At 34.6% G+C, this 72089-nt stretch overlaps 4 protein-coding genes across 4 annotated transcripts; 3 read left to right on the top strand and 1 right to left on the bottom strand.

Moving 5' to 3' along the window:
- Positions 1-8988: 8988 nt before the first annotated feature.
- Positions 8989-10862, top strand: LOC133301528 (transcription factor RAX2). The gene is made up of 3 exons (XM_061501170.1): positions 8989-9430; positions 9650-9779; positions 10037-10862. The coding sequence occupies exons 1-3, from the start codon at positions 9295-9297 to the stop codon at positions 10659-10661; spliced, it is 891 nt and encodes a 296-aa protein (XP_061357154.1). The 5' UTR covers positions 8989-9294; the 3' UTR covers positions 10662-10862.
- A 9049-nt stretch (positions 10863-19911) lies between these two features.
- On the top strand, positions 19912-21291 carry LOC133301519 (uncharacterized). Its single transcript, XM_061501153.1, has 3 exons — positions 19912-19972; positions 20203-20342; positions 20851-21291. The coding sequence occupies exons 1-3, from the start codon at positions 19912-19914 to the stop codon at positions 21289-21291; spliced, it is 642 nt and encodes a 213-aa protein (XP_061357137.1).
- A 3132-nt stretch (positions 21292-24423) lies between these two features.
- Positions 24424-28079, bottom strand: LOC133301525 (uncharacterized). Its single transcript, XM_061501164.1, has 5 exons — positions 27725-28079; positions 26956-27056; positions 26105-26221; positions 25912-26013; positions 24424-24737 (listed from the first exon to the last, which is right to left on the bottom strand). The coding sequence occupies exons 1-5, from the start codon at positions 27957-27959 to the stop codon at positions 24567-24569; spliced, it is 726 nt and encodes a 241-aa protein (XP_061357148.1). The 5' UTR covers positions 27960-28079; the 3' UTR covers positions 24424-24566.
- Positions 28080-41452: 13373 nt separating this feature from the next.
- On the top strand, positions 41453-51271 carry LOC133301534 (probable CoA ligase CCL10). The gene is made up of 6 exons (XM_061501181.1): positions 41453-42481; positions 43644-43833; positions 44634-44779; positions 50397-50464; positions 50554-50656; positions 51149-51271. Exons 1-6 carry the CDS (start codon positions 41453-41455, stop codon positions 51269-51271), a joined length of 1659 nt encoding a protein of 552 aa, XP_061357165.1.
- Positions 51272-72089: the final 20818 nt, after the last annotated feature.

The raw sequence follows: 72089 nt of genomic DNA, 5'->3' as shown, positions 1-72089 counted from the left end.
TATATATATATATATATATATATATATATATATATAAAAGAAACACTGATCCCATAAATTTAACATACAACCGTAAATCTCGCATATAACCAGTTGATATTCCTGTGATACCTACGCGTTTAGGTTTCCTACAAATTAGGTTTGACTGATGTGATTGGAACAGGAGTGGTGTAGACTTAATTTTACATTATCTCGTAAAAGAGGTAATATATTTTATTATATTAAATTAGAGTATATTTTTAAATGTATAGTTTAATATTTTATGTAAATTAAGCATTGACAATAAGTTAGCTAGAGAAGACTCAAAATTAATATGCTAGTAATACAAATTTTTATACTAATTTATTGTTCTAAATTCGTACATGATTTGAATTGTATGATTAAACCCAGAATCTTCTTAGCCGCCTGTCCCCACCCAAAAAGTAACTTTAGCTTAGTCGCTTCTTTATTTTATTTTATTTTTACAGATATTTTAAATGAAGAATCCAATTAACTCGATGGAGAAAAACACCCAGAGTTTGTTTTATGATATTGATGGGACATTGGGACATAACTTTTTCATTCAAGACTCGTGAACCTACTTTCTGTTTGTCGACCAAGTGTTCTATTCCATTTATAATTATTTACTACCTTCCTCCACAAACGAGAGCATTCATGGTTCGTCCAATAATATGTAATGCATGGCAAACAGGAGTTGATTTATTTGGTTGTCATGACAAAGGTATGGTTTCGATCCACATTTAGAACTTCTTATTTGTCAGATGTGTAATGCATATTAATACTTCATATATTACAATTAATAACAAATAATTAACAATAAAATCAATCATCCGATTTCAAGAGTTTAAGATTAATCACGAATCCAAGTCTCTCCCCTTAGGATTTTCTAAAGACAAAGGGTTTTGCTTACACATAAGTTTTGAAAAAATTGAAAAATGAAAAAAGAAAAGAAACTCCCAGAAAAGAGTTTTTTAGTAATGATTTTCTCACCTTTTCACTTTCTTTCATTGCTATATGTAATTTCGTTTTAGCTTTTCTCTTACCTCACTTATTTTCCTTTTTATTTAAAAAAAAAGTATTGAAAAAATTTCAATGCATACAAACTTGGTCATATGATCAAATTTGACTATAAAACCCCAAAATACTAATCAGAAAAAGTGGGGAAATAAAAGCTTAGCACTTCATTTTCATTTTCATTTTTCTTATTCTACTTTTTCTAATCAAAATTCACTTTTTTTTTCTTTACTTTCTCAAATATTTTCACCTAATTTAATAACATGTAAGTGAAAATATTTCCTTAGTTTGCTTACTTTCTATGATTCTCAAATACGTAGTAATAATTTACTAATGAATATTCATTAATTGAAATTGAACCTAGAAGTTTATATATATATATGAGGTAAGATCATTTAATACCAGTGTCAAATTTGAAATTTGACACCTCATATGAGAGTCGTTAGATAAAAAAAGATCAACGACACTGATTTGTAAGCATGTGATACTATTGATCTTTTTTTATCTAACGGCTCTCAGATGAGGTGCCAAATTTCAAATTTGGCAAAGGACCCTATCCCATATATATATTTTTTAGTAATATGAGCTATTGAATATAAATGGATCAAAGGTCAAGATTGGATATAAGACTTCTAACTCTTACACCGGTGTAAGAATATTCTGCCCTTAGATATAAGTGGGATCAATGGACAAGATTGAGAGTGTAACTTACACTGGTGTAAAATGATCCTGACCCATATATATATATATATATATATATATATATATATATATAGGGGTAAACATTTCTGCAGCCACTTTAGATAAGCTTATCTACAGCTACCCTTTATAGCTATGTTCTCCCGGGAGAACATAGTTATAATATTAAAGTTGCTTTTTTTTCTCTCTCCACGTCAGCAGACAAATTCTGAAAAGTAAATGAAGAGAGAAAAAAAAACAACTTTTAATGTTATAACTATGTTCTCCCGGGAGAACATAGTTATAAATGGATAGCTGTAGATAAGCTGATCTAAAGTGACTGTAGAAATATTTTTTCATATATATATATTACTGATTAAGTAAACTTTCATTGGCTATATTTTGTTATATATAGTGCATGTTTATGTTAACATATTTTAAAGGTAGTTTTTTTTTAACTTTAATTTTGAGAAATTTTTTAAAGAAGATATGAATATTTTTAAAAAAATAATCGATTATTTTTAAAAAAATATTCGTATCTTCTTTAAAAACTTTCTCAAAATTAAAGTAAAAAAGAACTACCTTTAAAATATGTTAATGTAAATATGCACTATATAATTATATATAACAAAAGAAAGATAATTTTATTACCAATAAAGGAAATATAAGTTTATAATAGACGAGTAAGTGTTACGTCATATGTTTTATAAATTTGTAAAACCACATTCGTACGGTAGCCAGAGATCAAATAATATCGGTGGTCATTTTTTAGGTTTGTCTCCAATGTGAGAGTTTTTTTTTTTTTTTTTTTTTAATGTATATGTAATTCTATTATCTTATAAGTGTTGTCGTCACCTATGAAGCACCGATACTCCGATTTTTTTTTTCAACGTATTGGATACGCATATCAACAACGTATCGGAAACGTATTGTATCGTATCGACGAATTAACGGTCGTATCGAGAACGTATTAGAAACATATCGAAAATGTCGTGTCGAAGTCGGTGCTTCATAGGTCGTCACCCAAAAAAATGAAATACAGTTTGGAAATTTCTACAATTAGTTAATTATTTTTTGTTCTTCACAATGACCAAATTAGGACAAACATTCAACTTTAGAGATAAAATTACACTTCTATAGTTCACCAAAAAAAAAAATTACACTTCTATTGGAATGAATATCTAAGATGACTACTTGAAGTGATTTTAGAATGAAGAGTTTAGAACTAGTCATGCTATTCTTTTAATTGTATTGCATTATTATTATTATTATTATTATATCTGGATAAAATATGATAGGCTCATCAGAAGCCCAAATACATAGAACAAGGCCCAAACCCACAAGGTCCAGAGAGGGGCGCGATGGCTTACCTCGCGCTTAACAGGGCGCGATGCCACCATCGCTTATCAAATCGCCCTTTAACTTAACTTCGGAGATAAGGAAGCAAGCTCAGGAACTAATAAAGGTCCACTGCGCCTTCGTACAAGTAAATAGAAGACAACACCAGCTTGCCACCACTCTATCAAGGTAGCCTGACATCAAGAGATAAGGTTATTGAAGCACTAGCAGAACCTGCAGCCCTTGAACATCCAATCAAAAGCTATATCGCCTTCCTAAGGCGGCATCAGAACCATTATATAAATAAAGGGTACATGCCCAGATATTATCATCTAATTCAGTAAGAATACACATAAAACTGACATTGATACTGACTTGAGCATCAGAGTGTCATTGCAGATATCCCCAGTCAGGCTCACCGCGCCGAAGGAGAACCAAAGTCTTATCATCGTCATCAATAACCACCAGCCCAAAAGACAGATTACCAAAGAGGCTTCTCAAGTCAACTGTGTGTGATTTGGCCCAGTACACTTTGGCCAACCCATAATGTATTTGATCAGATCAATTATTATTATTATTATTATTTTAGGGTTTATCTTTTGTCATGTCATGTCATCTCAAAACTATATCGTTTTAGGAGGTAGGATAATTAATGAAGGGTGTTTTGATAAAATTCATATAATAAGTAAACAAACAAAAATATTAAAATACCTTTTATTAATTCCTCTAACTCTTAAAGCAACATAGTTCTGGGAGGACATGGCAAATAATAAATTCTTATTATTATTATTATTATTATTATAAAGATGAGTAGATATGTTTGACAATGGAAGGACTAAGAGGTGAGTTTTTCTCTGACCCAACTTGGCCCACTATCCTTCAAAATAGCACTCAATCCACCTTTACTCGTCAACCAGATTTTAGTGATGAAAATCTATATGTGTCTTGCAAGAAAACATAAAACTTATACCCGAGCAACAGCGTCCCCCATTTATGATTTTAAATATAGATTTATATAATAATAAATCATAATATTACAATTAATTAATTGTCTAATATAAATTACGATACATGTTCATATAAAATTGATTATGGATGGACTTTAATTATTTTATTACGTATTAAGTTAGGGATACTACTTATTTAATAGGAGGGGTTGGAGAGTGTAACATCCCCGTCTCGAGCCGGTTCAGTTAAGACACATATGATACTAAACAGAATCAGCAGAAGACTTAACTTACGAAAATACGAGCTAACTTTATATTTTTCTTTTATCCTATTCACATGATATATAGTATAGCATACTTCTTCTAGTTTACTTTTCATTTGACAGAAACGAAAATCGGACAGAGTAACGGCTGAAAATCGAACAAATGGGGATTTACGAATCTCACTCTCAAGGTGTCCTGATAAATAATTTATACAATCTATGATTACAGAAATACCAGATATCCATCACATACCCATCCATGGGCTCAAACATAACTTGGCTCCATGCCACTTTGTCTAACAACATGCATAACCAACATGTAGACATATAACTGAATACTACATCATAATATAGACATGCCTGAATACACAATTGTACATGCATCAAAACTGAAAACATGTACAAGACATATACAGGCCATATACAAGTAATGGATCAGACATCATGATCCCAAAATAGTAAAATACTAAAGCAACATAAATACAATACAAAATATCAGTAGCCTACAGCTACTCAAAATCCGATTTGTCGCAACCCCTCTAGCCACGAGTCGTGTCTCTGCCTCATGAGGGCTCACCAGGAATCTGAACACTTGAAATGATGTCCCCAAACGGGATGCGATAACAAATGTCAATAAGCTCCAGGTTTATAGAGAATTCTCCATACCCTGGGCTCACTCCTGCATAAAAGTAAGATACAGAGTATACAAGGCATCATATAACAGATATATAACTGAACAAAACATATATACATATCTTATCAGAGGCGTACACAGTCATTCTCAAAGGAGAACCCCAAGCAAAAATCAATGCACGTGTTCCCAAGGGAGGACTTCGAGCGGAACCAAACATGTATCAGAGGTATACACAGTCAGTCGCAAGGGAGGACCCCAAATAGAAGTCAGTGCACATAGAATCAATGGCCAAAGATCATTATAGAAATCACATCAGAACAAAACATATCATATTATCATATAGCTCTATATGAATGCATCTATACAAAGCATCAAATACAATCATACAATCCAACCATAGTCCACTAACCATGGTGGAGCACACAAGTAGAAATAGACTCCTTAAACATAGAGCTTACCTCTTGGAGCTTTATCAATTTGCTTACTTGTAGCATAAGTTACTTATCTAGCTCCAAAGGAATCCAAAGGCTCTCAGTCCCTAGGCACACCTAGAGAAGTAATTCAAAATAAAACTCAATAAAATGATACAATGCCATGTAATTTCACAAGACATGCACTTTATTGTTTACTTTCATTTCTTTACACTGATGTTAATCATATGCCAATTCACAAATCAAGACCATAATTTCTTAAACTCTTTTGTTAGACCATGTAAGGATGATTACTTGCACCACAAGCAACCACATGGTTTCACACTTACATAGGGTCTTAGAATGACCCAACCAAGCTTATAAAATACCATTTATAATTTTTAACAATTCCTAGCCTCACAGACTCCCACAAGGCCGAATCCAAGACCAAGGGAAAAGTTAGAGAGTTGCATCAATTTACTCTACACAACCAATGGTTCCTAGCACCCGTACTTGGCCCCTAGGTTACTTATATATTCATATAACAATTTTATCACAACTTTTTCTCATTCTTCCTTCATAGGGTCGAGGGGTACTCATATAGGAAGCCAATTCCATGCATTGGAACTTCAACACATCATCAAAACAAAGTTTACTCAATCATCCCCCCATTTGGACCATAATGGCCGAAATCTACAAGGAGGTTTCCAAGGGATGTTCCTCTTTTGTATTCTCACTTTCAGACTTAATCCCCAACATACACTAATATACCAACCTTCACAAATCATGCAATTAAATTTTTGCACACCAAACCCTAAATAACCTATCATGGCCGAACCTAGGGAAGGGAGGTGCAATGGAATTTTTCAATTTTCAAAAACATGTTCATGCTTATTTCACATTATAACTTTAGTAACAACATTAATTCATCATCAATTTTAAATTTCAAACTCAATAATTTCCCACCAAAAAGTGCTCATAATATTCAAAACTTAAATCATGATATTCAAACCATTAGAATGAGGATTTCTTACCTCAAATCACCTATACAAGGCCTGGAGAACAAAATCAAAGCTTGGTTCCACCCAAAAACACAATCTCTCTAGGATAAATAGTGACCCAAAATTTGAGAAGGAGAGAACTCTTCACACAAGCCCTTTCAGCCTAAACAAAGTAGTGGGATGGATTCACAATGATCTCTACTTAAATTTTCAAGTATGGCACTTAGTGTTTCGGTGGCTAGATAACTGAGAAAGAGAGGAGAGAGAAAGCAACCCTAACCCCCCCTCATCCACGGCTGTCGCGGGTTTTGGAGTGGAAGAAGAGATAGAATAGTGAAAATGATAATGAATAGTACTCAACTTAAGTTTATATGGACCTGCAGTCTTTTAACGATTGTTTTTCTCTCACTAACTTTCACTTAAATTAACTCGGCACTAACTTAAAGCTACGAATATATTTTTATTTTTCTGAACTCATTTACACTGATTTTCATTTCTCAAGGAACAGTATTAACAATTCACAGTAGGGTTTATGTACCGTTTTTGACGAAATGCACTGTGAATCACCTGTTGTGCACTGTTTACACACAAAGCTGTAAAATTTATAAAATTAACAATTTTGGTCTAAACATGACTTGCTTGGCATATATTGGACTTTCTTATTCTTATTACATCAATTATTTAGTTCTGGATTATACTGGTTGCTTAAACAGCGGTACAAAATTCCTGGCAGAAATACTTTTCACGAGATTTTCACGGAAAGTGCCAGACTATACAATTTTTCGTTATGAACTCGTATTTGGCATTAGAATTGCCAAATTAGGTTTCTAAACTCATTTTGCTCATTTCTAATCTCTGCCGATTGATTCACAACAATGCAGAACATCCGACAGAAGGCACTGTTCATGACATAGTCATGATTACAGTCAAAATACTCGAAATCACATTCTAAATCTAATTATGACATTTGAATCCTTAAATTAATTCTCTAATTAAGATTTACCATATATCATCATTAAAGAGAGAAGGGTGGTTTAAGTACCTTCGACTAGGGGTGATAAACGAATCAGGGGCATTTGGCTCGGCTCATGAAGGCCTAAGCTTACATGTTTAAAATTAGTTGTAGAAACCAGACTTGGACTTGTATAAAAGCTCGTTTAATAAAAGGCATCAGGCTCCAATTCAAAAGGTCCGCGTTAGAGCCTTTCAGGCTAGCCTAGTATATTAATTTTTTTTTTTATTTTTTTTTTTTATACTACTTGTAATAGACCTCTCTCTCCTCAATCAATTTCACCCATTTTATTGGTTAAACAAATTTTTTGAATGATTTTGTTCTATATTATGGTATTTGGATATACATTGAATTTATGAATATTTATGGAATTATTATGTTGTTGATTGTATATTTTGTTTGAATAAATTTATGTTGTCTTATTTCTTTTAAACAGGCTAAACCAGATTTTTTACTTTTTGTAATTAAGTCAGGCCGCAGGCCAATAATTATATTCATAACAGGTAACAAGCTGACACATTAAAGACAAGCTTAGCTTTTTAAGATCAAAGCTCAGCTCGGCTCGACCCGTCAATACCCCTACCTTCGACTAAGACTGTGAATGAAAGAGTTACAATAAATTTTAGTAGTAGACAATTAAATGGTAAATGGTCACATTTTTGTCTTGTCTGCAAGAGTATTTCTTATAAGATCACAAAATTGAATTATTATCAATTTCAAACACAAATGTTATCAAAGTTTTTTAATAGGCAAGATGATGATACAAGTAACAAAATATAATGTTATTTATTAAAAATAGTGATATAACTTAATTAACTCATATTTTATACCTAAAACATAAAAGTAGTAGTACTTTATTGTGATTTTCGATTTTACAAAAATGCATCATGTGCGATCAATAAAAAAAATGTATTAATAATAAATGACTCCAATACTACTGATGACATGAGATCACGAAGGACAATCAAATGAATCAATAGTTAATCTAAAAGATTAGTTTTAGGATACTTATTCAAAGATTTTTTTTCACATGAAAAGAGAGTGCAAAATTTTATTCAGAACTCTTGAACCAACTGAGCTAACCAGCAAGTTGCATCTAAAATAGCTAAATTATACTAATATTAATACAATACTAATATTATGAGGAGAGGAAATCTAATAAATTTTATAATTATTATTAGTCTTTGATCATATATATTTGTATGTAATGAATAATAAATTAAAACGGTTAGAAACAAGTGAGACCAATGACCAATATGTAATGTACGCAAATCTTACAAACTTAATCCTTCTCTTTATTATTACTACTGTTTATCCGAATATAGGAATTGAATTTATCTACACTAAGCGATTATTGACTAGATAAATAATCCATAATTACTCAAATCAGTCTTATCCGGATTAACTATATAATTGAGTTGGAAGCACAATAATTGGACCTCCAAGATGACAATTGTTTTTTCAAGACATGGCCCATCGTTTGAAAAATGTGTAGCAAACTGGCAATAGATCACCATTTTCGATGAAGTATTCTATATATGTTATAAAATAGGGAGCAGACTTTGCATACATAATAAATTGTTATAACAGCGACCAAGCTGAACTTCCCCTTGAACAAGGGCACTATATAGTATATATTGGGAGGGAAACATCTGTAATTGAGCTAATCAATTATATGAGTTTAGAAACTAATAGTGATAAGCAATTGAAGCTATATATAGAAGCTGTTCCCCCTTTGACTTCTGCTATATTTTTCTTCTGTCTGAATCAGAATTTGTTGGTGTCCACCCTCCCAAGTTTTGTCTGGTTGTGTTTCTTGAAAATTTACAAAAGGCTATAAGACAATCAATCAGTGATCCATTCTTGAGGACCCTTTGTGCTTCCTCAGGGTTTTCATCCATCAAAAGACCAAACCTATATTAAGAGAACTTAATAGTCTCATAGCAGAAATCTAAGAGAGTGTGGTGTGTGTTTCAAGGGAGAAAGAAAGAGAAGAGATGGGAAGAGCTCCTTGTTGTGATAAGGCAAATGTAAAGAGAGGACCATGGAGTCCTGAAGAAGATGCAAAGCTAAAGGAGTACATGGAGAAACATGGGACTGCAGGGAACTGGATTTCCCTCCCACAAAAAGCTGGTAAGTGTTTCTTTCTACCTTTTTCTTTTCTTTTCTTTTTTGTCCTCCTTATTCAGAAGTTAATTGTGGTAGTATGTGAACTGTGAAGTTTGGAAGAAATGAGTCATATTACTCTCTTCAATTTGATGAGAGCATGTTGACATGGAGGGATCTTACCTGTTTAGAGGTTCTTCTTTTTTCTTGTGCTCCTGATAGGATCTGTTAATTTGTCTAATGCAGGTTTGAAAAGATGTGGGAAAAGCTGTAGACTCAGATGGCTTAATTATCTCAGACCCAACATCAAGCATGGAGAGTTTTCCATAGATGAAGATAGAATAATCTGCAGTCTCTTTGCTAGTATTGGAAGCAGGTATTCTTTATTTCTCTTAAATTTCCAATCATAGATATATTTCAGATGCTTCCACAAATTATGGAGATCATATAAATTCTAATTGAAGAAAGAGTTTACTTTCACATTTTGGGAATCATATTATTAAAATTAATAGATATGATATGTGTACTTTTATATGCTTTTTATCACTGCATGAGAGGCCAATTTAGATCTGCTATATTGCAGTATTACTCAATCATGTTACTAATTTTGGAACTCATTGTGACAAAGTGCAGATGGTCAATAATAGCATCTCAGTTACCAGGCAGGACTGACAATGATATCAAGAACTACTGGAACACCAAGCTTAAGAAAAAAATGATGGGAATGAATCTTTCAGCACTGAAGAAACCTCACCAAGTTACCTTTTCATCCATCCTTCAAAATTCAACACCCTCTTCATCCTCTTCATCATCTTCACCAATATCATTCAGAGATAGCCACAACTCTTACTACCACCCCCATGTGTCTTTCACAGGCTCAGAGTCCATTTCATACTCTTCAAGTCTTTTGAGTGGTAATTTTTCTACCTCCGCTAATTCCATTTTTCAAGCACAAGAACTTGGATATGGTGGAGATGGAACTTTTGTTGATCACATAGGTGAGCTTAATTACCTCTACAGTGGGGTGGAAGATACTCAAAAGTTTATGCTATCCAATGCTGGTAGGGTTAGTGGGTGGACAGAGGAAAAAAGTAGATTATGGGGAGAAAATCCATTAGATTATGGTCTAGAAGAAATTAAACAGCTAGTAAGCAATAGTAGTTGCAACAACTTTTTGTTTGATGACAAGACAGAGGAAAGGGTCATGCACTATACTGATGCTGAATGTGGTCAAAATCAAGAATATTTGAAAGGGTAAGCAAAGGGGATGGGAAGAACTAGAAGATTCAGATTTGGACTTAGTTTGTGTTTTTGTGGGAAAAGGTGGTGTTTCATGGATCCACTTTCTTTGTTTACAGTACATGTTGGAAGTTTCCTTTGTACATTTACTTGGTGCAGGAATATTTAACCCCCACCATTTGAACCATAGATGTGTCCAAATCAGAAAGGAAAGAAAGAAGCCCTATAAAGAGTATAATTCCCCCTTAATCCTTCATCCATCAAATGTAACAAGATGGTTGCAGCAGCAATCTACTGCTATTATTTAATATTATTTATCAATTTTGTTTCCAATCATGCACCTATAAAACCACCTTTAATTTTTCTTTACGGTCATAGTTTTAGTGTAGTCCGTTAAAAATTACTTCAACCCAAAATCTTAAGATGTTAGATGATAATTTTTTAATGATTTATATTATTCTCTAACATACTTCCTCATACAAAGTCACTTAGACTTGAAGGGTAGATATTACATAGGTCCAATTTTTATTTTTAGTGAGGGACGATGAGGGTCAATGACCTTGTGGTCAAGAAAACTTTGATATTATGTTAAGAACCACTTCAACCCAAAACTTTAAAAGATTGGATATCATCTTCTTCTTTTTTTTCCTATTAGATCGTATACATATTCATTTCTTTCATACAAATCTCAAATCAATTAATTAATACTGTCAGACTATGGATTCGTTAGCTCTTAATTTTCACTAGTACTGGGTTCGTATATATATTTATGATGATTATTCTTATATTTAAAGGATATATGGATATTTCTTGATCTCACCAAAAAGTAAAGGAAGAAATTTAGACGCATTTAATGTGATTGAATTGAAAATTCAAATATTAAAACATTAAAATATAGTTTTAGTTCAACTTCATCAAGTAATCTGATATAGAACACAAAATAGAAATCATGCACCTTTGTTTCCCATCATTGGTTACTGTATTGTATTTTATTTCTCTTTCTGTAAACTTTTTTCATAACTCTTGTTCAATCCAAAGTCCTTCATATGTAAGGAGAACAAGATAGCTAACGCAAAACAAACAGGAGCAGAATTATAGAAAATAACATAAAGTGGATGATGATAAACACCCTTTGGGCTGTTTTGGAAATCAAGTTATGCAAGAACTGAGCTAATTATGAATTATCACTGACCTAACAAGACAATAAAAGAAAAAAAAAATCAGAAGTATTCTAGACCGGTTACACCCGCTCCGTAATAGGGGTCGGCCACTAAAACCCATTTAAGAGGTTATCATACTTTTGTAAAGTATGATTTTTATATTACTATAGAAAAAAATATTTATCCTTTTAAATGACACAACTTATATCCTTTCACTTTCACAAAGAGGTGAGACCCACACTTTTTTTTTGTCCACTCTCTCCTCCTTTATTTATCTTTTTTTCTCTCATTTAAAATGACACAACTTTACATCCTTTAAAATGACAGACACTTTACCCACTTCTATAATAGAGAGTCTCTCGCTTTCTACTCAATACACATTATGAACATATGCTTACTTCACGCATAATAGAGGGGACTCATTGAGCAAAACGATTATGACTCTTTTTCATGATTAGAAAATATTTGACACCTATAAATACTTCATCTTTTTTTTGTTGTGTGTATAAACTTTAATTATTTTTTTGAGGCGAATCAGTTTCCTGAGTATCTCCATAAGTTTCAATTTTTTGAACCAATTACGAGACTAATCATAAGTTGGGCTTAAATCTTCACGCTCCTTTTCAAAGATATATTTAGTAAGAATCAAAATCAGGTTCTTTCTCCATTCTACACAACTTATAACTCCTTATAAATACTCCATCTTCAGCCATAGCCATTGAATAAATATATTGAATCTATCATTTTATAAGTTGTTACTTTGTCAAATTTTAGAGCTAACGTGCCCTTTTTCATCATCCTCTCTTTCAGCATTCGTCTGAGATATTCACCATGACTCTTTCCTAAAACTTTGGTCCGTACCATTATATCTAAAAGTATTGTTAAATTGAGACACTTCACCCTATTAAGGGAAAGAAATAAATCTAAACCCATCATTTAACAGTTCATTTGGCGATGTCGCAGTCACGTGAAACTTGCTCATAAAATGATGATGGTGATTTATGGAATCTTATAATTGGGGCGTGACCAATCTGGAAGCTCGTGGCATGTCTACGAGAAAAACAAGCTTTATATTCATAGAACTTCATAATTGAATTGGGCTACAAGTCGAGGTAAAAGTGGGCTGGGTTAGGCTAAGCTTTGTCCTAAAAAATTTAAGCCTGTGCCAAGAAAATTTAATTTAGTTTGGCTCAAGTCTACTACGAGTCTAACTATTAGCCCGGCTTAACCCGTTTATAAAAAAAAACAAATGGTCTGGTCTAACCCGTTAGCCTGTTAATTTTTAACTTTTATGCATAATCATGACTTCACAAAATACTTAAATTCTATTGCTAAACCAAAAATCATAATTTCAACGTCCAAACAGAATCATGAATCACGACAAAACTCATCACAATCTGCATTTAAGTCACTTTCAAAAGCAAAATGCTTAAACTAAATAACATATATTTCATCAGATCCAACAAACAAATTCATATTATGTAAATTAAAATAACTACATGAATCCAACAAACACATCATGATGTTCATGATGTTTGTAGTAAGTATAACATCTTCCAAAAACCTTTTAATATATTCATATACATAATATAACATGTTGAGATATTGATTCCTCCTACATAATAAATAAAGTCAGATTTCTATTAAAATATAATTGAATATAATTGAGTTATAAATAATTGTAATTGATTAATTTATATCTTTTATTTTTCTTCAAGGCATACTTATTCTATTTAAAATAAATAGTACAATATAGGCCGGCCTGTAGGCTTATAGGCAAAACCTTGTGAAAGTGAGTCTACGGCCTATTTATTAAACAAGCTTTTTCAAGGCTCAAGCCCGACCTAATTTATGAAATATACTAGTTCAAGTCTGACCTAACGTAAGCCGAGTCGAAGGCTCCTCCAGACCGATCCGGCCCAATTTCACCCATAGCTACAAGTATGCACCATATTACCACGAAGTTTCTCATTCTTTTTTTAATGGTTTGATTATCAATGTCAGACATAACATCATATTCATTTGAATAATTTTTAAAAATACTCCGGTTAGGAATTGCAAGCAATATGGTCCATAAATAATGATCTGAAAGTGAGTTAACTATAAACAAATCCAACGAGGAAAGCAGAGATTTAAAAGATAAATATTTAATTAAAGCATGCATTACATGATGCAACTGATGAAAAGATAGCCCAAATGGTTCCAAAAAATACATGATCTTTAGATAATGATGTCTTGGATGTGTCATTGGTTGGTTGATTGTACTAATTTTGTTTAGAATAAAAAATCAATTAGTTTAATTTTCCAAAAAAAAAAACAGCCTTTACAAAAGTTGAAGCCAAATACGCATTGACCTCTTCGTCCTTTTGTTTGCTTCCCTTCGAGTTTAGGCCAACAAGATATTAGATATGCCAGCTATAGGCATCATATAATAGACATCATAATAGCATATCAATTTCTTATCACAAAGGGGAAAAGTTTTCGAGTTTTTGTTTTCTACAAATATAGTGTCTACTGAGTATATAAAGGTCAAAAAGGCACTATTTACCCTAAAAAAAAATAAATCCCATATGACTGAGATCATTCTTTAATAAGAATTAGTTTTTCAAAAGGGAAAAGTATGTGTTTTTTTAAAAGACACATACTTAAGTTATTTTAAAAGAGAGGAAGATATAAAAAAATGTGAGTTCCATTAAAAAATAAAATAAAAGATGTAGGTCTCATTTTCTAATGTTTATTCTTTTTTTTTAAAAATGACCTAAGTATGCAGTAGCGAATCCAGAAAATTTTATTTATGTGCGCATATTAGTCCAAATATTTAGTGGAGGGAGTTTGGGGATAGTATCTTCGAAAAAAAAAATTATACACAAAATTTTAGATGCATTAAAAATAAAAGAATATAAACAAAAAGGAATTTATATCCCTCATGTTACATGAACCAAATTTTTTGACATGTTAAGAAAAAGACAAGACCAATTAATTGAATAATGTGTCATCTCATTTTCTTTAATATTATATAACTTGTCTTTTTTTTTAATATGACAAAAATTTCGTTCATATAATACAAGGGATATAATCCTCAAAAAAATTAAATTCGACTTAACATAAAAAAATAGTAATTAACTTAATGATATAAAATCACTAAAACATAAGCAGTAAATAAGATGTGTTTCTTTCTTGGTATCTGTGCTTGTATTTCTAGCAATGCAGTCACTAAAATTGCTCCTTGAGTGACATTCCTAATTAATTAAAATATGAAAAAAATGTGTATCATTTTAAAGAACACAAAGTTGTGTCATTTTAAGTGAGAGAAAGAGATAAATCATGGAAGAGAGAATGAGTGAAAAAAGTTTTAAAAATGTAAGTCTTATCTCTTTGTGAGAGTGAAAGGATATAAGATATGTCATTTAAAACGACACATCTTTTTTCCTTAAAATATATATCTCTTTTTTATTAAAAAAATATTTGACCAAATTTATATGCAGACTTGCACATGTTTGCAACAAATATGCCCGCCGATGTAAGTATGTATCTTTTTAAAGTACACACGTTTTTCTTTCTTTCCAGTTTTCATATTTCTGTGTGCACGAAGAAAGAAGTCTTCAAAGAACTAGTTGTTTCTATATTTGTTTCGAATACAGAGTTGGCCAATCAGAAAATGTTCCAATGTATTGGGTCCTACTAGGTCATACAAAAAATTGGTTTTCATGAAAGTCCTCCACGATGATTTGATATTTCTGTCGGTCAATAATTGTATTCCTCACTATTAGCATTCCGCATAAACATGGAAGAAAACTATGTGGATACAAATATTAATGATTATGATACAAGTAGATACCAAAAGTCAAAAGAAAGATAATCAAAAGAATACTTGGTCTTGCCGCCGAACAGAAACTCAAGAAACAATATGATAACGCCACATGAACACAAGAGACATATATAACTATGAATTATGAACAAAAGGAATTGGTTCAAGTAGTAAATATTTAATTTTGTTTAAATAAGATTTTGGATTCAATAATTTGTGAATGTAAAAATTCTTTTTGGAAGAGCTAATTCTATGATATGAACGAATGCGATGGTCTCTCGTAAAAAATAATTGTGATTTATAAAAAAAAAAAAAAAAAAACTATGAATTATACTTTCTGAAGTTCCGAATGTGTACAAAACACTTTAATTAGTGTACGAATTATTTGAAGTGCGTAATCTATGGGAAGCTTCAATTACAGAGTGACTGGCGCAATGAGGCGTCCAAAAGCTAACTGAAAGAAGTCTTTCTGTATGTAATGGATATCCGAGAGTAGTTAAACGTAACGATTTGAACCCAAGGTAAAAAATTCAATTCTTAAAAATATCGCATATGAGAAAAATATATTTCTCATCATTAATCCATTTTAAAATTTTAACATTTCAATTCTTAAAAATATTTATCAAGTCACTTGAGATATATCTTCGGTTATTCTAAAATTATGTCATTTTATTTATTTATTTTTTATATTAATTAATTTACCTTTAAATGGTTATGATTCCCTTTTTTCTTTCTTTCTTTATCATCATTAATCCATCTTTGTACGGTTATGATTTAGTGGCCGCAAATAAATTTATCTCAAGTGATTTGAAAAATAATAAGTCCATATATGTAAAAATATTTCTCAAGTGGCTGGAGGTCCAGCTACTAATTTTAATCATTGATTCTCATTTATTCCCCTATTTAATATATGGGTGCAGTGGATGTTCTTTTAAAGGATACAACTTGTGTCCATTTAGTGTCTTACACTATGTCTTACTTACAATTTATTTTTTACTTTACACGTCAGCTGATGTGATTGAAGAGACAGAAAAAAAAGTAACTTTTCGTATTAATACTATGTTTTACCACTAAAATATAATGTAAACACACTAAAAGGACACACTTTTCTCTTTATATATATATGTGTGTGTGTGTGTTTTGCCTGTTACAGAATATAAATTTATATCCTGTAATCCCAAAACGACATCATATTGGGATTTGGGATTAAAATTCAAGGATATTTTAAAATTTTAATATTTCTCTTTGTATCATGAATTTTATTAAAATATCCTTTATTTTTTACCTTTACCCTCAAAAAAATGTTGTTTTGGGGTGATTTCCTGTGAAAAAAGAAATGTTAATTCCATACACACACACACACATATATATATATATATAGGAAAAAAATATTTATCCTTTTAAATGACACAATTTATATCCTTTCACTCTCACAAAGAGGTGGAACCTACACCTTTTATTTTTTTTGTCAACTCTCTCTCTTCCTTTATCTATCTTTTTCTCTCTCTTAAAATGACACAATTTTACATCCTTTGAAACGACACACACTTTACCCTTATTTATATATATATATATATATATATATATATATATATATATATATATATATATATATATATATATATATATATAAGAAGTCTTTTGGGATTATTTGAGTTAGATTGAACAAAACATGGTTATACTTTAGCTATGAAAATAATTGTTAAGAAAAATGACTTGTAAAAATAAGACTAAATTTTTTATTTAGAGTAAACACCATTTTTGGTCCCTGGCAATATCTACGAAATCTTTTTTAGTCCCTGGCAATAAAAAAGGACCAAATTGGTCCCTAAAATTATGAAAAAAGGGTCACGTTAGTCCTTATGTCAACTCCTCCGTCACTAACGTGGCCCTTTTTACATACTGCTAGGGACCAATTTGGTCCTTTTTTATTGCCAGGGACTAAAAAGAATTTCGTAGATATTGTCAGGGACTAAAAAGAGTGTTTACTTTTTTATTTATTTAATTATCATAAAATAAAATGACATTTTAAATAAAAATGCTAGCCACACTAAAATAATTTCTTTCCAGTGCAAATCCATGAGATATGATAATCTTATACAACAAAATATCAACTATATTATTCGGTACAACTGTCAAATGAATAAATAATTGGCAAAATGCAATAACTGTTTTATTTTTCTCTATTTTATAAATTAATTTACAAACAATCTTATGATTTAAAAAAAAAAATCATACTGAAATTAATTATACGGATTTATTTCTCCATATCCAAAGTCAACTTTAGCTGCAGAAAAAGCAATGTAATATGCGGCACCACTTCTGTCAAACTTGAATCCCATTGGGAATCAATTGACATAATCCCAAAAATCAGTTTTGCACGGCGTTCCATGGAATTCCATCCCTCTGACCTAACAAAAATTTGAATCTTCCACATAATGAAAGACTAGCAAAGTAAAAGGCAAACACTAAAATGGGTTAGGTTTGCATGTGACACACGCGCGTGCGAACTTTCTTCTCTGTTAGGGCAAGATGAGCGTCTTAAATGGCAGCAATAAAGATTCACTAATTTCTGAAGTCGAAACAAAGGATTGTATGCGAAAGAGTGTCAAAAGGTCAAAGAACGGGGAGGAATTCTTCTCAGACTCTTCGAACATAGGAGCGAGCTTAGGAAGCATAATGGAGTGAATTCCGTCAGGGAAACCCAAGTCTTTCGCGGAAGCTCTCCGAGCAGAAGGAAATTCGATGGGAGAGGATGATGCCTGGCAGGAAGAGACTGAGGAAGAAAACAGCGAGCCTTTGGATCCCAAGCTAGGAGTTATTAACGAATTGGGGTTTCAGACTATCTACGGTGCAGATGGATCAGTTCGGTTCAGGTGTTCTAGAGAAGCAAAACAGAGGCTGCAACATCCATGGAGAAATGCTATTATCGTGAAACTTTTGGGAAAGAAAGTTGGAGTGATGTACATGAAGAAAAAGCTTGAGAGATTATGGGAGAAATCAGGCTCTATAACAGTAGCCGATTTGGGAAATGAGTTTTTCTCTGTGAAGTTTGCGAGCTTGGAGGACCTTAATTTGGCCTTATCAGGGGGACCTTGGATTCTCATGGGACATTACCTGGCCTTAAGAAAATGGGAACCTTTCTTTAATCCTCACACAGCAGCTGTCCATCGAGTAGCAGCCTGGATTCGTCTATCAAGTATTCCTCTTGAGTATTGTGTTGTCTCTGTTCTGAAGTTAATTGGAAATTCAATTGGTAAAGTGTTGAAGATTGACAAAACTACCTCATTAGGGGATAGAGGGAAGTATGCTAGAGTTTGTGTTGAACTGGATCTAGCTAGACCTTTGAGGGGGGAATATATTCTGGAGGATGATATCTTTAAGGTAGAATATGAAGGTCTCTATATGATTTGTCTCCAATGCGGCATGTATGGGCATAATTCTGAAAAATGCCCAGATTTTGTGAAACCTACAGAGAACAACAAAGCTCATGAACCGGTCATAGAAAAAGAGACTTCACCTGCGAATCATGGAGTGGGACCCTGGATGGTGGTCCAGAGGAAGAAATTCCCAAAGAGCCAACAACCTAAAAGATTCGAAGGAAAGGAAGAAAGATCTTTTGGAGTTGATATCTCCAACAAAAACCAACATAACCAGTATAAAAAAGAGACAGAGAATAGTAGCAAGCCATCAGCTATGAAGAGCCCTACTCCTAAAGCTATTGTAGGAGCAAAGAGCTTTGTGAGTAAAGAGAATAAAGTGGGTAGTTCCCCCCAGGTCAATTCCTCCACATAGGCGAGGAAAACTCCTTTAAATCTAAAAAAGGCAAGTGGAAAGCCCAACTATAAACCTAAGGCTCTACAGAATTTAAACACTTTTATCTTTGCCTCTGATCCCATTTCAGTGGGAAAAAGCTCTACCCCCCTAGAGCTCCCTTCATCTAGTAAACTGAAAAAATAGGTTCAACAAAGACAACACCCCTCTGTCTCAGCTGCCCGTTCTGGTGTCAGTACAAAGCCTTTAGAGGAAGATAAGGATCTTTGTTCTAAGATTGCTGCAACTAATCTAAGTGGCAGGGTTGTCCCAGTAGCTACTTGTGAGATGTGTGTTGAGGAGAGTCAGCTTTCGGATATGATGGTCTCAAAGGCCAGTAGCGAAGACCAATTAAAACCAGATGAGCCTCCTGATCGTGAAAGTATTGATGGAATGGATATGGAGAAGGATAATATATGCTCAGATGCAGTGCATATGACAAAAAGTGACCAGGGGCTTTGCAACTCTGGACCTGATTCAGTTATCCAATGAATTGCCTTGTTTGGAATTGCAGGGGTGCTGCTAAGAAATCCTTTAAGCCATCCCTTAGTAATTTCATAAGGAAATATAGGATTGGCTTGGTAGCAATCCTAGAACCTAGAATCAGTGGAGTTATTGCCCAAAAAAAATAAAGCAACTTGGGTTCAATCAGTTTGCCATAGAAGATGCTGTTGGATTCTCTGGAGGAATCTGGATTCTGTGGAAGGAAGATTCTTTCAAAATTACTATCATTGAGAAAAATAGTCAATTTATTCACATGTCTTGTTATGTCAACACAGGGAGTTCTTTCCTTCTAACTGTGGTTTATGCTAATCCTAGAGAGGAAGTTAGAGAGGATCTGTGGATAAATATCAAGAGAATCAGTGATAATGTAGTCGGTCCTTGGGCTTTGATGGGTGATTTCAATGAAATAGCTTCGGTTTGTGAGAAAAAAGGTGGTGCCCCTGTCAACCTTGCGAGATGTCAGAAATTCTCGTCATTCTTAAATGATTATAACATCATAGACCTAGGATGTAGAGGTTTGAATTTTACTTGGAGGGCCCTAAGTGGATGCATTTGGATAGGGTTTTCAAAAGGCTTGACAGAATTTGTGTAAATGCAGACTGGAGAGTTGCTTATGAAGAAGCTAGTGTGAGATCCTTACCTCGGCTCAATTCTGACCACAATCCACTCCTTCTCTCACTAATCCCAAATAGGATGTCTTGGAAGGAGAGGCCTTTCAGGTTCCTAGCAGCTTGGCAAGAGCACTCATCTTTTCCCCACTTTCTTAGATTTATGTGGAATCCTCGGACCAATATTAATCAGAGTTTGTCAGCTCTGGTTAATCCTTTGAAATCTTTAAAAGGGTCTTTGGGTGCATTCAGGTTAGAAAAGATTATCTTCTAAAAAGGCTTCAAGAAACTTAACTGAACACCAACAGTATGCAGGATCAGGTTCAGTCTGAGTTAGATAGGGCCCTTCAGGGAGAAATGAACCGGGTTATGGATCAAGAAGAAGCTCTTTGGTTCCAGAAAGCGAGGTGTAATTGGTTAGCTGATGGTGATCGAAATACTAGATTTTACCATACCACTACCATCATCAGGAGAGCTAGGAACAAAATTCTTGAATTGAAAAATGATGAGGGTCACCCTGTGAGAGAAGAGGAGAATCTGAAAAAGCTTATTATCAAGTTTTTCAAAAACCTGTTTACAGAGGAGATTCACAATAGACCTTGGGTCATTACTAGAGCCAGCTGGCCTGCTTTGGAAGAAACAAAAATGAAGTTGTTTAATGACCCTATTTTGGAGGTTATGATAAAGGAAGCTTTTTTCTCCATGAGTGGTCTGAACGCCCCTGGTCCAGATGGATTTCCTGCCTTTTTCTTTTAGAAAAATTAGGATTTTATGAAAAACCAAGTGTTGGAGTGTGTCACTCAGATTTGGAAGAATCCAACTGAGGTGAAGGATCTCAACAAAACTTTCCTAGTGCTTATTCCTAAACTGGCCAAACCTGACAAAATATCCCAATTTAGACCCATAGCCCTCTGCTCAGTTTTATATAAAGGAATAAGCAAAATCATAGTAGGGAAATTGAAGCCAATTCTGAATAAACTTATCTCCCCTCAACAAGTCAGTTTTGTCCCTAATAGGAAAATACAGGATAATATTGTCATTGCTCAGGAGATGGTCCACTCCATGAACAGAATGAAAGGCAAGAGGGGTTTCTTCACTATAAAGTTCAATCTTGAGAAATCCTATAATAGAATGTCCTGGAGCTTCATACAAAAAGTGTTAATCGAGATCAACCTCCCAGATTATTTGGTGAACCTCATCATGCAGTGTATTTCTTCATCTGAATTAGAGATTCTCTGGAATGGTGCTAAATCGGGTAGAATATCCCCCAGCAGAGGCCTAAGAAAAGGGGACCCTATTTCCCCGTATATCTTTGTTCTGTGTATGGAAAAGTTGTCCCATCTAATAGTGGATTCAATGAAGAGAAAGGAATGGAAGCCTATGTCAGCTGGTAAAGGTGGCCCTCCAATCTCTCACCTGCTCTTCGCAGATGACTTACTGCTCTTTGGTGAAGCTAGCATTGACCAGATCAAAATCATCATGAAATGCCTTGCCACTTTTGGAGATATGTCAGGTCAAAAGGTTAGTTATCTCAAATCTAATATTTTTTTCTCGAAGAATGTTTCCCCTGAGCTTGCTAATGCTATTGTGGAAACAAATGGCTTTGCATATACAAAGAATATTGGCAGATATTTGGGTTATAAGATGAAGCATGGGAGAATAAATAAACAGCACTATGGGGATATTATGGATAGAGTAAATGGTAGGCTCCAAGGCTGGAAAAAAGAACTGTTTGTCAATGGCAGGGAGAGTTACTCTAGCTAAATCCGTTATCTCCGCCATCCCTATGTTTAATATGCAGAATAGCCTCCTCCCGAAAGGCATTTGTGATGATATTGAAAAACTCCAAAGAAGCTTCATATGGGGTGACTCAGATATCCAGAGAAGGAACCATGCGGTCAGCTGGGAGAAGCTCAAGCAACCAAAAAATCAAGGAGGCTTGGGTATTATTGATCTAAGAAAGCAAAATGAAGCTTTTTTTGCAGAAGTGTGCCTGGTCTTTAATCCAATCTCCGGATCAACTTTAGGCTATAGTGTTAGTTGGCAAATATGGCAGAAGCAAAAATCTTTTGAAGGAAGTATCTAGCAAAGCTTATGACTCTCACTTGTGGAAGAGCTTATGTAAAATCTGGCCTGATATGCTAAGCAATATCTCTTGGCATATTGGAGATGGGAAGAAAATTGAATTCTGGAAGGACAATTAGATAGGCCACAATTCTGATCTAATTTCTCTTGCAATTGTTTCCCCCACAGATGAGGCTACTACTCTAAAGATAAATCCCAGCTCCTTCCTAGATGGAGAAGGATGGAACATACAGTTCCTCCTTAATCATTTTGATGGGTGCATAGTGAACTAGATTTTGGCCATTCCTTCTCCGGATGGGGAAGCAGGTGAGGATTTGCTGAGTTGGAAAAATAGGTCACCAGGTCAGTCCATTGTTAAATCTGCCTACAGGAATCTGTCCTATCCTATACAAAGCTTAAGCAATAGCAGTTGGGATCGAATATGGAGCTGGAAAGGAAAAGAAAGGGTCAAGTTGCTAATGTGGAAGATGCTCCATGAAAGGATGCTCACCAAAGAATATATAAGCAGATGGGGTGATTTACCTAATAGCTGTTTTTCGTGTCCTAATGAAGTGGAGACCTGTCTTCATGCTTTTAGGGACTGTCCTAAAGCAAAGAATGTTTGGTTAAATCCTCTCCTCCAACCATTGCTGATAGGCTTCCTGAGTTCAAGCTCTTTTAAAGAATGGATTCTTATTAATTTGAACCAGAAGCTTAAATTTGGTAAAGACTGGAGAGATTATTTCTTCACAGCCTGCAATTACTTGTGGATTTGGAGAAACAAAGAGCTGCATGATGTGACTGCAAATCGTCCAACTGATCCTTCTAGTGTGCTTGCTGTTTTAATTGACGAAATTAGTTGATGTAAAAGCAAACGAATTCTGCAACCTGTTCCAAAAGACCTTCCTGTTCTTCCTAGTCAGGTTTGGTCAGTTCCAGCTCCAGGTTTTCTTAAGTCGAATGTCGACAATGCAGCAACAAATGATGGAGCGGCTTGTGGTGGCCTCTTAAGAGACTGGAATGGAGATTGGTTAAGTGGTTTTTCTGCATTTATCAGTTTCTGTTCCTCTTTGCAAGCTGAACTCTGGGCCTTATTCCATGGTTTGGAATTTGCTTGGAGCTATGGTTGGAAGAGTATCATTGTAGAATCAAATTCTGTTCAAGCTTTAAGCTTTCTTACCAAATCTGGTAATGAAACTCGAAAGCCTCCCTTGGTGGCTAAGATTCGAGTTGTTCTTAATAGAGATTGGTTAGTCTCAATTGTTGTGCAGATTGGATTGCAAAGAAAGCTTTGGAGAATTCTTTTGGTCGATCCACAATTCCATCCCCTCATGGAGAGCTCCTCAATCTTCTTGCTGCGGATTTGCTTGATCCTGGACTGGTCTATTCAGTTTCAAGATGCTGCTGAAGTCTGTTTAATCTTCACTTTATTTCCTGTTCTGTTTTGGTTTACTTCTTTAGTTGGTCTAGTTTCTGGTTTTCTGTCTTTTGTTTTCTTTGTGGGGCTATGCCCCATGTATCTACCAAAAAAAAAAAGGCAAACACTAACCTCGCAAAGCAAAAGCATAATCAATCCCCTTCACAAAAAATATTATAATAATACCGGAAAAAAGAAAATCAAAATCTCACATCATAAACCAACAGTGCGTCTAGTTCCCTAATCCATTTGAATAGGTTATTGACTATACCCTGGTATTGTATGCTCTTCAAACCCAATTGACTTTTCACTTATGGGCAGATAAGTTCAAACCATATTTAAGCGTCAAATTTCAAGGTTGAGAATGCCAGAACTAACAGTTTATTTGTGATCGAAATAACAGAAAATTGGATATTAACTTGACAACAATTTTTTGTACACGTAAAGAGATAGAGTGACAATATTTATTTATTTTTTTTTTGTACATACAAAGCTCCAATTTTATGTACAGAGTTGCACAAAGAATGGTTAGGAGATGTACAATATGTATTTACAGAAAGTCCCATTGCCAATAGACCTTTTCTACAATTCCTCCGCCACTTTTAACAGCTAGGTGAAGCGTCTCAGAAGCTGGAGGAACACCCCATAGTAATGGCACTGCAACAGTCATGGTTAGCTTTTCATGCAAATCACCTTTGCTTGCCTTCTCTGCGGCAATAACCTGCCGTATAACATTGGCTCTAATGTTCAGAGAATTTGAGTTGACACATGATATCAGAAAAAAATCTAATTATTGTGACACATAAAAGGAAAAATTGCTAAGTGAATGTTTCCACGTCTATGTATTTCACCAATCATGACCCCTTTAATAGCTGGTACCATCCAACCGAACTAGCTTCTTGGATTTTTTAGATATGCCATTACCCATAAGAAATTCAGTTAACTATTAATATAAGTAAGTGAACCAAGGTAAAATGGGCATAATACAATTTTCTTTGATAAACCACTAGTCTAAATCCAGTTAATGATTGTTCATTGGTAAGTGAATGGTTTGATACGATACTACCTTTAAGGGCACTTAGGGAAATCAATTTGGATGAGTCAGCAAATGAGTTGTTAGGTGTGACTAAAACAGAAAACGGGTAGGAAGAAATGGAGGGAAAAGCTATATAACTAGTGGATGGATGGGAGCATGAGAATCATCTTGGATATTGCTTGGACTTAGAGCCTCTCTAATTGCACTACACTATCTTTTTACTGTAATTTTCTCTTTTCTGCGTTACAGTTTCACAAGTAATTGTAGACTCTTTCATCATTCTAATTCTGTTTCTTTCAAGCCTGAACCATATCTTGTAATTTTCTGTCAGTGAAATACAAGATTCCAGCATTTATTTCGCAATTTCTGTGTTATTGTGAGTTGAATTGTTTGGACTTGGAAGGGTTCTATCAGTTTTCCAATTCAAACTTCAATAATCGTGTAACTTATTCTTTCACTTCAACAATATACTAAGAATTGAAAGTTGAACGGAAAAGAACTGGTACATTTAAAGATCAGACATGCTAGGTAGAAAATTTGTTGGAGAAACAATAAAAGACAACCAGTGTGCAGAGCCGTTGGCTGCTTTATGTATTGATGCGACCCTGCAAAGACCTAGTGGTAAATCTAATCATGGTATGAAAGGTGAGAGTTTTTTATCCCCAATTTTTGATTTGTGTCTGCAGCATTACTCTTTAAAGATTATCCTATGGACAAGGCAGTTTAATAAGCAGAATATCTCATGAAATTTTAACAACGGTTTGCAATTGCGACTAAACTTTCTTCAACATATAGTAAGAACCAGAACACAGTAGTTTTGTTGATAAAAGAAAAATGAGTACTACGTAGTATGACCTACCTCCCCACCATGCTCTAAGACAGTGTCTTCCACCACATCACTAAGCATCTCAATGGAACGGCAGAAACCAAAAATACAAAGTCTTCTGCCCATATCAAGTCCCTAGAAAGAGGACATTTCATATTTATAAAATGGCACCCAGACAAAGAGGATAGCTCATAGAGGAGGTTTAGTCAAAAGAATGAGTACTTACATTAGTTGCTGCAATATCAAAGAGAGCACCCAGACAAAGGCCTTGATTGGGGTCCATGTAATCACTCTCTTGAAACCGTTGAAGTTTTTGAGCAGTTTTGAATTTCCCTTGTTTCTTCTGTGAAGCATAAATACCTGCTTAGCCAATCTAAAAGAATATCTGACATTGAAATGGATTGTGAACAAGAGGAAGCATGGCTCAAAAATGAGAAAGGTCCAAAAAAAGTGCATATTGTGTCTTGGCCCTTAAAAGCTGATTCTAGGATGCCAAGTAATCTACATGAAAGACCAAGATACTTTTTAACATGAGGGGTAAAATGGCAAAGAGTCTAACTCTAAGTTACAACATGCCATAAACCATAAGGAGCAAGTACAGAATGAAAACCTTATTATCATGATGAGAAGTGTGTTGGAAATACTTATAGAGCTATACAAACGTTCATAGACCTTCATCTATAATATCTTAAGCTTTTTAAGGTAGTTGATTTCTTGACATAGTATCAAAGCCTCTTCAATATAGTGGTCTTCCCCTTCTTCTAATGGAATTAAAATTTCAACATAGGTTTTGGGTGGACATGTTCTTTGTTGGGTTAAACGCTAAAGGGCTTTGTGTGAAATTTGAAAAGATGCATTAAAGATATCAATGAAAATCATATTTGGATCTTCTCCTAATAAGTCATCATTTTGGGATGGTAGACTCTTGACAAAAGATAAGTGTTGCAATGTACCAAAAAATACACATACAGAACCAACTAAGAAATGATCACTGACGCAAGTACGGTCCCCTGTACGTTTATATTGTTAATTTTTAAACTGGAAGCAATATGAAAAAATTGTATGATAAAATCATACATCTGAAGAGCTGACACGGCGAGGAACCATGGAGCCTCCAATCTGGATCAGTCCATCAGCAGTGAACAATGTAATTCTCTCTTCGGGATGCCATTGAATTTCTAAGAAGTCACAAACAAAAACAAAATTACCTCAGAATATATATATATATATATGTGTGTGTGTGTGTGGGTGTGTGTGTGTGTGTATATATATATATTTTTTTTTTTGATAAAACAGTAAGAGCTGACTAAATCTCCTATACATGAAGGCTTAGATCATTTCTAAATATCCATATTAATCAAATCAATATTTGCTCCAGAACACAGATAAAATCATTTCAACTGTTGATCAAGGAAGATAGGATATGCTTTGAATTATAAAAGCATTGAATCCATACTCACAAAATCTCTAATCTAAACATAAAAATCCTCTACAGGCTTCTACTTCAACAAATCCAACTTAATTAAAGCTGTAAATCCTTAACTGCATTGCCATGATACCTGAAAGTTATTTTAAGCCAATAAACAGAATTTAAAAGACATACAAACATTAAAAAGAAAGAAAGGGCAACGAAAGAAGCCCCATTTCCACCATTTCAACCAAATAGAAACTAATTGCCAGATTTTGAGCTAAATTTTTCTCATAAAGAGTACACATATTCGATAAAGGAACCCGAATTTCAATATCATCTGTTGCACGAATAGCACCATGAAAAACAGAAACCAAAAAATAAAATAAAAAAACAGAATTCGAAATTCAGATTAAAAAAAAAAAAAAAAGAGCGTACCGCTGTCATCATCGGACCAAGGGAAAAAACCGAAAGAATCGTCACCGAAAGGGTTGCCGGGGTGATTGGCTTTGGGAACGAAATGAAGAAGACGAGTTTGAGGGGTAGAAGGTGAAGGTGAGAAAGGGACAGAGTTGAATTGGAAGAGAGGGGAAGCCCTTGAAAAAGAAAAAGAAATGGATGGAACACAAGAGAATCTCAATGTAGAGAAGCAAAATGCAGAGGTATCCGCCATTGGAGAGAGAGAAGGGAACGAGGTAGAGTTAATTACAGGCACAAAAGATTGAGTAAGATATGAAAAACATGATGGACCGGGTTTGATAATTCATGGGACTCGCCGCTTGCTCGGATAGCCATTGTCTTTGTTTTTTTTGAGTTTGAGGATGTTATTTATTTAATTATTACTTTCCATTTTTTCTGGCTGAGAATTTGAGATCATTACACGCACGTGCCTATTATTGTTATTTCCTAGTTGCTTGCTTGTACGATTCTAAGACCGGAGTTTCCTTGAAATGGAGATTAAAAATATTTAAGGCGAGGTTTGATTTAGGAGAAATTTTTGTTTTACTAGGAAAATATAATTACTAGGGATTTGAAGGGAAAGTGAGTTATATAGGAAATTTTTAAAAATGTTGTTTGGTTGGACAAAATTTTACCAGTAAAATTCAGTGAAATTCCTGAATATGTGTTTGATTGAAGATAAAATAATGATAATTTTTTTTAATAAAATTACAAAATAACCCCCAAAGAAATAACCCTTTATTTTCTTAAAACTTATTGAAATTACATTCAATTGACCCAACGGCACTACTAATTGTAATGTCTGCATTGTACATATTATGGTTGGTAATGAAATAGAAGGTGAGGGCAGTGACACGTGTTACAATTATTTACCATTTTCTCTGCACCACTTTGTTGGTCATTTGTGTTAGTATTGTTGAATGAACCACATAGAGAATAAATAAATACAAAAGACTCGCCTAATCAAGAAACGGATTGAATCTTATAATATTATACAAAGCTTCACAAGAAATCAATATAATGGTTTGTACTGGTCTCTTTTTATTAAAAAAATAATATGGAACACATGAACCATAGGGCTGTTACAATTATATATCTGCCATTCGTTCGGAATTTGCACAAGCTTCCATAATAGTGCAAGAAAAGATCATGGTAACTTGAATTAACAATCTTATTGAAATGTATCCTTTGTTGTATAAGTACAATTTTAACATCACAGCCTAATGGAAATACATCGTGTAAGTCTTGAAGTTACTACAAAATGGAAATACATGATACGATATCTTCAATACAGAGTGTAAGTCTTTAACATTTATATGTCAATGCAGCAACCTTTATAGCTTCTTTCATAGGCAACTGCCCTTCCATCCTCCGAGTACCTTGATATGCTGCAACCTTGAGGGTTTGAATAATGTGCAGTTTCGTGCTCATTGCAGATGGGAGGAATGGCTTTAAGGTTGTCCTCATTCAAACTTAATTGCTCCTTGTAACACCCCGTATATATCCGGTAATGTTATCATAATATCGTATTAAGTTGCGCTTAATTAAAATACGGAATTACTTTTTCTTTTCAATTATGATGCCATTAACATTACCAACTTGCTTAATAATCAATCAATAAAACATCGCCTGTATGTAATTGCAATAAAACAGCTAACTGAAATACCTCGTAACATAGATAATATAAGTGTGGCTCTAGTCACGGAACTACAACAACGTAGATCAGACCATCTAATAGTTTATACAACTCCAAACTACAAGTACTAACAGAAAGTGTCATGAACAATCCCCATGCTCACTCAAATAAGGCAACATGCCCAACATCAGTCTCAACAACAACGTATCATAAATAGCGGAAAACATAAACAACATCCAAATCCAGTCATGCTAACATATAAGCAGAAACAACATAATCAGCTAAGCTCCGGCCTCCTACCGCCTGAGGCATCAGTACCCATACTACCTGATCCTGAAATAAGCATTCCCCAAACGTGGGGTAAGATCTCTAATCTAGAAATCTCAGTAAGTCAGTGAGTCCTCAAGGATCTTTCACCCCAAGCTCACTTACATGTGCAATATAAGTTCAAAAGCAGTTTATCATTTATCATTTCAAAAACAATGCAATGCAGCAGATAATCATGCCATGTGTGTCAATACTAATCTACTGGCCAGAGACAGTGCAGGTATACGTCTATCACCTACACACCGTGCAAGTACCACTTGCATTCACCCCGGTACACCGTCTTGTATGGCGCTACATACTCAGGCTTCCCGTCAAGATGAAACAACACATGCATATTAAAAGCCATTACATGTAAAGTTCAATCAACATATCAAATATCCAAAAGCATGTACACAGCATGCATAAACCATATCCCCATGGGACATGGTGGAACCACAACATGGCTAAACTGAGGACACGAAAGCTTACCTTGCAAGCTAACTCCAAAAGCCAAGAGTCCACAGCTCAAAGTCCGAACACAGCAGATTCACAATCTGTTATGGACCAATACTATATCAATAATAATGCAACACAAGCATATAACTTAAAGACAACGCCTCTCCTTACGTTTAACATCTTAAGGCTCCATACCAAGCCATAAGTCCTTAATCACTTGATTCTGACTTAGTTCATTAATTACAGAAGTTCAACTTCATCAATCTAGGGTCCACAAACCCCCAATAGCCTACTGTACACAAGCACAGCTACTGTTCTACGAAATCCCAGAATATCCGGATATTCCTCGGGACCATATCCGGATATGCAATATCCGGATATCTCACTGGACATATCCGGATATGCAATATCCGGATATCTATTATCCGGATACTCAAAACCCATATCTGGATATCACATATCCGGATATTCATCGGGCACATATCCGGATATTTCACGACAGAATGCAGAAAGTGCATTTCGTGAAGATATCCTTCCAAGGTTGGGTTTTTACCGATTTAAAGCACCTAAACATGCATTTCTAGGTGTGTTCAACATTACTCAACAACAAGTTATCATCTTTAAGCCTTAACATGCATCAAGCTTTCATTTTTAAGCATTAAACTCAAGATCAAAGGTTGGTATACATACCAAAGGCTTAAAGGAGATGCTCTTGGAGCTCAACACAGCCCCTCAAGTCTGACTCAAGGAAGATGCACGAAAATGGCTTCACAAAGGTTGGTTCTTCTCACCAAAGGTCACCACTTGGACCTCAAAATGCCATGACTATGGCTTTCAACACCCAAACCACCCAAAACCAGCACCCTTACCCACACACAGAGGATGGAAACTCAGAATACACCCTCACACTTCCTCACCATGCATGTTCTTAAGTGTATACAAGCTCAAAGAGGGAAGAAATCAAGTAAAGGTGACAACTTGAGTTCAAAAATGGTGAAAGGAGGCAATGGAACAGTAAACCACCCTCAGCCCACCAAGTGCTTCACGTAGGGATTCTGGTATGCCTAGGGTTATGTGCTAAAATGAATATATGTAGCCACTTAGCCATAAAACATACAATATTAACTTTAATTGCTACGCTTAGCATTTTAATCCCAAACTTTGGAATATGAAACTACATAATTTTCTAAGATTTATCATATTTTTCTTATAATTTTCTGAGCATCTTTCCGGTACGCGCTTTTCCAAGCCAGTACCGGTTTCCAACACCAGTTCTCATTATCTGGACTTGAAACTCATTTTACAAGTCCTACATATTATTCTAGTAATTAACATGCACTTATTATAATTTTCCGAGATACTTTCTCGGTACGCATTTATACCGACTAGCAGAACCGGTATCTGCACTTTTCTTCCGAAAAGCGACTTTCAGTATTCTTAATCACTTATTACGATTATTAAGCCTCATAAATAATTATTAGGGTCAATTATGGAATCATTTCCTATTTTCTCGTAATTTATTAATTAAATACCTTAATTAACGGTGCGGGTTCTTACACTCCTCCAATCGACCACTAGTGCATTGGTAATCTTGAGTTCAGTTGAGGTTCCTGATTCTGTATGACAGACCAAATGACCCATTCCATTGTCCCCAATTAATATATCAGAAGAAACTGGTACACATATAGTGGATAAACTCTGATTATGTTCATATGAATCACCAAGTATGGATGTTGACCCAGGGTTATAAGTTGAATATGAGTTACGGCTTTGACTAAATGCTGGAGAGGAACCTGGTGACAATTGTATGGTGTCCTGTATGACAAACTGCATGTTCTAATGAATTTCCATTTATCATTTTATATATATGAAACAAAAAATGATTATATAGACTTACCTCTCCAGCACCAAAGATTAAGAATATGTGGTCAGCTAAGTCACCAAGGCTTGTGGAAAAATGGATACAAAGTTGAAAGAAATGTACCGAATCAATCACAAAAGCTGAGTCACCAAGGGAGTTAGAGGGAGATTATTCTGAAAGAGAAAACAGGGAATCTAACTCATGACCCAATATGAAACCACATTGTCTTCAACATTTTCATGATTAGGACAGCAAGCAAGTAAGTACAACTCCAACTTCAAGCACCTGCAAGTCTTTTGGAGTGCATCAATAGTAGCAAGCAAATTTGAATGCATGCAGTCACAATTTGACAGACATGGGAAATTGAACAGTTATAAATGGACAAATACCTGTAACTGATAGTATATATAGATTTACATAAATAATAGGTGATGTGTTTAACAAGTCCAAAATGCAACCATATAGGAGACAATACACCACTGCTTACACAAAATAAAGTTCAACACCTTACACATATGTGACTGACTTCTCTACAACTACTTATCCCTAAACCCTGTACTGTGAGATTTACATCATAAAAAAAATCAGTAACATTCACAACAAAAAATGTCAGTATCATAGCTACCATCCATCCACTTCATTTAAACATTTGCCAAAAAATCTGTAGTGTGCATATTCATGGAAAATTAGCCAACACTAGGAAACAAGGGTGACTACCCAACTGATACATACAAGTTATAATTTGTGACTACCCAATTGTGCACTGCTTCACAATCTCGAACAATATGTTACATGTTTAACAAATTTAGGACCTGAAACCATACCTTCTGACCTTGCTTGGAATGAATTCAATGCATTACAAGACTCACTATCAGTCCCTCAGTCAAATACATATGTTTGTCAAATTTTAGAATGCAAAAATACATCTGGTCCCTCACCATCTTCGTCCATATTGAAAAAATTACAAAACAACACATAACTTAATAAATAAGGATCACAGGAAAATCACATGCACAACCAATACCATGAACAAATATAACAATGGTGTGTGCCTAATGCTATCCCATAATAGTGCTTACAGAATTAACGAGTACAAAAAGATAGAGTCACTTTTGGGTTTACAGATCTGAACAAACATTATATTTTTGTCCATGCATTTGTCGAAAATATAAGAACATACAGAAAAGATAGAGGAGAAATTTGTAGGAAACCATTTCTTAATTTGTAACATCAAACTAAACCATCGAAGTGCATGTCACAACTGGATAAAAAATGATTCACAACTGAGTTTGTATAGCATTACCTGACCTCCGACCATAGCCAATTCGATTTCTTCGGTCATGCTTCGATTTAGGTTTCAAAAGTTTTGGGTTTAATTTACCAAATGGAACCTGTCGCGGAAGAGTGATGGCAACTGTCACAGATGGTGAGGGTAGTTGTGTGTGTACTTTGCTCAGCTGTCGTCGGGGTAGTTTTGTCAAAAAAGTGCATCCCATAAAGCAATTTCGCTATGCTTCTCAAAATACGACATTAACTTTGGACAAATAGCACAGTAACTTTCCGGCTTCTTTACACGCGAAAGACGATGCCTATGCAACCGTGAAAACTGGGAAAATTTTTTGTTCTCTTGAATCAAACGATGCAAACACTGATTCCCACTCAAGGATTGTTGGGGATATTGACACTTCTCCTGAACCAAACACTACCTAAGTCTGAACTCAAGTCCTAATAATATACGGTGGTGAATTGGATCGGAATTTCACATGATTTTAATAAATTATTTTTGAACAAAAATTTTTATTAGTATTCAACTAGAATTTTAAAAGATTAAAAAAAAAATCACATGGTATTCGATTAAAATTTTAAAAGACTATTTTAGAGTCTGTCCAAATTTATTGGTATTCAATCAATATTTTAAACAAACAAAAAATAATCTTGTAGTATTAAAAATTCTGACGATTTTAATGAATTTTCTATTAACGTGGATTTCTTAAGACTTTTTAGTTAGAAATATAAATAGGATGTCTCTCTCACAATCTCACCCTAACCCCTAAGATTTATTGATTTATTGAGATTTCTCCATTACAATGTCTCCTTCTTCCTTTAGCGAGTTGACCCACTCGAAACTGTGTTCTGTCATGGGAGTTTCGTCAAAGCTTAAAAGCAGCAAATTTTTTAGCAATTTTCATCACAGAACAATCCAGAAACAATAAACCAACAAAATTCCAATATAATCCATCTCAAAAACAACAGATTCTTTAAAGTTTTGGAAGTTTAAAAAATAATTTTTCAAGCTATGGGTTGCAATTTTTTTTAGCACAAAAATGTGTGATTTTTGTATAAAAAACAACATAAACAGTGAAACTAAAACCCTCAAACCAATTCTCGTTTTACATCAATGAAATAATATCAATTTAAATAAATTTTGAAACTTTCATAATATGAACCCTATATTTTATAACAATACATTCATGAACGAAATTTCTTCGCTATAGGAAATGATTTCAAATAATTTTTGTATTAATAGATAACTAAAAACTTATTTTTCAAACCCCAAAGTAATTTAAGATTTCAATGTATCGATTGAAAATAATTTAATTTTTTTTCTAAACTTTCATGTAATAGAACCCATAAATTTAGATTCAAAATTTTCTTAGAATACTCAATGAAAACATGTATATGATATAGGGTTAGAAAACTCTCATCATGTAGAACAAAAACCCCAAGGTTTTCAAAATCAATTGCAAAAAAATTCAAACGAAATTTTATCATGAACTTTAGGTTCCGAGCAACTTTAGAATTATTTTAATGAGGTAGGATCCTTTGACACCTCATCTGAGAGTCATTAGATCAAAAAATATCAATGGTGTCACATGCTTACAAATCAGAGCCCTTGATATTTTTTGATCTAATGGCTGTCGGATGAGGTGTCAAATTTCAAATTTAACACTAGTGTCAAAGGATCCTACCTCTATTTTAATAAATAAAAAAATTGGGTCTTATAATAATATATGTATAGCTCTGATATCAAATAAAGAAGATAATTTTCAATCCATTGGTCATACCCAAGAGCAATAACGAGAAAATGCTAACGCGTGAAGGGCTAGTATAGCTTTAGATATGTGAAGAGTTGTTGCTTAGTAATTTTGAATGTTTGTTAAAAATTATTTATGTTTTACTTATTGAGAAAGTTATATTAAGTTTTTATTAATATCATTGCATTTCTTTATTTTTTTATTGATTCTTGTAATTTTGAATGTTTGTTAAAAATTCATATGATTTTTTAAAATTTTATCTATATTGTCCTTTCAAATTTTATAAATTCTATTAAAATACAATTTTATGAAATCTTGACTGTAAAGAAAGATTTTAAAAAAGTCTTTAAAATCTCTTCAATTTTAAATAATCTTTTAAAATTTATAAAAAAAATTACTTTAAAAAATTCTTTTAAAATCTTAATCAATATATTGCTAAAATGGGAGGTGGTTGTAACTTATAAGGGATATTTTGCCTATTATTTTTGAGTCTGAAGATGTTATTTATTCAATTATTTTTTTGTATATATTTTTATTCAATTATTACTGGCCAAAATTCTGGCTGAGAATTCGAGGAGAACACGTGCTTCTTTGTATTATTGCCTAGTTGCTTATACGATTCGAAGACCATCACGAGCCATGGAAAAAAAAACCCTCTTTCCTTCAAATGGATAAATCAATCTTATTAAAACCGACTCGGTCATTGATCTGATCGGGGTACTAGGTCACTGGTTTAACCAGTGAGTCACTGGTTCAACCGCATGACTCGATAATTATATACAATTTTATAATTTATATTAAAAAATTATAAACATACTCAAATATCTAAAAAAATGTTAAAAATTTCAAATATTTTAATATAAAATAATAATAAATGACATATTATTATCCAATGAAAGATCAAACAAAAATATAATGATCGTGATACGAGACTTTAGGTTTAGAAAACGACATCTCTAACTATAAATCAAATCAAAATTTTCTGCATAGTGCATAATTGAGATAATATTAGTGTTGTAGGTACATAACTTATGTAAGTCAATAAGCAAAAAAATATTCAAATATATCTATTATGATTTTTTTTTTGGAAAAAAAAAATTTAGATTTTTTTTTGGAACTGTGCCGGGTCACCGGTTAACTGACCGAGTCACCGGTTTTCATGAAAACCGACTGGGTCAAACCGGGTCGCACCGATTCTGATGCATAACCGGTCCATTACTTCAACCGAACCGATTATATGACCGGTTTATCAGTTCCCGGTCGACCCAGCCAAGTCGGTCCGAGTTTTATAACACTGGATAAACGTTAAAAAAAACTTTTGCTTCTGAATCGGAAACTTGTACTCGTCATCATTAAGGCCATCTTCTATCCAGTTTTTTCTCATTTTTTTTTCAGTTTCAAAATATTTAATTTATCATTGTTTTCACCACCACCAAATCTTGCTTTTATAATAATAATAATGTTCCGAATTTATAATTCGGGGTCTAGTTAGATATAATTTGTGAAACCCATATATTATTATCCGAATAAAATAAATTCGTAGATTATGAACCCGTTTACTCAGAACCTATAGATAAAACCCAAATTGTGAGCCCTTCTCATAACACAAAATTGAAGTTCAGAGTATGGCCCCAATCCACGATACTTTCCTACTATATAATAATAAGATTATGATCATTATAACTATCAAGTTAGTAACTACCTTATTCCCATTAATAATAACCGTTAATAGAACATATATAAAGAGGAAGATAAAGTTCAAAAGGAATTAAGTTTAGATCAACCTTAAACGCTATAAAACTTATTTAACTTTTAATATTCACAATGAATAATAATAATAATAACAATAATAATAATAATAATAATAATTATTATTATTATTAGGAAAAGGTTATACTTACAACCTATTTTCATTTACAACCTCTTACAATCATATCTTAACCGTTGATTTCTGTCAATCAACGGTTAAGATTTTCACAAATCAAATTTATTAATTAATTATTAATTCACAATAAATGATAACCGTTGATTGACAAAAATCAACGATTAAGATATGATTGTAAGAGGTTGTAAACGAAAATAGGTTATAAATATAACATTTCCCTTATTATTATTATTAATACAATTTTTAATTTTAATATTCAAATTATTTTTTAATTAAAAATATTTTTCAAGTATTTCATTTAAATGTAAAATTATTTTAATCTTTTTAAGAAAAAAAAAAATTTACTAAAAAGGAATGATAGAAAGTCATTCACTCTGCAACGGGTTTATAATATATGTAGTACCCACTCTTATTTTGTATACCTCTAAATACTGTTAGATTATAATCTTATTTAACGGTAGAGATTTGCGAAGTAAATTAATTCTTTTACTCATTTCTTTCCCCTCATTGCCTCTCACTTTTTGCTCTCCTCCCACCCTTTTTCTCTATCAACGAAGACAGAGGGTGAATTAAAACTCACAACAAGGTTTTATGTTTGTTACTAGAACTTCTGAAATAAACCTTTGTTTATCAGAAAAATGCAAGAATTGTTTCCAACAAAAATTTATTTGGCCCTTTCTAAGTCATACTAATGCTTAAGCGTACTAACATTCATACAATTTTGGTTGCTGAAGCGTCATTGAAGAGAGATAAAGTTAGGGATTTGGTATTTGAATCGCTGTCATACTATTGGCATCTTAGGCATCAACCACGATAAACAAAACTATTTTATAAGAGTCATGACAAATAGAGTGAATAAAAAATCAATTCAAACTCACAAGGGATTTCGATCCTATGTATCAATAAAGAGAAAGGATGGGAGGAGAGAGAAAGAATGAGAGGCAGTGAGGGGGAAGAGAGGGATAAAAGGGTTTACTTTATCTCGCAAATCTCCACCGTTAGATGAAATTATAATCTAACGATGTCGTGAGGGGTAGATAAAATAAGAATAGGTAGAATAATTGTTTCCTATATATAAAATAGGTAAATGAGCATATAGTTTAAAAAAACAAATTGTGGATTACCATTAAACCTTATGGGCCACAACATGAAACACGCATATACAAGCAAACAATACCCAATATAGGGATACTAATTTTTCTTATATGCTAAATTATAAAATAAATAAAATGTTTAAATATTCCATTGTATTTTCTTTTAAAGAAGAACATATATCTTTTTTATAATTTTTAATTTTTTAATATATATATATATATATATATATATATATATGGGGCAGGATATTCTTACAACGGTGTAAGAGTTAGAAGTCTTATACCCAATCTTGACCATTGATCCACTTGTATCCAATGACTCACATTACTAAAAAAGTAGAGCCCTTAGATATAAGTGGGTTCAACGGACAAAATTGAGAGTGTAACTTACACTGGTGTAAAATGATCTTGACTATATATATATATATATATATATATATATATATATATATATAAGATTTTAAATATTTTTAATTTATACTTTTAAGATTTTATTTGAATTAAATACATGTTTTTTATAATTTTAATTGTTTTTATAAATATATTTTTCTTCTAATTCATATTTTACATAAATTTGAAAATAGATATGCAATCTACATATACTTTCTTCTTTAGTTAAACGTGGGGGTATTGATCATACTGACACGATTTTCACAAAATTTTACTGGATTGCCATGTGGGCAAATTTTTTTTTTTGCCAAAATGCACGGCTACAAACCCGCTGTCAGTAGAAGTGGATTTGAAATGCCACGTGGCACAATTCCTCAGGCCACTAAACTCGTTGCCATTGATAGTGAGTTGGTGGCCAAACCAGTCAAAACTCTCATATGTGTCACGGATACGTGGCAGCATCAAAGAAACTCGCTTGCAAAGGCAGCGAGTTAATGAATTCAGACCAGTCAACTCATTTTCTGCATGTTGGACACATGTCAACTCGATTTGTGTTAGATTTTTAAAAAGATTCTTGAACGTCTCTAGCCTTTTTACGCATCTCACGTTATTTCCATAAGACTACAAAAAACTTTCTCGTAAAGAAGATTCTCTGTCGCCATTGACCCGCTATCATAGCTGAACATTTTGCTGATCACATGGCTAAAAAATAATAAACAATGCTTGTAAGCTTCATTGACATCCCCTCCCTTTCTCCCTCATTATTTTATGGGAATCCATGCAGAACTGAATCAAAATATGAAGTATGGATCTGTTTCCCGAATGGGTGAAGTATGTTGATTTGAAGGAGATGAAAGAGGTAATGGTATGGACCAAAGCTTTGAAATATCTCCGATTAGCCTCAAGTATATTGAAGGTGCTAATGAGGGTGGTGTGTGTAGGCTACGATTATGGCTATAGCGAGAATTCAACAGAATAACAACTATGGAGGACAAATGGAGAAGATAAACTGTGAAGGAGCTGAGGTCTATTTATATAGGAGGTTAGAGATTCCCTCTTAGTCCACAAGGCCTGATCCCATAACTATTTTCAACCCCGTGGGTCCCACTAGGTGTGAGGTTGTGTGACCCATGACATGTAAAGGGTCATGCATATGTGGGGAATGTGAGAAGATATGTGTGCAGGGAAGCCATGTGCTCCACGTGCCGAATGTTGGTGGACCCACCGAGCAGACATGGAGCTAGTAGAATAGGATATAATTAGTATTAAATTTACTTCTTATACTCCTCAATAAATTATTTGGGACATAGTCTCAAACTTTCTTGGTCATACGTTGATATGTGAATATGTGAATATTGTTAGATAAGAGAGTATTATACAACTAAAATAGAACTCAGAAAAATAGGAATCTCAAGACATTATTAATAACATCAATGTTGGAGTCTCTATGTGTTATCTGATGGTGAGTAATTAAATAACCATTAAATTTGAAACTTTTCCAAGAAACCAATAAAATGAATTAATTTTATTTTAATTCCACTCGTCAAGAAGTCAACACTTACAAATATACCAATTGAAGTGACACACAAAAATTTAAGTGAAAAACTCAACCGGAAAAAACCACAAGCAAGAGTATAGAAGATTTTAACATAGAAGAAATTATTACAACTCTTTAAATACAAGGAAAAAATAATATCACTCTCTTTTGAATTAGGAGAATACATCACACTTTTAGAAAACACTTAAAAGACACTATATATTTTTCTGAGTTTGGAATGACGAAAACTAAAGAAAATGTTTTCTGTCACGTTCAATTCACCTATGTGCAACTCCATTTGCAATTTTCTTAAGGTGAAGAGTGACTTCTTGTTTTTGCTGACTTTAGCTACTGAAGGTAACTTTACATTTCATCATGGCATGCGTCAAATATACTTGTATGCACATTAATTAGTCTAAATATATAAACGAGTAACTGAAAAATGTTATAACTCTAAACATATTTTTTACGAATTATTTAGATATATAAGTGAATGAATAATAATAATAATAATAATAATAATAATAATAATAATAATAATAAACAAGTTTATTAATTATTTATAATTTTTTCTTATGCTTAAACGAGAAGGAATAGAAAATGTAACTTCTGAGATAAGGCAAAAATATATGAATTTGGATGCATTGCTAAATTTTAAGCGAAGAAACTTGCAATTCAATAATTTTTTATTGTTATAATATTTCAAACCAACATTTTCGTGAAACACAAATATACATCAATAAAAACAAGAGAAAAACATCTATCCTTTTAAAGGATATAACCATATGTCATAAATTAAATGGGATAGGATATTATGACATCCAAGTTATGTTATACCCATGTGACACCCAGTCAATCTCACCGTTAGATCACTTATGTTGATCCAACGGTTATATTTATTTCCATCTTTGTATGGTCATGATTTCCCAAATTTAAAGTGAAAGCATTAAATATAAGAAATCATAACCATTCAAAGGTAGAAATAAATATAAAATATTAAATTTGGAAAATCATGACCATACAAAGATGGAAATAAATATAACCATTGGATCAACATAAGCGATCTAACGGTGAAATTGACTGGGTGTCACATGGGTGTAACATAACTTAGGTGTCACAATATCCTATCCCTAAATTAAAATGACATATGATTTTTTAAATAAATATTTTTGCCTAAAAACAAACAACAAACCGAAAAACATGAAAACTCATTCCCTGAATATTTATTTCATCGAACTTCAGCACGGACACATCTCTGGCGCATTTTTAATGATCTAAATGCATTGACTTAGACATAATTGTTAAATTAGAGTAATATTTTTCTTCTTCTTTGTACTATTTATTTGTATGCCATCGTAACGCCTGAAAATTTTTCATACAAAATATACACATTGTAATATAGTCAACATCACTCAACAATGCTTTTTGGCGGTAACGACAAATACGATATGAAAATCAGTTAAAAACCTTCAAGAGAAGAAACTCACTCTTCACATTTCCGTTAACAATGGCGAGATCCTTCGACCTCAAAACGATGACGTATTCCTCACCGAGGCCACACATCCACCTTCCCACCGATCCAAACCTCTCCCTAACCTCGTTCCTCTTCCAAAGCACAGCCTCCTCCGCCGCATCCCTCGCTCTCGCCGACGCACATTCCGGCGAATCCCTCACCTTCCGTGACCTCAAAACGCAAGTCTCCGCCCTCTCTCGCATCTTGATACGACGCCTCGGAATCAAACTATGCGACGTCGTTTTGCTATTCGCTCCGAACTCTATACGCTTCCCTGTGTGCTTCCTCGCTGTCGTTGCCATTGGTGCCATCGCCACTACTTGCAACCCCTTATATACAGTCTCAGAACTCTCCAAACAAGTCCACGATTCCAAACCTAAGCTCGTCATCACCGTATCAGAACTCTTGGACAAAATCGAAGGATTAAACTTGAATTTACCGTTAATATTGCTCGATGGTGCTTCTACTCATGTAAATTCATCGAATGCGTTCGGTTCTAGGGTTTGGTACTACGCGGATTTGATCGGAGAGGCCGAGAAGGTTTCGGTTTCGGCTAACGGCGACGTTTTGCAGTCCGACGTGGCGGCGCTTCTCTACTCTTCCGGCACCACGGGGAGGAGCAAGGGAGTGGTGCTGACTCATCGGAACTTCATCGCGGCGTCGCTGGCGGTGACGGCTGATCAGGACCGGGACGGCGAGAGGAACAGCGTGTTCCTGTGCTTCCTGCCGATGTTCCACGTGTTCGGGCTCTCGATCATAACGTACTCGCAGCTGCGGAGGGGGAGCGCGGTGGTTTCGATGGGGAGGTTTGAACTGGAGAAGGCTCTGGCGGCGGTGGAGAAGTTCCGGGTGACGCATTTGTACGTTGCTCCGCCGGTGATGGTGGAGCTGGTGAAGCAGCGTGATGTGGTGAACAGGTATGACTTGTCGTCGCTGAAGCAGATTGCGGGTGGTGCTGCTCCTTTAGGGAGAGATTTGATGCAGGAGTGTGCTAAGATTCTACCCTGTGTTGAAATCATGCAGGTACTTCCATACACCACTGATGTATCGGATGTAGCTATTTACATAAAATTTATTGATTAGTAATTTCATGTATCAATGTAAAGAGTCTAATTTTGGTGTTAGAATTTTAATCCTATATGGACTACTATCATATTAATATGATTTTTTATAAAACTTAGGGTTTAATATTTATTATGTTCTAGGAGATAATTTTATCTTTTACACACATAAAAGTGTGTGAGATCTATATTTTTTTTCTCTCTTTTTTTCACATGGCTTCACATGGGCTCCACATACTTTTTTGTGTGTAGAAGATAAAATTATCTCCTATAACATGGGAAATATTAATCGCTAAAACTTATGTTAATATTACTTAAAAGTGTGAGACTTGGTTTGTTGACCATTAGCTATATTTGTGAGTTTTTGTTTATGAATTTCATCTATCAACTTGTAAGATTTTTAATAGGATTTTATTAATATTATGTTACATAACTTAAGTTTTGTTTCCAACACACACAATAAAAGGGAGAGAAAAAGTGGAATGATGAAAGAGAAAGAAAAACATGTGGACCCCACCTCTTTAATGTGTGTATAGGAAAGTGAAGTTGTGTTATGTTACATGATAAACATAAAACCCTTTTTAATAACTCATAAATAGACTAACTTATACAATTGTTAATATGATTTTTAATAAAACACATGTTAATATTAGTAAATAGTGTTAGACTTGATTTGTCGACCAGAGCGTTGTTGTGAAATTTCGAATCTCTCATCCTTTATGAGATCAATATAGAAATAATAACTATGGTTGACATTATATCTTAACCCAAAATGTCAACGATATGAGTTTATGCGTCTTTTCACTCTTTTCAATCTTTACTTAGTCCATTCTTAATTAATGTGGAAGTTTACCCTTTAAATTCCGAACAGTTACTATTCCAACCATAATGGGAATCTGTCAATTTGGCACTCCAACCATTAAAGACATTGATTAGAATAATCCTTACTAGTGACTTATAATGATGCTTCTGAGTTGTTTTTCAGTCCGGATTCATGCCACTAATGCTCATAATGTCTCTTTAAGTATGCAATAATTAGTGTTAACAGGGAATCTTGTATGATAATTCTGGCATTTTTCTCCTCGCTGCTACACCAATTGCTTCATGTATGATAATTCTGACAGGGGTATGGCATGACTGAAGCATGTGGAATTATTTCCTTAGAAGATCCAAAGGAAGGTTGCCGCCTTTCAGGTTCAACGGGAACATTGAATCCATGTGTAGAATCCCGAATAGTTAATTTAGAAACATTGAAGCCCCTTCCACCGAATCAATTAGGGGAAATTTGGCTACGAGGACCTACTATGATGCAAGGTAGAATTGAGTTATTTGTCTTTAATTGATTTTATTTTGCAGAACTTTCTCAAAGGATGTAAGCTTTATATTTCTCAAACTTATTTGTTATAGGCTTAGAGATTTATATAAGGTGTATGTTGAATCAATGATAGAAATCAATGAGAATATTTTTCTATCAAGAGGATAAAAATCATGGGTTCGATTCCGGGAAACAACCTCTTTACAAATATTTAAGGGTAAGGCTGCATATAAAGATTGTTCTTCCCTCTACACTCACTAATCAAAGTTTAATGGAAAGTGGTTTGAACTAATCACCGGTGAAATTTGGGTAGGTATTATTATATTTGGGCATCAATGTTGGATTACACTAGATATGGAAAGTATATCTACACTACTCATTGCTAGCCAGGGTCTAAAGGAGAGTGGTTTGAACTAATCACCGGTGAAGTTTGGTTAGGTATTAATATATTTGAGCATCAATGTTGGATTATACTAGATATGGAAAGTATATCTACACTACCCAGATGAAGGCTGTGGAGCATATACTACTCAAGCTGCTAGTAGCTTGTATTGCTTGGAGTTAATATGTTATCATTGCTTGCCCCTACTCCTAGAGACTAGCATTGCAAAGCCATAAGAAAGGTTGCCTGGGGGTGTGACGGAAAAATTTTAACAGCTAATTACATTATCAATTTTTCAAACAGCTTATTATATTACTAGATCACTGAATTGATTAGAGTTTCATATCTATTACTTTTCCAGATTTCATTGAATTTGAATTGATCATGATAAGAATTGTATATGATTTATCTTTTCAGGTTACTTTAACAATCCAGAAGCGACAAAACTGACCATTGATGATCAAGGTTGGGTGCGTACAGGAGATCTTGGATATTTTGATGAAGAGGGACAGCTATATGTTGTAGATCGAATAAAAGAGCTTATCAAGTGTAGCGGGTATCAGGTATGATATGATATGTTCATTGTCAACTTAGTGAGTAGTCCTTTCTGGTAAGAAAAAGCTTTTTCTTTTATGATTTCTAGCAAGTTACAGTGTTGATATATCCTCTCTCTTTCTTTTCTTTTTCCTTTTTTGTTTTTTGTTTTTTTGCCATAAGAGGTTTTTTAGTTTTGCGCAATAGTTCCCTCCTTGGGTCAGTCTAAAAAGGCTTTTCTAGACTAGGCCTAGCGAATTTATGTAATTAAGCAGTTTATATAAGTATCTGCAGTAGATTGGTACTTCCGTACTTGAGACAGCAGGATACAGAGCCAAGAACTACCTATGTGAGTCTAGGGAGTGGATCCTCTCATGTGGAAAAGTGGTCATGTGATCATATTATTTGATCACAACTACTCATTTAAAAATTATACACTTTTTTCTCTCTTATCTCATCATCAATGAGTGGTTGTGATCAAATAACATAACCACATCACCACTTTTCCAAATGAGATAGTAGTGTGATATTACTATACCATACCTACATATCAATTCTCTTACGTTAGTATTCGTGGGCATAATGTATATGTAGTTCGGTTCTCTGTGCATAACCATCCAGATCACGTCACATGTCTTTTAATAAGTGCTTATTCAAAATTAGCTAACATACTCCTGCTGAATGATCTTGAAGATTGAATGCTAACACCTGCCATTAGCTTTTAACTCATTGGAGTTGAAGATGTTCGTAAGGTGTGATCTCTAGGTACCAAGTGAGCTATACAATCAACTGCCCTTGGGATATAACGAAATGAAACCTGTAAGAGATACATCTGCTAGAATCCAAATGTCCTATAACATTAACTGGCCATGAAAACTTGTTTGGATAAAATGGAGATATCAAGGTTTTGTATAACATTAACACCAATGAGTTTTGTCAAGCGAGTCCAGAAGGAGTCCATGGCGGGGAACCACTATCAATAGGCTATACTAGGCGAACCACACCAAGTGGATTCGACACCATGTCTCAACCCAAAACCTTAAGGAATTGAGTTCGTAGGTCTATCCACTTATATAGACTTCATTTGGCCAATTACCAACTAATGTGGGACTCATCACACTTAAAAATCCCAACAATCTCCCCCTAAAGTGTGAAATCCCAACATTGATATGCTCCTCATCAATCGAGTACCGAGGGCCTAAGTACTCAACCCGCTTTCTAGCCAAACACTTGGCTAACCCGAGCCCAACCTGGCTCTGATACCACTGTCAGGCGGGTCTAGGGGGAGCCCATGGTTGGGTACTATCATAAATGGGCTAAGGCTACACCAACCGTAGCAAGTGAGTCCGACACCATGTATCAACCCAAAATCTTAAAAAAAAAATTAATTGATAAGGATTTAGTCATGAAAAGGGATTCCAGCTTTAACCAAACCCCGACAGCAGTGGTTTCATCATCCACTTGTCTAAAGACATTGTCAGTCAAGTGCAAAATCAACAAACTGAAAGCAGTTTCCAGCATTTCCTCCTTCTCCTCAGCACTCGTGGTGGCAGGCATATCCCTAGCACCACCAAAGGCCTTGGAACACTTCTGGTGAACCAATACAGCATTCATTTTCTTCCTCCACATATTGAAATCTCCTTTGCCAACATATTTCTCTACCTCCACGCGTGTAGTGCCCATCTTGATGAGTTCCAGCGACCAAGACAACAAGGAAAACAGACGCAATACAAGAAAGAGGGGGAGAGGAAGCGCGGAAGATATAACAAATAATATTCTTGACAAAAAAAGTAGTAATTGCAGAGAAAAATCGAAGCATGCAATAAAAGATTGCAAAAAAGAGAGCAAACAACATTTATCAGCAATTACAGAGAGCACATATACAAGAAAAGAAGGCATGAAACCTAAGCTCTAGATACCAATTGTTGAAATTACATATGGAGAATCTAGATTTCTTTAACAGTAAAAGGAGATAAAAGAGAGAAAATCACACGCAATATTTGAGTCGTTCATAAATTGGGTTTAAAACCAAGTTACCTACATCCACAGGGTCACTTGGGAGTCCACTCTCTGGTGCTTGCACTATGTAAAAATAGAAAGAAAATGAATACGCAATATTCAGTTTAGGCAAAAACACCCAAAGCCCAAATAATCCCTAAGGCCCCAATATTATAGAAACCAAAACAGAAACCCAAACCAGAAAACTTTATGAGAAATACTCTATTACACAGTGGAGAGAAACAATCATATACACACAACCAGTAGTGGTACCCAAAAGCTCCTTCCACTGCCAAAGTCTTCAAACCACCTTCTTGATGTCTCCAAGAAAGCACCACCAAGAAGCACCTTGATCTCCAATCACCACCAAGCTCTAGTGATCAACCTGCGCACAAAACAGGAAACAAGAACCAAGAAGAAACTCAATGCAAACCAAATTAGTACATCAGATTTTGGGTTTCAAGCATAAACCCTATCAAAGCGATTTTGGGAACTATCGAGAGCCAAGTGAGAAAATATTGCAAAACGAAAAGGAGTGTTACAAGTATGAAAACCAATCTACAGTGTTAGTATATCACAAGCTCACCAAATGCAGGGTTTCAATAAAATTGTGATGTTACCAGTGGCGGAGCCAGGAATTCATGGATGGGGGGCGAAAATGTACACGCACAAAAGAACTAATTTTTAGAAAACAAAAGAACTGATCTCCAATAAATTTTAGGCACGTTTAACTACAACAACATAACATAAAAATGAAATGGAAGCAAAAACCATAAGTAGAATCTCACTAATCTCCATCAAATTTTCACAGAGGCGCGATACTTCAACTCCACAACTAGTTTCAATCTCAAATTTGAACAAGATAATAGCTTTCTCAATCTAGACTATTTCAAATATATTCAAAAGGGACTATTGCAAGAAAATGAACCATGAGTAAAACAAAAAAAAATGAAAAAACAAGATAAAAAATTACCAATTTTAGAAAACAAAATAACAAAATAAAACAGAGCAACCCAGGACAACCCTTTTGAAAAATGAATTGATTTTCATGATTTTGAGCTCTAACCAGAGTGACCCAGATGGAAGAGAAGGGAGAATAGCGAAGAACAAAAGCTGTTGAGGAATACCTAGAGGGGAAACTGGTGTAGGAAACGTGAAGCTCATTGAAAACTATTGAGTCACCATCAAAAGAGAGGTTTGTATTTCTAAAAGGGAAATACAAGCTGAAGATGGGGAATGTAGTGCGGAACTGCTAATGGGATTGCTTGATGAAGATACAACAAAATCTGAATTTGAGAAGCATGATGAAACTATAACTTATAAACCAACTGAAGAAGGGAATGTGATGCAGATGAGAAAACAAGTTCTTTAACAAATGATGACGTAAAAATAGAGACCACTGCTAGATGAGAAGGAAGAAGTGCAGTCTAGCGTAAAAAAAAAATTCTTCAAATTTTAGGGAGGGGGGCGGCCGCCCACCCTAGCACCCCCTCCCTCCGCCCTTGGATGTGACCATAATATCCTTTTAACAATGCAAAGTAAAACAAACTAACAAGGCTACTTATGGAAAATACAATTATAACATACTCCACCTTATTTTCATAAGGTAGCACGCAAGTACCGATAATTGGAGATAGACTCCCTGACCCTACATCTCAACGAGATTGACCCAGAACCTTCAACAAGCTTAAGGCATCCTTAAACTTGTTTACGAGAACGGACTTAGTGAAAATTGCAGCAAGATTCCAGGAAGTGGAGACCTTCTCCACCTCAACTTACTCATTAGAGATAATGTCTCTAATAAAGTGCAACCTAACATCTATGTGTTTGATCCTTTTATGAAAGGCACTAATCTTGGACAAGTGTATAGCACTTTGTGAGTCACAAAAAACCTTGGGAACATCCTTACCAAGTCCCAATTCAGATACAATACCTTTAAGCCATAAGGCTTCTTTGATAGCCTTAGTTAGTGCAATATACTCTGATTCAGTTGTTGAGAGGGCCACCACATGCTGGAGATTTGTTTCCAGCTAACCACATTCCCTCCAACCGTGAAGATATAGCCAGTCATTGATCTTCTCTGATCTAGAACAGCTGCATAGTCTGCATCATAATATCCTCTAACACCAAACTTATTAGAATCATCAGCAATAAAATTTAAACAGTTATCACATGATCCATTTAAATATCTAAAGATTCATTTTACTGTATTCCAATGTTCTCTATTTGGTTTAGACATAAATCTGCTCACCACACTCACTCCTTGAGCAATATCAGGCCTATTACCTGTCATAGCATACATTAGGCTTCCTATAGAATTTGAATATGGCACTTTTTGCATGTAGACAGATTCAGTTTCATCTAATTCACCACATATAGGTTTCAACCGAAAATAGGCAGCTAAAGGAGTGTTCATAGTCTTGGATAAATGCATAGCAAACATTTTAAAAAAAAAAAATTCACATAATGTGATTGAGACAAAGGCAACACTCTTGCATCTCTATCTCTAAAAATATCCATGCCTAAAATTTTTCTAATAGAGCATAAGATTTTCATACCAAATTCCCTTTTCAATATTTCCTTTAGCCTATTAATATTATCTTGTTATGAGAAATAATGAGCATACCATCAACATAGATAAGCAAGTAAACATAGCTATCATCATCAGCATTTAAATAATACACACAATGATCATAACTGCACCTATTGAAACCTTGTGATATCACAAAGTCATCAAATCTCTTATACCACGGCCTAGGTGATTGTTTCAGGCCGTACAAGGATTTCCTAAGAAGGAAAACCTTGTCTTTGGAGCCTTTCTATATGAAGCCATTAGGCTGCTCCATAAAAATTTGCTCCTTTAAATTACCATGCAAAAAGGCAGTTTTAACATCTATCTGTTCTAAGCTCTGATACCATTGTCAGGTAGGTCCAGAAGGAGCCCGTGGCGGGGAACCATCACCAATAGGCTAAGCTAGGAGAATCACACCAAGTGGATTCAACACCATGTCTCAACCAAAAATCTTAAGGGCATTGGGTTCATGAGTCTATCAACTTATATAGACTTCACTTAGCCTATTACTAATCAATGTGAGAGTGGGACTCATTACACTTGAAAATCCCAACAATTTCCTTACTCCTTGAATAATGCTTCTTATTACAAATAAAATAAATAAATAAATAAAAAATGCTTCTTTGTCCACAAAGGAGCTTCTCTAGCCGCTAAAGCCTCTCCCAGCTTAGAAAATTTTCCCTTGATCAGTCTTCCTTATCCTGCCAAGGGGTCCATATTTTTTATGAAATGCAAACCCCCCTGGCCCTACTGCTGCGCGGTTGAAAAAATTTCTGTAGAATATTATGATCAGGAAACAGCCAACTTATATATCTACTATCAAATAGAAGATGCTAATAATGTAATAATGTGACACGAGTGGAACGTAAATTTAGTTGTTTCTGGGGGAAAGAATCGTATGTTGTAGATTTCTTGATTGCCAATCAGTCACTTATATGAAACATCATTGAGTATATTCCTAGATGCTACCGTGAGAATCACTTCCGGACAAGTACGTTTACTATATATAGTGCATATTTGGCATATTAAACAAGCACGTGCTCTGAAATTTATCTAAAATGTGTAACCTTTGTTAGGTGGCGCCAGCAGAACTTGAAGACTTGCTAGTTTCTCACCCTGAAATTTCTGATGCTGGGGTGATCCCGTAAGTCATATTTTGATATATTATGCCTATCACCTCATTTTTTAAAAAAGACATGACTGATGAGGACTGGGTGTCAATTCCAAATTCAGATCCCCCGATGCTAAAGCTGGTGAGGTTCCAGTTGCTTATGTCGTTCGCTCACCCAATTGCTCCTTAACGGAAGAAGACATTCAGAAATATGTAGCAAAACAGGTAAGATAAGTATATTCAGAGAATCATTTCCAAGAAAAATACTTGATTAGAGGTGTTATATGTTATGAGCAAACGTGATTAACGTTAAAAAAAATGAAACAACAAAGAACCAAGTTACTTTTCAATAATGACATAGCAATAATTAAGTCAAGGAACGATAACCCCTTTTCAATAATGACACAGTTTAATCATTATTGACAACAAGAAGCATCCAGGTTTAAATATCAGAAGCTATTAATAAATGAAATATTATCCTTACTATGGCGTAATCACTTTTCATTTCCCACTTGATTAGTGAATGTAAAATTCATATTTTGAAAAACTCCGACAGTCTGATATATTCAATTGCAGAAATAGAATATATATCCTGTCGTCGTCTTTCTGTCAGAAACAAGTAAAGATGGCTTTATTTGTGTGTATAATACTGTAGCGTATTAGTTTGAAGGTTGGAGATTTTCTTTGGCTGTTGATTGGGTTCTTTTCTTTGTCCAGGTTGCACCATACAAAAGGTTGCGGCGAGTGACTTTTATAGAAAAGATTCCCAAGTCAGCCACAGGAAAGATTTTAAGAAAAGATCTCATGAGTTTTGATCGACAAATGGCATCGAAGTTATAGAAAATGACTTGGAAGGTTAAAATCTACCACATATACAGATGAAAGACAGATGTTAAGGTTCTGGTCTCTGCAGTGAGGAACAGATTTGTCTATAGTCATTGCAGAACGTAGATGTTAAACATAAACCTAATTTGATGCTTGTTTAAAATTTATCAGTGCTAATAAATATGGCATGATGGAGGGCTCTGCTTTCTGGTTGGTTGTAAATTAAAAATTGTTATACAACCCCAATGTAATAAACTTAGTTAAACATGGTAGTCTTTGACATACATGTTAGAGCGGGATAAAACGTTAGTTCTATTATATGTTTGGTGTATTTTAAAAATAAAACAGAGCAGATCATGAGGTTAAAAAGTGGTACATTCTGGTTCCACTAAAAATTTTAGTGATGGAATCAAAGAGAACACAACATTATATCACATTCTGTACACTTTAGAAGTAATATACTCTTCTAATCGAAATGTTGAATGTAACACAAATTAAATTATTATTATCAAATTTATATGATATAAAATCTTGGGTACTGAGTAATTTTCATGAAGTACATCAGCATTATCATTAGCAATATTCGGGATGCAACTTCATGTCCCAAAATAATTGTTGGTCTTAATGGACTAGCCCAAACCTGTATCATTCGAGATTGGGCCGATTGAAATCAATGGAATTTTATGAACAGGGCGTTTAGTTTATCCATGCATCCCTCACCTTGGAACGCTTGAGTTATAGAATTAACAATAATTTTATGAAATGAAATATCACATAGAAATTAATTCACGTAAAATAAAAACAAAAATATTGAAATTAAAATTATTCAAATAAAATAAAAAAGTAACTATAATGCATTGTGAATTTAATCCCACTCATTTTGATTTGGTGTCTCATAACTCCACAAACGCTAAAATCAATTCATCTATTTGGAAGATTCTAACCGGGGAACTTAACTTATGTCCTCAAACCCCTTCGACAAAAAAAAGAAAAAAGAGTACAAATTCTATGGATTATATTCTGTGTTAAGCTGGCGGTGGCTTCATGGTTTATGCGCTGGTTTCATGATCTAAAAGGAAATAATATTCCATCATGCAACAAAATTGGAAGGGGGGTGAAAACAAAAAGGTGTTCTGTGTCAGGCGAATAATTCTCACCAAAACCAAAAAGCTGGTGCAATATTGGAGAACCATACATACATTGAAAGCAAGAGTGATAGAGAAGGCACATATAAACATCCCTTTTGTGATTCTGACTTGCGTTTGGTTTTGCCCTTCTTTAGCAAGCACGCCATCATTCTCTGACATGCTGAGAGTTGAGACAACCTTGGCTTCTTTCTCTCACAATTATGAAAGCAAAAGCATCCATCTAATAACCTTTGTTAAAAGATATGCTTAGTTAAAGCACATTCGATAAGTTTAACCAAACTAATGCAGTCAAACACGTAGGTTGACTGTACGGGATCAGTAACGTCAATTATCCTTATGGGACTAACCTTCATGTCAGCAAAGGGTCTAGTTCCGTCAGGCACACTGACGCCACTAGTTCCGTAAAGCACACTAACGCCACTCACTCCTTTTTTATGCTTGTCGACATTGAAAACACTAAAACCGACACTAGAAACACTGAAAGTGTAAGAGAATAGTCTGATCCAAACAAGAGTAGCCACGTATAATGCCTTGGCGCCTTCCATGTTTAATACAAATTTGATTAAATCTCAGCCGTCCATCGTACCTAACCAATCCTAAACTCTTGTATATATACCCCTTCTCGGCTATGAAAATGAATTGCTCAGAGTTTCATTCTCACATTCGTCATTACTGTATTTGATATTTAAGTTGTGTTTCCTTTCATTATTTTCATTCACTGTCACAGATTATGTCTTTTTTTTTTGTTTATCTCATCCCTATCTTGAGCCATAATCTACCCTCTAATTTTTATTTTTATTTTGCATTTTAACATAAGCAAAAAATAGATCAAATTTGTTCATTTGTATATTACAATGGTTCTAAAATTATAAATGCAGGCGAATTGACCTTCGAAGTGAAAAGAAGAACAATGTATATTGTTTGAGGCATGTCCATTAAAGTTTTAAATGAGAAGATCAGTCGAAAGTTGAAGCTGCAACAAAATCAAGTAATATCTTCGGTGACGGGAAGAGTTCCAGGTGGAAACCGCAAATATGTGGGTTTTGAGATATCTAACGATGAGGACGTGGATGTTTTCCTTTGAACTTTCATCGATAACTCTACGTCTTAATTTATTGAGTTATACGTGGATATTGAGACGTCAGAGGATCTATAAATACTGATTCACTGACTAGACCTTAATAGTCAATCACATTATGTATCATCTTCTGTACCCCAACCCACACAATCAGTCGTTGCACATGGAGAAGAAAACGACTATATGGTAGATGTTGAACTTGACAATGAGGAGCAAGACGAAGATGAAGACACTTCGTTGGCTAATGACCATGATCAGAATGATAGCGATGCAGGTGATGAACATCATAGTAATCCCGTGTCACATGAGACTAGTACCCCTATGTCCAATCCCGCAGTTGTTTCGATCCATAATCATCGGGTTAGTTAGTGAGTTGTATTATTTTAATTTAATTTTTTCATTAGTTAGCATTTATTCGCATCTACCCTATTATGTGTGAATATGCAGATGTTACATTATTTTAGAATGCGATTCAACATTATGAGACTGTTAATTGAGATTACCCTAATGAAGATATATTGGATGTTGAAGGCTTAAGCCAGGGTCCGTGGACAAGAGGAGAGAAATTGTATGTGAAACAAGAGTTCGGGTCCAAGCACGATGTCCAAGGTGCAATTAAACATTACTGCATGAAGGAACATCAAGAAGTTGTATTGGTTGAGAGTATTACGGCCAAGTTGTCTATGAAATGTCGGAGCCATGAACAAGGTTGCAATAGGCGAGTAAAAGCAATTAAACCGAAGAATAGCAACACTTGGGTGGTTAGTAAATGGGTTTGAAATCATAGTAATGTGAGCAAATTCCTCTCCCAAGATCACAGACAGCTTGATTTTGAATTTATTTCTGAGGCTATAATAGGCACTATGTCCAATACTATATGTTCGTTTTGATAATTATCTGGAATTTATCAGTGAACGTAAATAACAATCCTAATGTGCATGTGTTGTGAATGGTTTTGCAGACATGGTCTAGGCTTTACCTTTGGTAGCTATGATCCTGATACAAGAAAGGGTGACTGGTTTCTTTGAATTTCATGTTTTTTACAAGAAGACCTGAAAGGCAAAACAAAAAACAATTGCTAAGATTTACGATGATTAGGATGAGTCATATGTGTTCCTGCCAAGATGGTTCGAGTACATGTTGCATTTTACCCAAGATCTGTTTATCATATTCAAGATGAATCGTATGTCATCAATCGACAGGTTGTTAATGGGTTTCTGATTTTTCAACGTGTTTTTTGGACTTTCAGTCAATGTCGTGAGGCGTTCAAATGGTGCAAACCAGTTATATAGGTGGACAGTATGCATCTATACGGTAAGTATAAAGGAACATTAATGATCGCCACAGCCCAAGATAGAAATAATGAGGTGTTGCCAATTGCATTTGTTGTTGAAAGTGAAACAAAGGAAGCATATGAGTATTTTTTGGCTTCTATCCAACTGTATGTTACAAATAAGACTAGCATATGTCTTATTTTTTATCGACACAAAGACATAATATCAGCAGTCGGCAATGAGGTCCTAGGTTGCCAGCCTCCTGATGCATACCATGTGTTTTGCCTTCGTCATGTGGGGAGCAATATTAATACATGTTTCAAGGGCAAGCAGTTGAAGGATAATCTAAAGAAGCTAGGTAAGCTGCTCAAACTCATGTGCACTAACGTTAAACGATACATTACTAATATCCACATATAATTGCTAATGTTGTGTCTTAATTATTAATTCACTAATTAATTTATGATTCAAACTCGTCCTAAGGTTTTATAAATAATATACAACATAATTCACAAAAATTAATTATTAATTCACTAATTATTATTCTCTAATTACTTAATTCACTAATTAATTAATTATGTTTTAAAATGACATACAAATTTTAATTTACAAAAATATTAAACTAATTCACTAATTATAATTCGCTACTTAATTAATTCACTAATTAGGTTTTTACCCTATTCTAAGGTTTTATAAATAATGTACAGCATAATAAAAAAAAATTAATTTTTAATTCACTAATTATTATTCTCTAATTACTTAATTCACTAATTAGGTTTTAAAAATGACATACAAATTTTAATTTACAAAAATATTAAACTAATTCAGTAATTATAATTCATCACTTAATTAATTCACTAATTAGGCTTCTATTCTATCCTAAGGTTTTATAAATAATATACAACATATTTCACAAAAATTAATTATTAATTCACTAATTATTATTCTCTAATTATTTAATTCACTAATTAATTTCTAAAAATGACATAAAATATTAAATAATTAGGCTTCTATCCAAGTTTTATAATTAGGGGTTGCATTTTCTCATGCAACATGATAGGAGCTTTTCTTCTACACATACAACCAAGTGGGCTCATTAGTTTAAAAATAAATAAAAATAAAATAAAAAATATTAACACAGAATTCGAGCTCTCACTAACATGAGAGAAACTTTGTTCTTATCACTAGGGGTGAAAGTGGACTGGGCCAGGCCAAGCTTTGCCCAGAAAAGCCCAAGCCTATGTCAGAAAATTTCAATTTGGCCTGGCCTAAGCCTAGTACGAGTCTAACTGTTAGCCTGGTTTGACCCGTTTATAAAAAAACAAATGGTCTGGCCTAGCCCGTTAGCCTGTTAATTTTTAAATTCCAAGCAGAATCATGAATCAACTTTACAAAATACTCAAATTCTGTTGCTAAACAAAAAATCATAATTTCAACGTCCAAACAGAATCACGAATCATAACAAAACTCATACAATCTGTATTTAAGTCATTTTTTAAAGCAAAAATGTTCAAACTAAATAACATATATTTCATCAGATCCAACAAATAAATTCATACTATGTAAATTAAAATAACTACGTGAAGCTGGCTGTCTCTTTGCTTACGCATCTCACAAAAGCTGATTAACCCTTGTCTTTTTGCTGGCTGTCTCTTTGCTTACGCTACCCTTTGAATGCAATACAGACAATGCCACATACTGCTACCATCCCTTTTCTTTCTTTGGTCCTTTTATTCTCCATTGCTTAGGCAGATTGAGGAATATATCATCATGCATATATTTTCAGTCACCCTATATATAGAGAGAGACACATTGAGAAGCTAAGTTCTAATTACTGACTATAATGCCTATTAATCTATAATATTTGTCCAATTCTGGTTTTTTATGCTCAACCATTTTTAATCCAGATAAGATCAATTCTGAGGGTAGAAAATTTTATTCATAAAGCAATGATTTCAAATCTTATGATCACATAATTTAATTGCACTATTATTTCCTAATCTTGATTAACTCAAGTTTGGGCTGCTAAAGAATTGTACATAAATGAAATCCATCTCTTTGTCCAAGCCCAGATCAGAGGCATTCTGCTACTATACTAGTGGGCTGCCACCAGCCAGAGTGATAACAAATCATTCCTACAAATCCAAAATAAAAAATTGCTTGAGGATTGAAGTTGGGGACTAATTTGTTTGATTTGGAGGAAAAAGTTTTTTCACAACTTACAACATTATTTAGAATCTAATTTTATTCATGGTTTTTTTAAAATGTAATTATCATTATTAAATTTTTTTAATGATATAAAAATTCATAATTAGATAATAATGTCAAAAATGTCATACGAGGAAGGCTAATAACCAATGTTATTAAAATCGGCCCGACTCAGTTATTGACCAGGTCGAGTTATCGGGTCATTGGATCATTGATTTAATCAGTGGATAACTGATTCAACCCCAAATCTGATGATTATATGTAAATTTATAATTTATATTAAAAAAAGTATAAACATACTCAAATAGCTGAAAAAATAATATAAATTCTAAATATTTTAATATAAAAAATAATAAATTACAAATTATTGTCCAATAAAAGATCATACAAACATATAATGCTTGTGATACTAGTATTTAAGGTTTAGTAAACGATATTTTTAACTATAAATCAAATTAAAATTCTCTGCATAGTGCATAACTGAGATAATATTAGTATTATATATGTATATAACCTATGTAAGTCAATAAGCAACAAATCATTCAAATATGTCAATTATGATTTTTTTGAGAAAAAAAAAGTTAGGATTTTTTTTTTAAATAAACCAGGTCGGGTCACCAGATTTCACCATAACCGACAGAGTCGCACCAAGTCCAATATATGTCCAATTCGCTGCTTTACCCGAACCGATTATATGACCGATTTATCAATTTCCAGATCGAACCGGCCGGATTTGTTAACAATGCTAATAACAATTAAATCCTATTACCTACTATGTACCAAGAACATCTTACATAGCAGTTGCAAATCGCAATTTAAATTGTATACAATTTTACAATGTCTACACTGACTTCAAGAACTTTCAATTCTCCACCAAGCCCTATTCCATTTATCCAAGCAAACCAGGGAGTTGAAGTTCAAAATGGCCCTGGTTATGTTAAAAGTTGATTGCTGAGGCTAGCACAGTAAGGTATACACACCAAGTGATCCAAAATCATGGTGGCCACGTTGCCCCACCCATCTTTAGATTTTGACATAAGATTCTATTTTGCTATGACCCTTCAATAATTCAGTTTACAGCACCTCTTTTTTAAATTTTACTTCTCTTTCAGTGAACCTATTGGAAAACTTTGTCCACAACAAGAACCACCTATCTTTTCAGCTTTTCAAGTCATGGCCCCCAATTAATTGTCAATCTGACTTCATAACTAACTTGTTCTGTTTAGGGTTCAATTCCACTTCACTTTGCCAACCATTATAGCACTAAAATTTTGAAATTTCACACTTTCCATCAAAGTGAAATTTATCTTGTGCTAGTAACTCTTTTATGTACTTCACCAACTTTCCTATTGTTAGCTTGTTTTGAATAAAATAGAAAAGGTACTTCTAACTTCTGCTCCGTCTGAATTTTTAGAGAAACCTAACAAGTTAATATTTTCTAGCCTTTTACGTAACGTAAGATATGAGGAGGAGGCCATTTTCATTCAGTCCATCAGTAACACTTTTCAATCAACTCTTGCTTTCTGTAACACCCTGTTCATTTTCAAGAATATAAAAAGTTTTTTTTTTCATTTCCCTAATATTATTGATTACTCGACTAATCTAGTTAAGTCTCCTATCAATATTTTAACATATTTGTATATTCATGACTCGAATTTGAAATTATTAGTTAAACTAGAATAACTTTTTTCAGTTGATCCACATAATCTGTAATAGAATATAGAGAAAAGCTCACTAATGTCTTTGTGATTTACTCCAGAATCACTTATATTCCTGTAATTTTTTTTTATCATATATACTCCTATGATTTTTTGTGTTTTACAAACTACAGAGGCATGTGTGATAAAAAAAATCACATGGGCATGAATGATTCTAAAGCAAATCTCAAGAGTATTGGTAGAATATAAAAAGCTAAATCACATCTAGTTCCTAACTTACTTTTCTTCCACGATTAATTATTATTCTTAAAACCTATATCATTTCAATTGCTATCGGAAAGAAAAAAAAAACAAATGTGGAGACAAGCCCTTCGCTTATGAGGATCCTGCAAGGATGCAAACCTTATCATGATTTTCTGGTGACAAACAACAGAGAGTACTAGACTTGTCAATTTCTACTATCAATTATGTTTTTGTGTTCTCAAACATCATTTTCATATCAAGTATATCTCCCACATCAAGTCATCAACCCCCGATTTCTTCTTTACCCCTTTGTGTGATATGATTTTTTATCAAATCATGAGTGGTAAGTCGCACATGTATACTATATTTAAGGGCCAGCCTTCTTTTATCTTATTTAATGATTTTGATAACTAATAATGTCAAAACAATTTTTTGCATATGACCTTGGAGACTCTTGATTACAAGAAAGGAATTGTTGACAAAGGAAACAAAATTATTCATATCGTTGTCAATTTGATGTTATTATTGTTCTTTAATAATATTGAAGCGTTGTGTGAATTGGCTAAACAGAATCAATTAGGATTCAGAATAGCTATAACTCTTAATAATATCTTCATTTAACCAAAAATAATCAAATAAATTAGGGTTCATAACGCCCTTAAATAGACAACGAATGGCAAATAATATGAATTATGAAATTATTCTTACGAAAAAAAAGAAGATAAAAATTAAATAAAAAATTCCATGAAAACAACCCCAAAAGTCTCATCGTAAAGCATAAACATTGCTCAAAAGACCGATTTTAAGGGCTTGGTTAAATTTGAGCCCGTTCTAAGCTAGTCGTGAAATAAAAAGATTAAGAAAATCTTAAGCTAAATGAGTAAAAAAAAGCATTTTTGTATATGTACGAGCAGCAAAATCACACAATTTTCAGGCACCCGGTAGAGCAATTGAACGAGCTTTTAAAAAAATAATTTTTTATGCATTGCTCTTTTTTAAAAGGTAAAATTATTTTATGGTTGGATGTATGATCTGAAAATCACTTTTACATAAAAAAAAGTTATTTGGATGTTAAAATAAAAAAAAATACTTTTATATATAAAATTACAATAAAAGAGAGATAAAATAGCATGATCGTGGGATAAGGAGAGATAAAATAGGTATGATAAGATGAGTTAAAATATTATCTTTTAATTTCTATATTTTTTCAAAAGCAACCAACTACTGGCTAAAAAAAAGCAGCATTTTAACTTTTATTTTAAATTTTGCTTTTTTAAAAAGTTATTATCCAAACATCTAAAAAATTTTAAAATAACTTTTATTTAAAAAAAATAACTTTTTTAAGAATAAAAACTCATCCAAACTCGGACATTACTCATTTAGTATTTACTCAATCACCTTACATGCACAAGTAACTTACCATCCGTGTAAGCTACTAAATAGCCTCACAGTCACAGCACAATAATAACATTATAACAGCATAGACAAGAAGGCAATAAGAATGAAAATATATAGATACAACAATGAAATTTGTCAATAATAATAATTTAGTACGTAAATAACAAAGCACAAGATTCCTTACACAATGGGTTATATTTCAAACTACAGATTACTTTGTATATTAAGTGATTAGTTAATTCTTAATTGTAGCAAATGTATAAGATTGATCTCTAATCTCTAGTTATATGTTTTGCAATAGAAAAAGCCTTCACAGCCAGAAAAAAATACGGCACAAAGCTAAATTAAACCCAAAATAAAAAATTAAAACAAAGAAGAAGAAGAATAAAGAAAGTGAATTTTGTTACCCAAAAAAAAAGTGGAATTTAGAAGTAAAAGGAGGAAAGGGAAAAGATATAAAAGGAAAAACGAAATAGTGAAACGGACAAAAAGGACATGGCCCCTTAAACATGGTATGGAAGACGCAAAGTAAAGATAACAGAGGTTCACACATGCATGTAATTACAAGCATGAACACATGGATTCATTCAAACACACAACACCAGCACCTCTTTTGTTATTGAAGTCACAAAAGGTCAAATTGCAATAACCCCATAATATGAATCCATTCCTACTGGCGGATCTAAAAAATTTTATTTATGTCTGTACACATAGAATAAAAAAATAAAGATTTTTTTTAAAATATATTAAAATACAAAAGAATATAAACATAAAAAGAAAAGAAAATTTTAACTTAACATAAAAAAAAGTAATCAAGAGCCAACTAAATTGTTACAATAGAATATTTTGGGTCCTTAATCCCTTAGGAAAAAAAAAGTCGACTCGTGGTTTCTCATAATTCAAAAATAGACCAAGATAATCAAAATCGTGGTGCCTCTAAAATTCAAAAAGATCCACATTAGTCCCTCAAAAGAACTAACATGGGTCTATTTTGGAATTTATAGGAATCACGAGATGACTTTTTTTAAGGAATTAAATTGGATCTCGTAATTTTTGCTGATAACCCAAAATATATTTTACTCTTTTCTTTTTTCAAAAAAATTTGTGTGTGCACTTGCATCGTCTCCGATATCATTTTTTGACTAAACACAACTACAAGCATTCCATGTGTTTTCCCTGTCTTTGGTCAACTTAATTCAAATTATGTAGAACTGTTGTAAAATTGCTCCTTTCTTCACTTTTATAACATCCTTCCCCTCCCTAAATTACAATTTGATCCTGAATTTTGAACTTCAATTAATACATCCGGTCACTTAATTTAAGATTGAAAATACTAAATTATCAGAGTTTTTTTTTTTTTTGATATTATCCATCCGTTCATCAATTAATTATAAAGTTAAAATCTTAAAACATCAAATGGAAACCTATTTATTTTGAATTTTATCATTGAAAGTTAATTAATGGTATATTTATCTTGTGTAATGAACTTATGATTACCATATAGTTGTTAAACGCCTTGCCAAAAAGAAATATTTAAAACCTAAACTTTTATATATTAACACTATAAAAAAATATGAAAGTGGAAACACATGTTCACATTATTTATCAGCAATTTGCTTTCTACCTAGAACAAATATCCACTAACGCGTTCTTGAATTTAAACAGATCATATGCATACAACACAAAATTAAACAATTCAAACATCCATTTAAAATGAAACAAATGTACTTAACAGGGCTTAAGATTCCTAAACCATGTTACTTCAACATCACATCATATCCCAAATCCAGTTTATAAAAAGCAATCCAGAAGATAAATGGTGGACACCACTTAAAGCAAGGGAATATAAATTTCATCTTTGAGACTAAGAAAAAAAAGAAAAAACTGTTTCGACTTATGTGAGGTTTGCTGCTGCTAAGGATACCTGTTACCAAAAGGAAGACCTTTCTTTAATAATTCACATGAGGACTCCACTAAAGCATTATTTGAGTGTCTGGAAACCCAAATCAAAAGCCTAATCAGAAGGGAAGTGTGCAATATTTTCTATGGAAACAAATGCGTAGTACAGAACAATTTTATGTACGATATACATTAGTATATATGACCATATCATAACCACGGTGTTAAATATGTTGCTACACCCACTAAAGGGAAATAGCTGAGCTAACTAGCTAAGAATGATTCATACTTTGACACGAAGCATATGCAGATCCTGACAAATTCAAGGAAATGAATTGGTAATCATGTGAATCTCTTTTGGCAAATACAATTTCTTTATGTGTGCTTTTGTGTGCGGCAGCTAGGATATGGCAGAGCATGGAAGCTTCAATAATATCCTAGTTGATCAAAATCTTTGTATCCTACACTTTACATTTACACGTTTCTATGAACATATGGTGGGTTTATATCTTGAGGCAACAAACCACAAGCTGGAATATTCCTTTTGCTTGCATGATTAATTGCTTCTTTATGGTGATAGTAAAATAAATTATTATTTTTTGGTATAACCTAGAGGGTAGTACGGTCATAAAACTACCTCTCATTGAAATAGCAGTGCATTGAGCTTCATTACCAGAGAAAGGATGAGACTAATCCGCTTTTGAGGAGAGAGACACGTCTTCTGGCCCCAAAGATTTTTTAAGAATTTGCTTGAGACAGAGTTTAAACCCCTGACCCAAACAAATTCTTGAAAATTCAATTGCCAACTGAGCTACCCTTAGGGGTTATAGTAAAATAAATTTGCTTTACATTATTCTTCATCTTATATAGGGTCATTAATTATATTTGGTTACAAAATTAGGCCATTGATTGATAAGTTACTTCTTTTTATCAATATTTAAGTAACATAATCCGAGTAACTCATTACTATCTTCTAAGAAAATGTTAATGTTTAGTAACATAAAAGGGAATTAAACATGGGTCATATATTGAAAAGTATGCTGAGTAAGGCTTATCCAGGACATGAAGGAAGATCCTTTGTTATTTTGACATTGAGTGTACCTTGTCAACTTTTTTTTATTTGTATTTATGGAATATATGCATGAAAATTTTGATTTATTATGCAAGTGAAAGACTAAAATTTTGAGCAACACGATAAGAGTTAAAGAAAAAATGTTAAATGGAAATATGAACTTTACTAAATGATAAAAGGTTTCAATATGCAATTAGCCAATAGTGTGGCTTAGTGGCTTATATGGAACAAGATAAAGTGCTAACTAGAAATTAACAATTGAATTAGCAAATTAACTCTAAGTGTTAACTGAACTCTAATTATACACCAATTGCGATAATAATAAATATTTGTTACTAAAACACAGATTTTAATATTAAAACAAAAAATTTATGTCTCATTAAGGAAAAAATTTATATGGTCGAGCAGCAATATAGCACCGATACCGACACGTGACACGATATGATACGACACTCTGACACGTTAATTCTAAAAAATGTTAAATTTTGACACGTTAGGACACGTTTTGATATTAAATAATATTTTTAATTTATGTAGTGTATATTATATTTAATATTTAATAATTTTAAAAAAAATGAATCTAAACTTATAATATTCATAAATTTTGCAAAGAAACATAAGATATCCCAAATATTTATATAAACTATATAAAATAGTAATCGTAATTCAACGAATCTAATAGTTGGAACTAAAAACTCAACGCAACGCAAGCTTTGAACCTTTTTTTGAATTTCTATAATGCGTGTTGAAGTGTCGGGGAGTGTCGGAGTGTCCGAGAGTGTCGAACACGACACGTCAGGATTTTTGAAGTGTCAGTGCTTCATAGTCGAGCAGGACCATACAAAATTTTGGTGGTCCCTCTCACAATTAATTTTTTTTTCTTCTCCATCTTATCCAAATTTTTTTCCTAATTCCCATTTTACCATCCCCATTTGTAAGAATGGAGCATCTAATTTTGTTGCTCCCTTACCATTTAGAAAATTCGCTCCTCCTTAAGACAAGTCTGTTAATGAAACTGCGTGACATACATGAACATACAGTTCTGCTTCTTTTGCCACTCTCTTTCCATTTTTTTGGAGACTTTCTTAAAACTCACTTAAGTGGTGAGTTCTCGATCCCTTGAATGAGAAAAAATTGTTTGAATATTATTTTGTATTTTAATTATAAATTTTAAGAAAAATATAATTTTAATTTTGAGGATTGACTGAAGTAGCAATATGAATAAAAGACAGATGAAGCGTCAAAAAGTAACGATTCCAATTGTGGAAAATACTATGGGGGGCAAGAGTTGAATAATTATCACACCGTTCAATTCAGAATTAATTTAATATTTGTGCGAATTTCTTTCCCTACTTGAATAGTGGGAGACTGAAAAACTTAATTTAGCATAAACGGATAATTATGGTTATAGAATAAAAAAAATACTACTTTCTATTCTTGTTTTCACAGTGAATAATATATAAATAAGAACAATTAACTAATACATATGGGTACATCCGTACATATAATCCAAATCTTATGAATAAGATTTGTCATTCTCAAATGCGCTAGGCTTGTTAATTATTTGTCGCCATAATTATGTAACGTTTGTCAAAGAAAAGGCTAAGAATGAATTATTAAAGCGATAACTTCTAAGTTCTAATAGTGCGTGGCTTCAAGGACGATGTATAAATTAGTCATAGCATAAACAAAAGGTAAATATCTTGGTAATATCTTCGTAAGTAAAGTTGTATTACATCACCAAGCACATGAATTAATTAATAAAAAGTTGTTTCAACAAAATTAGTAATATTGAATTTGAGTCCTAATTACGCAGTTATGTTAAAAATATAATAAGAAGAGTTTTTCCACCCTTATGATTCTACCAAACTCGACCGAATTAGTTGATTAATCTATGAATTAATAAAAAAATTCAACAAAATAAAAAGTCACATTCTAAAAAATAACTAAAATTTAAATTTTAAATAAAATATTTATTAAAAAATAATTAATTACAATAAAGAAATATAACTCTGCTTTTGTAGGACATAACAATCAAAAAATGCTCAAACTCCCATTTTTTTTTTAAAGCCAAGCCCCACTTGTTTTGTCTTAGTTGAAAACAAAAAATTTCTTATACTACGAGAGAAAAGTAACTCTTTTACAATAACATTAACCAACCACGTCGGACGATAAATATTTTGTTCTTTTTCCCTTGGACATCGCACGAGTAATTCACTAGTTTCAAATTAAACTTGTTCCAACACATAAAAATATAGAAAATTATTTTTTGATGTTATATGAGAAAAATTATCTCATATAATATTAATTACAAACCCACAACCAAGACAAAAGAAAAAAGAAGAAAAATATAACTCTAAAAATATCTTATCAAAGAAGAAAAATGTCACTTGTTACTAGAAGGATGGGTGTAGAAAGGCATACTTGACTTGCTGGTTGAGACTTGAGAGTTAGCGTGAAAACGGCTAGGTGGTGGGATTTTCAAACAGTTACTTGTCAACTCTTGCGGAAACCGTCATGATGATGTAAACGAGCAAGTGGCTCTTGTACAATAACAAGAGCAAAAAAACTACACAAAAAGAAAAAAAGAGCAAAAAAGAAAAATATAATAATAAATAATAACGTTAAGGCAGTGACGGATTCAAAAAAAATTTAAGAGGGCATACAAATAAAATTATAAATATTATTAAAACTAATAAGAAATATTAAGAGTTATAAATATTTTTAATGAGTGGATTAACTATTAGTATTAATAACTTATTATTATTAAAAAATATTATTTTATACATAAAATAATATAAAAAATTAAGAAGGGGCAAAGGACAATACTAACCCTCCCTTAGTCCGCCCCTGCGCTAAGGACTATGTTCCATGTCTGGTTTAAGATCAAAATAATAAACAATTGTATACTCTTATGATCAAGTCAAGCGAGCACAACCATGTTCACATTTCATGCATAAGGATTATGTTCCCTTCCCTATGCATGAAATATGAAGAGCGAAAAAAAGGATCGTGATTACGTTAAAAAAAATTAAAAAAAGTGACAAGCACAAGTTTTTTTGGTGGGTCATACATGGTTGATTAAGTCCAATTTACGATCACTTTGGTTGATAATTTTTAGATTGGAGTTATGCTCTTTTTGGATTGCAGCAGGCTTGTTCTCGGAGTTCCTCTTGAAAACTGTGAAGTTGGGTATTGCATAGTATTGTGGTTTGTATAGACGGGAAATATCTATGGTGCAGCAGTTGCACAATACACTCCATGCAACTAGTCAATGAAATGGAGCAATAAACTGTGTTATCTGTACGTGTTAGGTCCTGGATAGATCGTATTGCTATACCGTAAGGTATGCGCTTAGAGATAGTGTATATCAACTGTATACTAGGCTTATAGCCGAGGTCTCAATCACTACGCACAAGCAATAGGCTTATAGCCAAGGCGTGGGTGTGTGTGCACAGCGTGGGTGAAAGTAGTAAATACGTTATGAGTGTTTACCTGGGGTCCTTAGGCTCTTATTTATAGGATTACCTTCCTAGGATTGTGCCTTTTGAGATCCCCCAATTGTAGTAGGATTCCACCTCCTTATGTTGCGATGTGATCCTTATCTTATACCCTTTGGCTGTTTGGAGTTGTTGAGATGTTGCTGATTCCATATCTCACCAGATATTCTAGCAGGTAGTTGGGATATGATATGCATATCCATAACAGTTGCCCCCCCAGCTCGGTATTCCGGGGTTCGGGATGCCGAGGTTCCATTGTGTCACCATGGTTTCGATTAATCTGAGTCTATTCTTCGAATTTGGATTTCCGAGACTTTGACGTCGACACTTTAATCTGGTCGAGTTGTCAAGATTACGCTCACTATACTTCCATGACGTTTGCACTTGAAGTCGGATTTGATCATGTCGGATATTGCCTAAATTCTTTGCACTTATCTTTCTTCAAGCTAGCCGAGTTGTCGCATCGGGACATGTTACGATCTTCAGTTATGGACTACTTGAAACCCAGGCGCTACTTGATCCCAAAACTCGGGGCTGGGCCTTATCCTGACCCTTCACATCACGTCTGCTGTGACGGTTATGGCTACCCACGTGTTTTGCTCTCATTGGTGGTTCGTGCATCGTGCAGGGCGTACTGCTTTAACTTTGCGCAGGTTATGATGGGGTGCATTTAATGCATCCATGGTAAATTCCTCTTTTTGCCCCCCCCTCACGTAACCGTTTGAAGAAAAAACCCTTCACCTTCGCGCCCAAGTCATTCGTCGCTCTTTAAATACCACCTTTCAAACGGGTTCCAGATTTTACAGTTCTTCGCGTGATAAACTCTCTTGGAGCTCTCCTTATTTCCAGTGAAGGTTTCCATACATTGAGTCTAGCTCTCATCATCTTTGCTCCTAAGTTCAGGTACCTTTCTGTTTCTTTTGCTTTTACAAATCATTCCATTTTTCGGTTGGGTTAAGTTGCATTGTGTAGCTTCTTCCGTTTAGAACCGAAGGTGAGGTTTATACTTTCCTCTTTGAAGTGTTGAGGGTTCATAATGAGTGCCCCTAGTTCTTTTTCTGGACCGGCACCCCAGCCAGGTGGCACCGGGGGGGGGGGGGGGGAAGAGGCGGTGAGCCATTTGCCTCGTTCTGTCCAGTATTGGTTCTTTGGTAGGGAATATACCGAGGAGGAGAAGCTTCAACAGCTTCTCTATGGTCCTCGTGGGGGCCATCGTGGTTCTCGCGGAGGCCGAGGTAGGAGGGGAGCAAGTCGATCTAGAGGGGGTCGTCAGCCACGGCTTAACTTTGGCATGAGCAATCCTCCCTCAGTGAATCCTTTAGCTCCCAGACTGAGCTCCTCCCCTGAACCAGTTCCGTTGTCCTATATTCTGCCATCCTCTGGGGTGGCTTCGGGTACAAGGTCCATTCTGGACCGGATTCCTCCTCTTGATTTGAGCGTTAGCTCCTCCAGCCTCTCTTCGACCGAGCTGGGTATTCCTAAGTCGGTCACCCCTTCCTTCCTAAAAGAATCTGCATCGAGTCAGGTCTCGTTTGTCGACCTTGTCAGTAGTTCAGATAGCTCCATTCCTCTTTCTTGGAGTTTGTCTTCGTTGTATTCCGACGTTGGTAGTCCAAGGTCGGAATCGGTTGACATGTGTACTGATCTTTGTCCTTCATATTCCAGGGATATCGTCATGGACGGGTCGGACGCTCAAGATTGGGTCCTTCTCGAAGTTCTCCAAAAACGGTCCACCATGTCTCCTGCCGAGGTGTTCCAACTCCCAGTGGGAGATCCCAACGGGGTTGATCTTCTTCCACCTGGCGACTTTCCAGTGTGTTCAGGTCCCATATTGGACGAGCCCCATTTCTTCTACTTCTACAGGGATCTCATTACCAAATTGGGTATCCGGTTTCCTTTTACGGACTTTCAGATGTCGGTTCTCCGACGTCTTAGGGTTGCACCCTCGCAACTTCACCCGAATTCCTGGGCTTTCGTTCGGGGTTTTGAGCAGGTGTGTGCCTACCTGTACCTCCTCTGCAATGTAACACTCTTCTTCTTCTTCTTTGATGTGTATACTTTTCGTACTGGCGCCGAGTCTAAGGAGAAGAAAGGGTGGGTTACCTTACGAGGTACCCCAGGTCGGGGGATTTTTATTCCTTTCTCCTAATCTTTCAAGGACTTCAAGGATGCCTACTTTAAGGTGGTATCCCATTCCGAGTCCCTTCCTTGGTTTACCGAGAGTTGGCTTGACGACGGCGGCATATCATCTCGGTTTGAGTTATACTGGACGCCGAAACACTATCAAAGGCGTCCAAAAGACTACGATATCCCCTTATCTGCATTTTCCAGCTCAGAACTTCTGGCAGTCCGAGTTCTCATTGAATATACTGATGAGTTTGGTGTTTTTGACTTGAGTCAGATTGTAGATAAGTTTGGGGAGGATGCCATTTATGAGCTTGGTATGTAGCTCATTTTGTTTTTAATCGTAAATACCCTTGTCTTGCGGATTTATAACCTACATTCATTCTGACTTTGCTTTTCCTTTTGCAGTCAGCATGACCTCTGCTGAATACATGAAGTTTTTGCCCAAGAAGGGCGCAAAAGGGAAGTCGAAAGAAACTGCCCCTCTCCAGTCGGAGGCTTCGAAGAAGAGGCGGGTAGACACCATAATCGGCGGGAGCTCGGCCGGCGTCGGAGCGATCATGGTTAGCGCCCAGACTCCTCCTTTGTCACCACTTTCAGTTCCTTCTGCCACTCCTCAAGGGAATTTGATCACCCTTGAGCCTGGGGAATTATGGAGAACGAGGGTTTCAGACCGTCTTAGGGCCGTATTAAAGCCTCCTCCTGGGCTCATTGGTGGTTCGGGTTTGACCTCTACTGTGAGGGCCATGTTGGCACGGATGGAGGAAGATTCTTTGAAGACGATCTCGTTGCTTCAAACCTTTCAGGATCTTTTTTTTTTTTGATAACAACCTTTCAGGATCTTAATCAGAGCCTCGATTTGTCTATTGCTTCTAACTCAACTCTCTCTGCCAAGGTGGAGGAGCTGAACAAGTCTAAGTCAAGTTTGGAGGGCAGAATTCAAGAGTTATCCTCAGAGCTAGATAAGACTAAGAAGGACTTGGAGGTGGTTACCGCCAAGGCTAATGACTTACGTGCCGAGAAGGAGTCCTTCTCGGAGTCTATTGCTGAAAAGGATGCTCGACTTGCAGACCTACAGGCCGACTTCGAGGAGGCTAAAGCTGTGGTTGCAAGGGCCACTATTCAAGCCTTCGACAATGCTATTGCTCAGGCTCAAGTTCTAAATCCCGGCATGGTGGTGGATGGCATGGATGTAGCCTATGAGGTTAGGGACGACATTATAGTCCCTGGAACCCCAGATGCCGAGTCCGCTGATGAAGGAGAGGTCGGACATGAGTTTCGCGCCACTTCACCTCCTGCCGAAGAATGAAGGGGTCGGGATGCCGACCTTATTATGTTATTTTGATTACGAGGCCCTTGAGCCCCTTTTTTATTTTGTCTGAACATAATTGCCGCTTTAGGTCGGCTCTTTAAATCGTATGTCCTTAATTTCATTTTGCCGAGATCGTTGCTTCTTTTTTATTCATGCTCGAAGTGCTTATTTCGATCTCGTCATGCTCGACTTATGTTTTGCCGAGGTTTTTCATTAGCCGATTTAGGATTATTTTTTGTTCGTCAACAAAATTTTATTCCCTTTCGGTCGGGAAGCTCCTGAGGCTTCAGTTTCTTACGTAGAAATCGATATGCATAGACGACAGAAATTATTTAACTGCTTCTTTTATTTGCATTTCAACGAAATCTTTTGTACAAGGGCTGAGCTTAAAAGCTCGTTTTATTTGCCTGAAAATAAATCAATCTACTGACTGAGCTTAATAACTCATCTTATTGGTGTAGAAATAACTCTAACTATCAACCGAGCCTAATAGCTCATCTTCCTATCTCGAACGTCGGGCCTGAAACCTAGCTATAGTAGATCTTCAGCTTGTCCGCGTTCCAAGTCCTCTTTACTAATTTTTTGGAGATGGTTTCCAAGGTGTAGGCTCCATTTCCCAGATTATCCTTGATCTTATAGGGACCTTCCCAGTTTGCGGCGAGCTTTCCATCTCTCGCATTCTTGTTGCCGATGTCTGCTCTACGCAGTACCAAGTCGCCGCTCTGAAATGACCGAGGTCTGACCTTTTTATTGAACCTGGTCGTTATCAAACGCTTGGCCATCATGTTTTTGTATCTTGCGTTCTCCCTGCATTCATCCAGTAGGTCGAGTTCCACAAGGAGTGCTTCCTTGTTTTGGCTTTCGGTTCCTTGTAACCTCTGCATCCTCCTCCAGGACGGCTCGCCGATTTCCACCGGAATCATGGCCTCGCACCCGTATGTCAGCTTGAAGGGGGTTTCTTCCGTGGCAGTCTGGGCACTTGTCCTGTAACCCCATAGTACGAGGTGTAGTTGTTGAACCCAATTGTCTTTGGCTTCAAAGAGCCTCTTCTTCAACCCGTTGATGATCACCTTGTTGGCAGACTCGGCTTGTCCGTTAGTCTGAGGGTGCTTAACTGACGCAAATCGGTGTGTAATTTTGAGGTCGGTCATCAACTCTCGAAACTTTTTGTCAGCAAACTGTGTTCCGTTATCTGTTATTATCTCGGCAGGAAGCCCAAATCGGCTGATTAGGTTTCTTTCAAAGAATCTCCGTATCCTTGCCGAGGTAATGGTGGTGAGGGGTTCGGCCTCGATCCACTTGGTGAAGTAGTCGACAGCCACTATCAACCACTTGAGTTGACCTTCAGCCGCAGTAAAAGGTCCCAGTAGGTCCATCCCTCATTTGAAGAATGGTCATGGATCCGTGATAGTTTGCAGCTCTTCTGGGGGTGCATGGAGGATCAGCGCATGCTTCTGACATTGTTCGCACTTTTTTACGTGCTCCTTCGCGTCTGCCTCCATAGTTGGCCAATAGTATCCTGCCCTTAGTGCCTTTCTGGCCAGGGCTTTCCCTCCCATGTGATGCCTGTTTATGCCCTCATGAATCTCGGCCAGCACGTATTCGACCTCAATCTTGCCTAGGCACTTCAACATGGGTGTGTAGAAACCCTTTTTGTAGAGTTGCCCCTCTATTATGGTGAAACAGGCTGAATTCCTCACGAGTTTTCTGGCTTCTTGCCTTTCGTCAGGAAAGATTCCTTTCTCCAGGTAGGCCACTATGGGCCTTCTCCAATCCTCAGTCTCAGTTATCACCATCACACACGTCGGCTCCAAGATGCTCTGTTGTATCACAGTGCGATGATTTCCTGGGCCCTTTGAGCTGGCAAGTTTGGATAAGATGTCGGCCCTATTATTCTCGTTCCGAGGTATATATTGGAT

The sequence above is a fragment of the Gastrolobium bilobum genome, unplaced genomic scaffold, assembly GCF_033153095.1.
Source record: "Gastrolobium bilobum isolate Gb01-03AN ecotype WA unplaced genomic scaffold, APGP_CSIRO_Gbil_v1 utg16620, whole genome shotgun sequence".
Lineage (NCBI taxonomy): Eukaryota > Viridiplantae > Streptophyta > Magnoliopsida > Fabales > Fabaceae > Gastrolobium > Gastrolobium bilobum.
This window is presented reverse-complemented; position numbering and strand designations above follow the sequence as displayed.

What these genes read in the sequence shown, in the direction of transcription:
- LOC133301528 (XM_061501170.1), top strand. Translation starts at nt 9,295, where the DNA reads ATGGGAAGAGCTCCTTGTTGTGATAAGGCAAATGTAAAGAGAGGACCA. An exon ending in TTCCCTCCCACAAAAAGCTG is followed by an intron (nt 9,431 to 9,649) that starts GTAAGTGTTTCT and finishes TGTCTAATGCAG; the next exon opens with GTTTGAAAAGATGTGGGAAA. An exon ending in TTTGCTAGTATTGGAAGCAG is followed by an intron (nt 9,780 to 10,036) that starts GTATTCTTTATT and finishes GACAAAGTGCAG; the next exon opens with ATGGTCAATAATAGCATCTC.
- LOC133301534 (XM_061501181.1), top strand. Translation starts at nt 41,453, where the DNA reads ATGGCGAGATCCTTCGACCTCAAAACGATGACGTATTCCTCACCGAGG. An exon ending in CCTGTGTTGAAATCATGCAG is followed by an intron (nt 42,482 to 43,643) that starts GTACTTCCATAC and finishes TAATTCTGACAG; the next exon opens with GGGTATGGCATGACTGAAGC. An exon ending in AGGACCTACTATGATGCAAG is followed by an intron (nt 43,834 to 44,633) that starts GTAGAATTGAGT and finishes TTATCTTTTCAG; the next exon opens with GTTACTTTAACAATCCAGAA.
- LOC133301525 (XM_061501164.1), bottom strand. Translation starts at nt 27,959, where the DNA reads ATGGCGGATACCTCTGCATTTTGCTTCTCTACATTGAGATTCTCTTGT. An exon ending in GCCGTGTCAGCTCTTCAGAT is followed by an intron (nt 26,222 to 26,955) that starts GTATGATTTTAT and finishes TATGCTTCACAG; the next exon opens with AAGAAACAAGGGAAATTCAA. An exon ending in TCTTAGAGCATGGTGGGGAG is followed by an intron (nt 24,738 to 25,911) that starts GTAGGTCATACT and finishes GTTATACGGCAG; the next exon opens with GTTATTGCCGCAGAGAAGGC.
- LOC133301519 (XM_061501153.1), top strand. Translation starts at nt 19,912, where the DNA reads ATGAATTGCCTTGTTTGGAATTGCAGGGGTGCTGCTAAGAAATCCTTT. An exon ending in ATCCTTTAAGCCATCCCTTA is followed by an intron (nt 19,973 to 20,202) that starts GTAATTTCATAA and finishes ATGTCAACACAG; the next exon opens with GGAGTTCTTTCCTTCTAACT. An exon ending in ATTTCAATGAAATAGCTTCG is followed by an intron (nt 20,343 to 20,850) that starts GTTTGTGAGAAA and finishes AACAGTATGCAG; the next exon opens with GATCAGGTTCAGTCTGAGTT.